This window comes from Carcharhinus amblyrhynchos, chromosome 4, assembly GCF_965287045.1.
Source record: "Carcharhinus amblyrhynchos chromosome 4, sCarAmb.v2.hapA, whole genome shotgun sequence".
NCBI classification, from domain to species: Eukaryota; Metazoa; Chordata; class Chondrichthyes; order Carcharhiniformes; family Carcharhinidae; genus Carcharhinus; species Carcharhinus amblyrhynchos.
The window spans coordinates 23392932-23458236 of NC_137327.1; the positions used below are offsets into that span (position 1 = coordinate 23392932).

A 65305-nucleotide genomic window follows, 5' to 3' on the forward strand; every position below is an offset into this window, starting at 1 on the left:
GAAGTTGAATTTGAAAGCAGTACCTCTAAAAGTCAGACTATTGGGGAACAGATTGAGTTAGTGCAAGGATGGAGGAATTGCATTACCAGACTTGAGATTAATTACCCTGATGCATGATCAGTGATAGCAGTGGCAGGTCTGGAAAAACTTACAACTCAATTGTTCTTTTCTCCATTTTAACATTCCGCTCCAATCTGCATCTTTCTAATTCAATTTTTCCTTTATAGGTAACGAAGCTAATCCTCACTTTTCATCGAGCAGAGGAAACTGCCTTCAGTGTGAAAGAACGAGAGCTGTTTGTCCAGTTCTGCATAACCTTTACTGAAGACCTAGTGCCTTATCTGAACCGATGCTTACAGGTTCTTTTTCCACCTGCTCAAGTAGCACAGATCCTTGGTATGTACTCAGATGTTGCACATTCTCCAGTCACTCTTTACTTAGTTTTAATGGATTATATTACATTTGCTATTCATTAAATCATAACTCTGATTCACTAGCAGCTATAATCATTTGTTTTTCATATTTTACACTTTATGTTGGCAGGTATTCCTCCCACACAGCTTCATAAATATGGTTCAATTGGGTGCATTAATGTAAGTGCTATTCTGGAACTGCTTGATTTTCTCCTACCAAAAAAAGAAATCCTAATTCCACCCAAGAGTCCCAACCAGATTCTGACAGCGGAAACCACATTAGACAGCCCTGTATCAGAGAGAAAAACTGAGAAGCTAAGTGAACAATATCCAACACCACTGCCTTCATCTGTGCAAAGTTTTACAATGGAGAAAATGAAACCAGGCCCACTATATGTGGGTAGTCAAACAGAAGAAGATACTTCACTGCAATCTGGATCGTAGCACGTTTTAAGTTAAATGTGATTATCTGTACGTGAGATTCCTATCATTTATTTCAAGAGCAGACTGAACTACATAAATGTTTTCCCCTAGTTCATTATTGAAAAATGAGATTATCCTGGGTTTAATTGGTCCTAAAATGCAGAACATGTAACAAAAAAAAATCTTGATGTGGTCAACCAACGTGTAATAAGTGCTATGTCTTGTCCCAAAACATCAGATTGTATTTATGTAAATTCTTATGTAATTCTTGATAAAACCAGAAATATTGTTTTTCCAAATGTCTGATGTTTTGATAACTTTATTTCAAAACATCTGCAAGAATTTTCAGCTAGTATATATGTACAATTGAGAAAATAAATTATTAATTCTGTTAAGAGACATTGTTTTCTGCATATGGCAAAAAATTGCCAATTTAATTCTTGTGATAGCTTTCTTAAGTAGTTAGCAAACTCCTGCTAATGATAAACTTAGTTAATGTGAAGGCAACCACAACATTTAACCACTGAATTGGTTACTAACAATATTTGTGTGACCATGCAAAATATTACAAGTTTTATTCTGGTAATTAGAATTCACTTGTAAAGAAACAGGGAACCTGACAAAAAATATCAGATTTTATTTGATGGCTGCTCTGAATGGGAAACTAGGATAATCTTGAATCTCAATTTCAACTTTTGAATGATGTGTTTACAGATTTTCATTGTGTAATAGAATCACACTATATATGTGGAAGCTGTTCTGAAATAATTTTAATTTAAAAGGGTTGTGGAGTTTGTGAAATGAAGTGCTAATATTAATAAACATTTATTGTATACAAATGTGATGTAATTTGCAGTAATATTGTTGGGAAATGTGAAACTTGATAAATTGTGTTAATCAATGGAAACATCCTTAGTTTTGTGAATTGTAAATAGCAAATTCAAGGTAAAAAATGCTCTAAAAATTACTGGGTTTTTAACAGTTGTCCTAAGTTGCTAAATGGGATGGCAATAGTTATTAATTCCATGGGAAGAATAGGCAAAGGCTTAAGTTCCATCCACATCAGTAGAGATGTTTTGACTGATTTAGCTTGTATAAAAATGAGTAATTTGTTTCATATTGTACCAATTAAAGATGAGTGAACTTCCAAGCAGTGAGTGAACAAGAATATGCTTTTTATGGGAAAACTGGAGCTGAATTCACAAATGGCTAGTGCTGCGCTCCAATTCTTTTAAAATTCTTATACCTCGTCAGATATAATTTTTATCATAAGAACATAAGAACATAAGAAATAGGAGCAGGAGTAGGCCATCTAGCCCTTCGAGCCTGCCCCGCCATTCAATAAGATCATGGCTGATCTGTTGTGGCTCAGTTCCACTTTCCCGCCCTCTCCCCATAACCCTTAATCCCCTCTCTTATCAAGAACCCATCAACCCGCTTCTTAAAAATATTTAGCGAGGCAGCCTCCACCACTTCAACGGGCAGAGAATTCCAGAGATTCACCACCCTTTGAGTGAAGAAGTTCCTCCTCAACTCCGTTCTAAACCGCTTCCCCTTTATCTTGAGGCTGTGCCCCCTAGTCCTACTGTCTTTTTTGAGCGGGAAGAGTCTCTCCACCTCTATCCTATCCATCCCATTCATCATCTTATACATCTCAATGAGATCTCCCCTCATTCTTCTAAACTCTAACGAGTACAAGCCTAGTTTATTCAGCCTCTCCTCATAGCTCAATCCCCTCAACTCCGGTATCAGCCTAGTAAACCTCCTCTGCACTCCCTCCAGGGCCAAAATATCCTTGCGCAGGTGCGGCGCCCAAAACTGCACACAGTACTCCCGCTGCGGCCTCACCAATGCCCTATACAGCTGCAGCAAGACCTCCCTACTTTTATATTTAATCCCCCTCGCTATGAAGGCCAGCATCCCATTCGCCTTCCTGACCACCTGCTGCACCTGCAAGCTGGGTTTTTGCGACTCATGCACAAGGACCCCGAGGTCCCTCTTCACCGTCGCCTGCTGCAGTTTTTCGCCACGTAAGTAATAGTCCTTCCTACCATTCTTCCTACCAAAGTGGACCACCTCACACTTGCCAACATTAAATTCCATTTGCCATTTCCTGGCCCATTCGCCCAGCCTATCTAGATCCTTCTGCAGACTCTCCACACCCTCCGCACAATTTGCCTTTCCCCCAATCTTGGTGTCATCAGCAAATTTCGACACCCTGCACTCGGTTCCCTCCTCCAGATCATCTATATAAATGGTAAATAGCTGAGGCCCCAGCACTGACCCCTGGGGCACCCCACTAGTCACCAACCGCCAATCCGAATAGCACCCATTGACCCCCACTCTCTGCCTCCTATTTGACAACCAATCCTCTATCCACGCTAACACCCTACCCCCAACTCCATGTCCCCTGACCTTCTGCAATAACCTCTTGTGAGGTACCTTGTCAAACGCCTTCTGAAAATCCAGAAAGACCACATCCACCGGCTCTCCTCTATCCACTGCCCTAGACACATCCTCATAGAACTCCTGGATGATAAATACTTGTACAACTTTAAGGACTCTGTGAACCTGCTCTGCCATTCAGTAAGGTCCACTTCCTTGTCTCTCCCTCTCCCCTCCCTCCCAATCCCATATCCCTTGACTCCCTTGTAGGTCAAAAACCTGTCTCGTTTGACCTTGAATACAAGTCCTAAATGGAGCTAAATGACCCCTTCCTTTTAAACTGTGCCCCTAGTTCTAGATTCCCCACAACAGAAAACATCCTCTTGTATGTACTCTGTGAAGCCTGCTCCCCTGCCCCCTCCCCCTCCAGCCTGCATCTTATAAGCTCACCTCTCATTCTTCTGAACTCCAAGGAGTTTAGGCTTAATGTACTTGACCCATTCTTCAAAGATAACTCCTCCACACTGGAATCAAGCTTTATAAACTTTACATTATATCCTTAAGGCGACCAAAACTTAACAGTTCTCTGGTATAGACTCACCAATGTCTTGTACTATTTCATCAAGACTTCTTTACTTTTATACTCCATCCTCCTTGCAATAAAGGCCAACTTTCTCCATGTCTTCCTAATTACTTGCTGTACCTATATGCTAACTTTGTGATCCATGGACAAGGATATCAAGATTACTCTGTATTCCCTATTTAAATATGCTACTTTTGGATTTTTCCTGTTACCTTGCATTTTCCCACAGAGTCCATCTGGCAAATTTTTACTCACGCATTTAACCTATCTATAATCACTTTGCAAACTTATGTATCCTTGCAACTTGCTTTTCTATGTAAATTTGTCATCAGCAAATTTGGCTACAATGTAGTCTGTCCCTTAAATCATTAACATAGATTACAAACATTTGAAGTCCTAGCACTGATCTCTGTGACATTCCATTAGTTACAATCCTGAAAAATAAGCCATTTATCCTGACTTTGTTTCCTGTTAATTAATCAATTCTCTATCCATGTTTATATCCCTAACACCAGCCTTTTAAATACTATGGCTACAAGAGCAGGTAGGAGGCTAGGAATCCTGTGGTCAGGAGTGTGAAGGAATATTTCCCATTTGCCTGGATGAGTACAGCTCCAATATTACTCAAAGCTTGACATTCTCCAGGCCAAAGGAGTTTGCTTGATTTGACAGGCCATTTGCAAACATTCAGTCACTCCATCACTGATGTACAGTAGCAGCAGTTTGCACCATCTACAAGATGTGCTGCAGGAACTCACCAAGGTTCCTTAGAAAGTACCTTCCAACTGCTACCATCTAAAAGGACAAGGGCAGCAAACACATAGGTACACCACCACTTGGAGGTTCCCCTCCAAGCCACCCACCATCCTGATTGATTGGAAGTATACTGCCGCTCCTGGGTCAAACTTCTGAAGTTACCTGCTTCACAGCACTGTGGGTGCACCTAAATCAGGAGAATTGCAGAGGTTCAAGAAAGCAAATCACATTTTCAATGAGAATAAGAGATGTGCAATGACTGTTGGCCCGGCCAAGGATGCCCACTTCCCATGAATAATAAAGATATTACAACCAATGAGGAGGTTGGGAATCATTTACAAATCCCACTCCTAATCACTATTGCTACCTACAGTATTAGGTGAGGAAAGGATCAAGGTCAGCACAATGTACTCCTCTAATCTGAGGAAAATAATGATGGGCTGTTGTAAATCAACCCAGCAAGAGGGCCAACAAGAATGCTATGGGAATTTACATAATTATGGCTCAGATCTTGCTTTTGCTGATTTGTTCACCTTTATCCCTAGGTCCATTTACACATGTACATCAATTTATTTTCTAAATCAAAGGACAAATATAAACATCACCCACACAAGTGTATCATCTAATTTATTTAAGTTCAATTATTACTTACCTGCCAATCTGCTAGTTTTCTGATGTATTCATGAAGATATCCCAGTCCCCACCCTGTTTGGCATTGTCTGTGAATTGTGCTATTGAGTTACTTTCCTAAGTCCTAATCATTAAATTATGAATAATAATGGTCACAGCACTGATTGCTGCTATCTTCCCCAAAGCTGAATAAGCTACCCTTTGCCTTAGCTTTGAGGTAGAGAGATTCTTCCCGCTCAGAAAGGACACCAGGACTAGAGGGCACAGCCTCAAGATAAGGAGGGGGGAGGGCAGTTTAGAATGGAGTTGAGGAGGAACTTCTTCACTCAAAGAGTGGTGAATCTCTGGAATTCTCTTCCTGTTGAAGTGGTGGAGTCTACCTCACTAAATATATTTAAGTCACGGGTAGATAGGTTTTTGACAGACAAGGGAATTAAGGGTTATGGGGAGAAAGCAGGAAAGTGGAACTGATCCACTTCAGATCAGCCATGATCTTATTGAATGGCAGGGCAGGCTCAAAGGGCTAGATGGCCTACTCCTGCTCCTATTTCTTATGTTCTTATAGCTTCCTACTTTCTATTCTAGGCCAAATTTCTATCCATTCAGCTATTTGCCACCTTATTGATTCCATGTGCCCCATTGTCACGCTGCTGTGTGATATTTATTGAAGATCTCTTGAAACTCCAAGTAAATGACTACATTATCCAGGTTTACTATAACTCTTCAACAAATTAAGTGCAACTTCAGCTTTTTAAGAGTCCTTTCAGTGAAATAAAGACACACTTATTCAAACACACGCAGCATTCACAGCAAAAGGACAAATTGAGGTAAATGGATATGATTTAATTACCATTATAGAGACATGGCGTGGCTACAGGGTGACCAAAACTGGGAACTAAATATCCAAGGAGAGCCATCATTTAGAAACGAGAGGAGATAGGGTAGCCCTCTTAATAAGGAGGAAGATCAGTATATTAGAGAGGATCTTAGATCAAAAGACCAAGATTTAAAAGCACTTTGGGTGCAACCAATACTTATGGACAGTTAACAGTAGTAAGAGTTACTCATAGGGCACTAAACAGTACAACAGAGGAGGAATTTCTTCACTCAAGAGGGTGGTGAATCTTTAGAACTTGCCACTTCAGGGGGTTGTGGAAGATCAAATATTGAGCACAATCAAGACAGAAAATAATATTCTGTAGACTAATAAATAACATCAAGGAATATGGAGATAGAGCTGGTATTTGATCAGCAATGATCTAATGGGATGAAAGAGCAAGCTTCACAGGCTGAATGGTCCACTGCTGTTCCTATGATTTTTGAAATACCTATTTCTAGTTCTATCACTTAGTTTAGATCCAGTATCCTTCCTAATATTTACAATAAATTGATTGGTCTATGGATCACATTTTTAATTGCCTTTTTTCTATGTAAGAATGTTAGTTCTCTGGCACTATTTCCTCTTCTATTTGATATGCGTGTTTTATTGTGTGCACTCTGACCTGTGCAGGTACCATTTAAAATAAGAAATTATTCTAGACAGTATGTACATCCCCAAATCTAAGTACAGGAACAAGAGACCTGACTGTTCACATGTATAAATCTTAAAAGGTGGCAGGTAAGTTAATAAAGCTATTAAAAACATAGGGGATAAATAGAAGCACACCAAACTTTTTATAAATTATTGGTTAGGTATCAACTGAATGGGGTGTCATAGTGGCACAGCAATTAGCACTGCTGCTTCAGAGCGCCAGGGACCCGGGTTCGACTCCTGGCTTAGGTCACTGTCTGTGTGGAGTTTGCACATTCTCCCTGTGTCTGTGTGGGTTTCCTCCCACATTCTGAAATACATGCTAGTTAGGTGCATTGACTTGAACAGGCGGCAGACTGTGGACACTAGGGTAATTTCACAGTAGCTTCATTGCAGTATTAATGAATGCCTTACTTGTGACTAATAAACTTTATATCCACTATCAAACTGTAAAACAAAATCAAAATTCTTCAAACAAAGATGGACACAATGAATCCAAGGCAGAAAAATAGTCCAGATAGAATACTGTGCATATGTTTTCAAGATAAAATTGAAATAAAAATATTCCCAGTTTTAGCTTAGCAATGTATGTTACTCAAATATCCGCATCTGTCGACCTTAAAACACCCACTTCCCACCATTGAGATTTAGCAAATCTGTGTACAATTACTGCGGCTGAATTACTTCCTGAGTTATGCAGCTTTAACACCACACTCAACATCATAATATGACATTAAAATGAAGCCAATGCTATAATTATTCATGAATCCATTTATATAGATCTAAAGTGTACAAAACATTTTTCAATGTAAAACAGTGAATACAATATTTAACTCTTCATTAACCTACTTCAGTAAGTTTAAAGACTTGCCTTCACCTACACAAATATTGTAAATATAAAATTCATTTGGTTTAAAGTCACCTTCTGCCATTATATTTATCACTACCACAGTAATTGCTACTTTAATTAATGCAACTGCTCTAATTGCTACTCTGAAAAGATACTTCTTCCATTTATAAATCCAAGGGACGAAAGTGAAATCTGAAGCAAGATGCAATGCCTCATTTTTATCACCACCCAAGGAAATTACGTGTGAAAAGGGAATTACTTAGCTGATTGGATTTCTATGTCATTATATAATCAGGCATTGTAATTGCAGTTAAGTATCCATCAAACTATTTGTAGCAATCAGTTCAGAACAAGCGACAGAAACAAGTCTAGAGGTAAGCTGCGAAATCTGAGATTTCTATTCTGCAAAAAGCCTTACCCTCAGTATTTTCAGAAATGATATTAAGGTGTGCACATTGAATTTCTTTACTGCAACGTGCACAAAACTGCCTCTCTAATGTAGAGCACACATTAAAGGAATGCTAATACATTATTTGTACCCATCCCTAAAAGATTTAGATAAATCTTCATGTTTGTCAAACAGAATTAAAAAAAAATCAACAAAGTAATAACTTTTGATGTTACTGAACCGAAAAGATTCTGTCATAAATGCACATTAAATATACCTAAGAGGAAAATTTCTAAAAAAAATTGATGAAACAATTAAACAAGAAAAATAGTGAATGTATTAAATTTATTTATACTGAAGTTTTCAGTCACTGTGAGTATAGCCAAACTGTTTCAGGAGCCAATTCCACAGGAATATTTTTATGCTAGGATGCAAGATGCATGTGGTTGAAGATATGCATTATGTTGACTACTAAACCTTCTTCCTCCAGCAAGACAAGTATAAATATAACTTTAATAGAAGACATTAAATGCATATAAGGTTTCTAGTTTCAAGCATCTTTTGAAAATGTTTGCAAGAGTCATATATTCAAGGAGTACTGATGATAATAACCTTTGTTGATTTTACATAATACATAAATAGCTTTACAACATAATGATTGAAAATCCTAGTAAGATACTGAAAAATTGGAGTATAATAGTTGAAAAAAATATTTATTTCTTCTTAACAAACTTTTTTGATGCAGCATTTGGATTCATCCTCCTTCTCCCAGCTCCAACTCTGTTGTCCCGAATACTTAAATGGGCAGCTCTGCTGTAGATGTCATTCTCCACAAATGGAGAAACTCCTGCAACATAATCTGGGTCAAAAACATTTGTCTTCTGCCTAGCCTTTTTGGACAGTCGTTGCTGAGGGAAGTTCTGGTCTTCAGTCAAATGTGGATTATTGCCATGTTTCCCACCACGTGGCATTGGAAGAGTGTACTATTGGGGGGAGAATTCAAATAAACAATTTTAATGAGAATACTTATTATATGGATGTATTAAGCCAGATCTGGCATTCATAATTAGCTTTTTGAAATATAGGTGAACTGTAGTTTATCAAAAGAAATGTTGTTCTTAAAAAGGAAACATTCTTTCCTTTGAAACAAGATTTATCATAAAAACCCATCAGGTTCACTAATGTCCTTTAGGGAAGGAAATCTGCCATTCTTACCTTGTCTGGCCGACATGTGATCCCAGGTCCACAGCAATGTGTTGGACTCTGAAATGGCCTACCACTCAGTAAAAGGGCAATTAGGGTTGGGCAATAAATGCTACCCAGCCAACGGTGCCCACACCCCATGAATTTTTTTTAAAATCAAGATGATAATAAGGGAGGAGGGGAATTAAAAAATGTAAACATTTCAATTTCATCACTTCAGGTCTTACTGCTCCTCCCAGTGATCGTAGAGAATTGATTTACTTCCCTCCCATGCATTGTTGAGCAACACTCTTGCAATGTTGGTTCCGGAGCAGTTATTAAAAACAGCACATTTAAAAAGGTGTGTTTTGGTCTAATGATTATGGAACTTTAAAAAGACCTTTTTATGAAATGAATATGAAGGAAATAACTTAAGTAAAGGTTTCATTAAGATCCATGTTTCACTTTCAGTTAACAAGCAGTTTTCTAATGCAGGATAAATAGAGCAGAAAAGTTTAGTAACATCACAGAAATATTCTTCACATTTTATAATATTAACAAAAAGAAGCGATCTTACCCTCAGTCCTCGTGCATTCAGCACTTTTGGGTTTTTTGAAAAATGCATATGAATACTGCCATCCTCATTTATGGTCACTGCTACCTTCTTCAGAGTCTTGTTACCACAGTTTGGGCAGAATGTCTTATTCATATTAGTTGTAGTCCTGTTAAAGCCAATCAGAAAGGTATGTTTACATATCACTGAACTTAGCTATCATCATTGTCCTTTCCTCTTTATTTATACATTTATGGAGCATTTATAGCCTTTCTATAGTAGATTTCCCCTAACGGCTCAGAGGTAGAATTAATCTACCAATTCTATCTCAGAATTGGTCTATGACCAAGAATCAGGTTAGTTCAGCTGCATTAGCAATGTTACACATGACTTTAAACACTGCTGGACTATGATGGGGAGATTAATTTCCAATGCATGTCAGTACACATCACAGAACTTCCTCCAAGTCAGCAGTGATTCTGAGCAATGAAGGTGTTTAGCATGCAATATGTTAATTAGGGGGGGTGATCTTTTGAACCTGGGGCTAAAGCACAATATTGAGTCAGAAAAGAGGATACCCAGTTACCTATATTACCTGTGCTCAGTGATTAATTGATACCGACACTGGATCGCTATAATCAAAATTTATAGTTTCTGAGATTTGTATCCTTTCACCAGCTTAAAAATCTATTAAAACACTTCAATTCATAGTCGACTGGGGTTGAACATACCAAAGGTCAGGTTGATATATGGAGCAGGGACCGACCATCAGGAATACCATGCTGGTAGGGTGGTTTACACCATTGATTTGATGGTTTCCTTCTTTTCCTACAATTCTCGATTGCTGAAGCCTGCTCCATTCTGGCAGTTTTCATGCTTCATCCCTCTTCTTCTCAGTTTTTCACACATTCATTCAATGCCTCTATTCTTAGAAGGAGGTTAGAATCCCTACAGTGCAGAAGGAGACCATTTGGTCCATTGAGTCTGCACCGACAATAATCCTACCCAGGCCCTATCCCATAACCCCACATATTTACCCCATTAATCTCTTGAACCTACATATCCTGGGACACTAAGGGGCAATTTAGCATGGCCAATGCACCTAACCCACACATCTTTGGACTGTGGCAAGAAACCAGAGTGGGAAGAAACCCACACACGGGAGAACATGCAAACTTCAGACAGTGACCCAAGCTGGGAAGCTGGAGCTGTGAGGCAGCAGTGCTAAACACTGTGCTGCCCTTTTATTAGATCTGGTATTACCTCGTGTGAATATCACTTCAGGCATTTAACCAAATGCTGATTTCTACTTAAACATTTTACAGATTATCTGTATTTTCTCCCCCCTTACTTTTTAATAGTATTCAGCTGTAACCTCCTCCAGTTTTGATAAAGTGTTCACACCCATAACATTATATGAGGATTCACTGCACTATATTACATTATATTATGCAGAGATTACATGATTAATTGTTCTTCACAGGTGCTGGTTAACCTGCTGAAAGTTTCAGGTTTCCAACAACTGCATTTTTTGCACCTTTGGTGGTAAGGCAAGCACTTATCCTCCAAATTCCCCAGGGGGACTCCCTATTTTTGATGCACGTTATTGTCTAGTTTTAATTTCACAAAAATCATTCCAATATACACCACCCAACACTTACTTGAAGCATGCATGACAACGCAGAATATGGTTTCTTGCTTGTTTTATAAGCATCCCTTTTAAGGAAATCACGTGAAGCCCCATCTGAATAAGGACATTCTATGAATAAAAACAAAGAACTTGCATTTATCACATTCTGTTTGAATATCTTGCTCTATAGGCCTCAGCCCCTCATATTCTCAGTAAAAAATAAAGTTCAACTATACACGCAAGAACCTCTAATCATCTCTACTCATTGTTGGGATGTGGGCATATTCATCAACTCAGTGGGACCTTGAATGATTATACATCATCTGTGGGGACAACATTGAAGATTTCAACAGGTTTAAGTGCCTGTTAAACCTGTATAACGAGTATAACGAGTTTTCTGTCAAATAGTTTGAAAACTTAAAAGAAGAAACATCCATACCTGCATGGCAAAATCTGTAGTCATACAACCAACTTTGACATTTACTGTTGTCTCAGAGCAGCCCATATCCTGGAGGATTTGCTGAATATTACTAGGTGTTATCCACCCATCATCATCAACATCCTCATCATCATCATCCTCTTCCTCATCCTCCTCCCCATCACTCTCATATTGTTCTTCTTGGTGTTGCTCAAATTGTTTGTCTATGGAAATGCAGACATTCTCTTTGCCCTGTTAAATAATGCAAGGTAACACATCAGTTTCTGGTTAGGCAACAAAAGAAAACATAATTAAGTTGTTTTTTCAGAAGCTAAAGATTAGATGGTATTCAATGTTTTTTGACAAACATTCACATTAGTTTGTGGAATAAGCACAGAAAATAATGCAAACATTCAACAGGTCAGAATTTTCCCACCCTGCCCACCACGGGAATCATAGCTGGCAGGGGTGAATCATGCAAAGGTCCACCGACCTTGGGTGGAATTTCTCTGGTCTTGGGGCAAGCGTAGCTAAAAAATTCCGCCCAAAGTTTCCGGGTCAAATGATATTTCATCCGATTAGCAGCTTACCAGAAAGTCTCGAAGGTCTTCTTCAATGCTCGGTAGAGGGTTTCTCCAGTACTGAAAGGTATTGAATTCTGATGAATCGACCACAGCCAATTCACTGAGATGTTTTGCACTGGTGGAACGGCAAGCTTCCTCTGCATCTAAAGGGAACGAATGATTTCCCTTTGGGCAATCTTTTTTTGGATGCTGCTGCACAGAAAGAAAAGGCTTTTCACCGATTCTTACATTTCTGCATTATCACAAACTTTGCAGCCTTGAACACAAGAGTTGCTGTATCACGGTTCTTAAATACTGAGTACTATGTAAGAATGATGAGCCAAATAGTTCTACAGGGATCTGCAAGTCAATATAGTCTTAACTGACTTCAGGTCTAAACTTGGGCTGAATGGGAAAAGTTAGCGGAAGAAGCAGGATTAGGCCATTGAGTTGCACAATCAGCCATGCTCGTAGTGAATGGCGGAGCAGGTTCGAAGGGTCTCCTCCTGCTCCTATCTTCTTTGTTTCCACGTAAACAAAAATGATTAGCTTGACACAAATAATATCACATTTTAGCTCTGGGTTTTTGTAGTAGCGAAAGGTTTTGATAACTTGATCAATACATCAATTTGATTTCTGAGGGAGGAAACTCTTTTCAGTTTGGCAGTCCACTGGCAGTATCAAAATGCAAATCTACACAGATTATTTGTATTTGGAGGGCACAGCAGTGATGTTTGATTCTATCTTCTTCCAGTCCTCACACAAAGAAGGGACTGACTATTTTTGTTTTTTTCTGGTCCCCATTTAAATCAGATAACTCAGCATTTTCTGGGAATCAGATCAAACCCATCTGGTCTTTACGATGCCTCTACTGGTTAGACTGGTAAGGGGGTCAACTATAAACTCTTTTAACACAAGAAATCCATGGAAAAATCTGGACGAATGTAATCAATTCTGAACAGCATTGACAAAAATTTAATACCATGTTCCTCTCAGCGATGAGCCCTTTTATCTTTCTCCTAATTTTCCATTACCCCATTACTTCAGTTTCTGTCTTCAGCTTCCAATTTTAACTAGTAGGCTAGCTACACACCCCAAATTCAATGCTAAAGCGGCCATCTCAAAAGTTGAATTCAATAAATTTTAACCAGATAAGATACAGAAAAGGCCTAGGGTTCAAAATGCAGGAGAACGTCTGCATTTGGCAGACGTAACTAAAAATTCTTAAATTCAAGTTCCACTCAAGGAGGTCAGCGTGTAATCCAGGCAGAGTGACAGTACTTTTAGACCAGGTGGTCTATTTGTCCAAACACCGAGTTAGTTTAAAAATGATCTTTTTCACAGAACGGAATGGAGTTATCCCAAAATCTGACCAATGTCATCTTCAACCAAAAGGAGCAAAATAGAACAGGCCATTCATTTTATTTGCTGTTAACGGAACCTTGTCTCGTACAAAAAGCTTTCGTATTTGTCACAAAGCTAGTGGCGTTTGCTACCAAATAAACCTGTTGGACTTTAACCTGGTGTTGTGAGACTTCTTATTATATTTGTCACAAAACCAGAGATTATAATTCTTTGTTGTCCGATACATTGATCATGTAGATTTGGAATTCAGTACAACAAAACTTTCAATTGGTTGTTACTTGACATACAGTTCATAAAGTTTTTACAAGATTCTAAATGATGCATTTTTTTTTACCTTAGATGGCAAGTGAAAGCCTGCAACATCGATCAGCGACTCAGGATGTCTTAAAGTCGTATTCACTTCAATCTATCCAAAACAAAAAGAACTGTTTGGATTTTCCATAATCAGTGATTTTTTTTATATTTTGTTTGAACATCTCTGTCTAACATTTCTATTGCACATGATAAACATGGGACTGCTGACATGAAATACGTATATAGTGAAGCAACAAGAACAGCAGCGTGACGCCTGACAGTGACACTGCAAATGGCAACACGTGCTCATTGCTCCGGACTCAGCCCACACAGAAAGTTTCTTTAGATTTTTCATTAACCATATAGCTATTGTGTACTTGCACAGCATGTACATGTAACTTTTATTTCCTTAGTAACAAAGTTTTTTTAAAACCATGAATTAGTGATCACTTAATTATTGGTCCTGCTTCACACCTTCAGTTCTAGGGCCAATTGTAATTCAGAAATAAACAGAAGCCTGTGGGTGGGATTTTCTGGCCGCACTCGCCCCAAGGCTGGAAAATCCTACTCCAGGTCAACGGACCTTTGCATGGTCCGTGTCCCACCTACTACAATTCCCATGGCAGCCTGGACAGGAAAATTCCGCCCTGTGTGCTACATTTATACCCGAAATACTGAACAAAGTTCATAGGATGGAAAACTGATGGGACAGCTGATCTTTTGCTGCTCATCAGACTCATAAGATCTCATTCTAGAATTTTAAAAATATCCAACGCATTTAAACGTCTGCAACATTGCTCATTGATGCACTAAAACCATTTGTTTACAGTATATACTCAAGACAAGTAACAGCCAAGCAAAATGAAAGTCTTCCACAATGCAATCATTCTATGTTTTACATGATGTAGCAATGTATCTGAGGTTCTTTTGTGCAACTATAGAAGTCTGAGGTTGTTGCAGCTCAGACAGTACAACAGCCCATCAGTAAACAAAGTTCAAGGTAACAAATAACTTACTTTTTGTGTAGGTTCTTTTTTCAAGTGACCAATTCCCACAAATTCAGCTTCAAGCTGACAGGTTAGTGCCAGAACTTTAATGTCAGTTGCTGAGAGACTGGGATAGTCTCCAGTTTTTTTGGAAAACTCAGTTACTGTAAAGAAAATGTTGAAAAACAATTTTTTAAAAAATCTTTGAATCCAAGAGCAAACTTGAATTTATGCAATGCTTTTCACACATTTAGGATTTCCTCATTAATTAGCTTTGGTATTATGTCAGCAAATGCCCCAGACCATTTCTACAGGATGTAGAGTGATGAGATGAAAACAGTTCATCTGTTTTGGTGACACTGGAGGTCACAACACCAGGAGATCACCCTGCTTTTTTTTGAACAGTAAAATGGGGTTCTTTTATGTCAACTTAAACCAGTGGTTCTCAAAGTCTGGCCAAAGTGCATTCTCCAGGTGATTTGCAGGTTGGTCCAAAATGCAAATCACTTGGTCACCACGCCATGGCTGAGATAATTTGAGGGAAGAGACCAGAAGTTTTCTTCACCACTCACATGACTATCACTGTTTGCTGTGCAGATACATGGATTTGGGCCAGTGTCTGTGGGAGTTTGCACATTCTCCCTGTGGGTTTCCTCCGGGTGCTCTGGTTTCATCCCACACCCCAAAGATGTGCTCTTAAGCTGACTGGTGTAACAAATTGTCCCTAAATTATTCTCCCCTTAATTTGGTTTCCAATGGGGGTACCATAAGCATAGACATGGGTCAAGGGTGGAGGAGGAAAAACACATTGTTAAGATGGCGGCACGGGCTCGTTGGGCCGAAGGGCCTGTTTCCCGTGCTGTGTTGCTCTTTGATGTCAAACAACCAGATTAGCTCTCACATGTGCAGCATGAGTCATGTAAGCATAAGCAGCAACATAGTTTTATCAGCAAGTCTTCTGCTGCTGTTATAACGTACAACTGAATGTAATTTTCCAAAATGTGGAACAGAAAAAAGTGGAGGAACTGGCTGAATGTGGAGCCGGATAACAGGATGCAACTCTCCAGCACGGAATAAGACTTCACCTTATTGGTAAAATAAACAAAATACTACAGGTCTGGAATCTGAATCAAGAGTAGAGGATGCTGGGAAAACTCAGCAGATTTGCCAGCACCTAACAGGAGAGAACCAGAGTTAACATTTCATGTCATAGACTCTTCATCAGAATTGAAAGGAGAGAGAACGCATTAGAGCAGAAGAAACTGCCACAAAAAGTAGCAACGTGGCAATGGGTGTGAGAACACCTTCACACAATTTGCAAGCATGACCCCCCAACCTTCCTGTGTGCCATTTTAACTTGACACCTGGCTCTCATGCCCACATGTCCATCCTTGGCCTGCTACCATGCTCCAGTGAAGTTCAGCACAAGCTGGCAGAACAGCATCTCAACCTCTAATTATAGCCCTTAGGAATCAAATATGAGTTTGGCAAATTTAGATTTTGATTTTTCTCCTCCATCTCAAACCCCCATCCTTTCTTCTCTTTTATTTTGAATACTTATGCATTGCCTCAATGCAAAACACCCCGCTCCCTCTCACACCAGGCCATTTGTCATTTTCTAAGGTTGCTACTTTTTGATGTAGTTTCTTTTGCTCTAACACATTCTCCCTCCTTTCTGTTCCAGTGAAGGATCTATGATCTGAATCGTGAACTGCGTTTCTCTCCTGATAGATGCTGAAGCAGCTCCATTCCTCCCATCAACTCTGATGAGCTATTTTTGCACTTTCAAGTAATAATGGGTGGGGTCAGACCAGAAGATGGCCCTGCCTAAGTCACCCATAGATGAAACAGTGCAAGAACCGCTGGCCTAAAACAGAAAGAACCTCAATCTGGCAAAAAAGAGAACATCAACAAGGCAACAATCCCTCAGTGCACTTATTAGATTGTGTATTGAATCCACAAGCCTTTGGCTTGAGGCACAGTCCCTCCTGCCTCCCTCCAAATCATACAAACAGCCTATATTTTTGCTAGATAGTGCACAAAATAATCCATAAAATTTAAAAACATAGCTATTTAGCTCCTTGAACCTGTTCCTCTATTCATGGTCGATCTGCAAGCTAACTCCACAAACCTGTTCTTTCCCATATCATTTAATACCTTAACTTAGCAAAAATCTTATCAATTTCAGATTTAAAATTAACCAGCCTTGTATTAGTTTGTGGAAGAAAATGCACAGAGAGACACTTCCACATTTCATCTCCAAAGGGCTTGTTTCTTATTTTTAGATAATGTCCCACAGTTCTAGACTCCTCAACCAATGGAAATAGGTTCTTCCTAGCCAACCCTTGTGTTCCCCTTATCATTTTGAAAACTCCACTCCAATCATCCCTTGTGGCAGCACTGTCCCCTTTAAGGGGCAATCATTCACAGATCACATTTCATCTGAGGCCTATTGCTTGAAAGCGCGCAAACCTCGGCCACTGACAAGAACAGAGGGGAGTACGGTAGGATGAGAGAAGAATTGGCGAATGTGGACTGGGGGAGCGCGTTGGAAGGTAGGTCTGCTGAGGAGCAGTGGAGGATCTTTAAGGAGATCTTTCTTGATGCTCAGCAGAAATTTATTCCGATGGTCAAAAAGGACCGTAGGAGGAGAGGTAATAAGCCGTGGATAACGAAGGAGGTGAAGGAAAGTGTTAAATTAAAAGCGGAGGCGTTTAGAGTAGCTAAGAGTAGTGGGCGAGAAGAGGATTGGGAGAGGTTTAAATGTCAACAAAGATTGACAAAGAAGTTGATAAAGAAGGGTAGGAGAAACTATGAAGCTGGGCTAGCGCTTAATATAAAAAAGGATAGCAAGAGTTTTTATAAATATATAAAAAGGAAGAGGCTGGCTAGGGTGAACATTGGACCCTTAGAGGATGAGAAGGGGGACTTAGTGGTAGGGGATGGGGAAACGGCTGAGATCTTGAATAACTTTTTTGTTTCGGTCTTCACGGAGGAGGATGTGAATACTTTGCCGGGTGTTAGAGATGGAAAGGTGGTAGGACTGGAGGGTCTCAATGACATTATTGTTACTAGAGAGGCGGTGCTCGACAGACTGGAGGGACTGATTGTGGACAAGTCCCCAGGACTGGATGGAATGCATCCAAGGGTTCTGAAAGAAATGGTGGAAGTGATAGTGGATGCCTTGGTGGTTATTTTCCAAACGTCGCTGGATTCCGGGGAAGTGCCGGAAGATTGGAAAACGACTAATGTTACGCCGTTGTTTAAGAAGGGTGCCAGGCAAAAGGCAGGGAATTATAGGCCTGTTGGTTTAACGTCTGTTGTAGGTAAAATGTTAGAATCCATCATCAAGGAGGAAATAGCAAGGCATCTTGAGGGGAACTGCTTGATAGAGCAGATGCAGCACGGTTTCGTTAAGGGGAAGTCGTGTCTGACAAATTTACTGGAGCTCTATGAGGATGTGTCTAGGGCGGTGGATAGAGGAGAGCCGGTGGATGTGGTCTTTCTTGATTTTCAGAAGGCGTTTGACAACGTACCTCACAAGAGGTTACTGCAGAAGATCAGGGGACATGGAGTTGGGGGTAGGGTGTTAGCGTGGATAGAGGATTGGTTGTCAAATAGGAGGAAGAGAGTGGGGGTCAATGGGTGTTATTCGGATTGGCGGATGGTGACTAGTGGAGTGCCCCAGGGGTCGGTGCTGGGGCCTCAGCTATTTACCATTTATATAGATGATCTGGAGGAGGGAACCGAGTGTGTGGTGTCGAAATTTGCTGATGACACCAAGATTGGTGGAACGGCAAATTGTGCGGAGGGTGTGGAGAGTCTACAGAAGGATCTAGATAGGCTGGGCGAATGGGCCAGGAAATGGCAAATGGAATTTAATGTTGGCAAGTGCGAGGTGGCCCACTTTGGTAGGAATAATGGTAGGAAGGATTATTACTTACGTGGAGAAAAACTGCAGCAGGCGACGGTGCAGAGGGACCTCGAGGTCCTTGTGCAGGAGTCACAAAAACCCAGCCTGCAGGTGCAGCAGGTGGTCAGGAAGGCTAATGGGATGCTGGCCTTCATAGCGAGGGGGATTGAATATAAAAGTAGGGAGGTCTTGCTGCGGCTGTATAAGGCATTGGTGAGGCCGCAGCTGGAGTACTGTGTGCAGTTTTGGGCGCCGTACTTACGCAAGGATATTTCGGCCTTGGAGGGAGTGCAGAGGAGGTTTACTAGGCTGATGCCGGAGTTGAAGGGGTTGAGCTATGAGGAGAGGCTGAATAAACTAGGCTTGTACTCGTTAGAGTTGAGAAGAATGAGGGGAGACCTCATTGAGACGTATAAGATGATGAATGGGATGGATAGGATAGAGGTGGAGAGACTCTTCCCACTCAGAAAGGACAGTAGGACTAGGGGGCACAGCCTCAAGATAAAGGGGGGGGCGGTTTAGAACGGAGTTGAGGAGGAACTTCTTCACTCAAAGGGTGGTGAATCTCTGGAATTCTCTGCCCGTTGAAGTGGTGGAGGCTACCTCGCTAAATATTTTTAAGATGCGGGTTGATGGGTTTTTGATAAGAGAGGGGATTAAGGGTTATGGGGAGAGGGTGGGAATGTGGAACTGAGCCACGACAGATCAGCCATGATCTTATTGAATGGCGGGGCAGGCTCGAAGGGCTAGATGGCCTACTCCTGCTCCTATTTCTTATGTTCTAAAGCTGGTGGGTCCAGGGGGTAAACAGATTCCTACTGTGAGCCCATGACTCAAGGAGTAAAGCCCTGTCTTGTCGTTGCTGTGCCTATAAATAGTTTCACCTCATTGTTGTTTGAATAAATTACTGCAATTAAAGCAGCCTCCTTGTTGATACTTCATGCCATTACACCTTTTAACTGTCTAAATTCTTTGTAATGCCTCCTCATTAATTTAACTCTTAGAATCCATGTATAATTCTGATAAATCTATGCTACACCTCATTCAAAGCCATTATACCCTAAGGTGTGGAGATGTGGTCGAATCAGGGCTTTCTATAGCTGCAACATGACTTTTATCCACTTGTATTGAATTCTCTAGACATTACGGCCAGCACATTATTAATCTTTCTCATTATTTCCTGTTTTTCTTTGAACACTTCCTGCTGATCCTCTATCAACTTACCCAATAATAGATTTGCCTAATTGCCTGTCTCTGTCTCTTCTTGATGAGTCATGATGTGGAGATGCCACATTGAACTGGGTGTTAACCCGTTTGATCTTCTTGGTGAGGTCAGCCTGACCTAAATCTGGAATTTTAGCAGCTACTTTACATTTCTCCCTTTCAAACACAACATTGAACTCATATTATATTATGATCATTATTGAAAAAATGTTCACCTTCCACTAACTGTGGTGGCACTGGAAGTAAATGGTTACTGTGCTCACCAACACAATTGAGCCATTTCAAATTAATTCACTTGACATGAAGCATCTTGGACTGCTTCTGATAATGTGTGACATAAATGCAAGAGTTTCCTTTCCTTTATTACACAATGATATCAATTTTATTAAAAACTGAAACCAAAAAAGCAAGAACTTTAACATTAGGAATCAAAGTAAGAATTTTAAACACTTTAAGCCATGGGAATCACTCACCTTGTCGGATATATTCAGGAAGTGGTTCTTTAAGACAGAGCTGGTACGGTAAAACTGCCAGCCTTTGTCTAGTTTCCTTGTCCCGTATTTCATTCACAACCTCCCTTAGTGTGTAGATGTTTTTTCCAAACTCCTAAAACCAATTAAAGTAAGAGCTACAATGCAAAGACAACAATTTCTGTTGATTTTATCTCAAGTCCACTACTGTTCATTTGATAAGTGGATTTGTTAGCAGGAGATCCTGTTTAACTAATTCAGTTGCGTTTTTTTGAAGGGGTAATTAAATATATTGATGAGAACAGCGCAGTTGATATGGCTTACATGAACTTCAGTAAGGCCTTTGACAAGGTCCCAAATAGAAGGCTGGTCCAAAAAGTTAGAGCCCATGGGATCCAAGGCAAGTTGGCAAATTGGATCCAAAATTGGCTTGTTGATAGGAGGCAAAGGGTGATGGCGGAGGGCTGTATTTGTGATTGGAAACCTATGATCAGTGGAGTACATGATGTGGAGATGTGTATCCCTGTGGTACCAGTGGTGTACCACAGGGATTGGTACTGGACCCCTGCTGTTTGTTATATACATGAACAACTTGGATGTGAACATAGAATGTATAATTAGTAAGTCTGCAGATGACATGGAAATTTGTGGTGCTGTTGATAGTGAGGAGGATAATCTTAGGCTAAAGACTGACATTGGTCATCTTGTAAATTAGGCAGAGCAATGGCAGATGGAATTTAATCCTGATGAGTGTGAGGTGATGCATTTGGGAGGTTTAATAAGAGCAGAATATACACAATGAATGTTAGGTCTCTAAGGGATCTTGAGGAACGAACAAAAGGACTTTAGTGTATAAAGCCATAGATCTCTGAAGGTGACAGCACAGATAGATAGGGTGGTGAAGAAGGCACATGAAATGCTTGCCTTCATTAGCTTAGACATTGGTTAGGCCACAGATGAAGTATTGTGTATAGTTTTGGTCGTCACACTATTGGAAGGATGTGATTGCACTGGAGAGGGTGCAGAGGAGATTCACCAGGATGCTGCTTGGGGTAGAAAGTTTTAGCTATGAGCAGAAAGTAGATAGGCTGGGTTTGTTTTCCCCAGAAAAGAGGGGGATCTGATTAAGAGTTGTACAAAATTATGAGACACATTGATAGGGCAGACCATAAGAATCTATCACCCATGGCAGAGGTGTCCAAGACCAGAGGGCTTAGATTTAAGATGGGGAGTAAGTGATTCAGAGGGGATCTGAGGAAGTTATTTTATAACTCAGAGGATGATGGAAATATGGAATCTGCAGCCTGCGAGGGTGAAGGCAGATACTCTCACAACATTCAAAAGGTTCTGGGCGAGCACTTAAATCATCAAGGCGTAGCAGGGTATGGTCCAATTGCAGATAAATGGGATTAGTACGGATTTATATTTGATGGTCGCCATAGACATTGTGGGCTGAAGGACCTGTTTCTATGCTGTATGACTCTGTGACCTGGCTCAACAATTAAATGCATAACCAAAAATCTGAGAACTTAAAACTCCTCTCTTAAAATATCCTTTTATGTTGCAGGCAAATGGAGGGCAGCATTAAAAAGACAGTGGGATGTATATAGAAGGTCCCATGATAATGTCTGAACTGAATGGTGTGCTTGATGTCTATGTCAACTTCTCTCTTCAACTGTTACAAAATATAGATTATCTGTTCATTCATCTCTTTTGCCATTTGTGCAACCTTGCTATACACAAATTAAATTCCACATTTGCCTACACAACAATATTTCAGAAGTTATATATGGAATGTAGTTAAATGCTTTACAATTTTGCACCAAGGTGCTGTCTTTAAGCATTTGCTCCTTCCTACCCTACTATCTTTTTTTTAAAACCTATTTCTCATTTTCTTTACACTAATTTCATTTTTTTAAAATCCCAATTTTCAAATCTCTTTTACAAAAGCAAAACACTGTGGTTGTCCCAAATGCTGGAAGTACTCAGCAGATCTGTCAGCATCTGTGGCTGAGAGAAAGTTAGTATTTCGGGTCAATCTTTCAAATTCCAATGAAAAACTGTTGACCTGAAACATCAACTCTGCTCCTCTCTCCACAGATGTTGCCAGGCTTGCTGAGTATTTCCAGTACTTTCTGTTGAAATATCTCCATCTTGTACCACTCTGCAGCTAAAGGATGAGTAGACTGATCATGAAGTGTGCATAAGCAAACAAATAAACATTGCTCGATTCTATACATCTACCAAGTATCAACTCATTCCATAGGTCACACTTGATAACCATTTGGAAATTATGCAAAACTTAATGGATTACTACTTTTTCACTTGAATATAACCCACATCTTTTAAAATATAATGCAATTCTACATTGTCATCCTACTTAGCAAACATTTAGTTGCTTAGTAATCAAGTGATTAAATGCATTGTGATGTTCTTTACTCAGACAGTGGTTGGGGTGTGGAATAGACTGCCTGCTGTGATAGTGGAGTCGGACACTTTAGAAACTTTCAAGCTGTTATTGAATAGGCACATGGAGCACACCAGAATGATAGGGAGTGGGATAGCTTGATCTTGGTTTCAGACAAAGTTCAGCACAACATCAAGGGCCTGTACTGTGATGTACTGTTCTATGTTGTCTTGAGGCCACCCTCACAGGTAGTGTTGCGAATGTGCTGATTTGGTTGTTTTTAGCTGGGTCGATAGGAGATGCTACCAAGAGCCTCAGTGTTTATAAGTGAAAGGACGAAAAGGTCACATCTCACAGCCTGGGTAAAATCCATGGAATTGTCACATGCATTATTGTAGAACAGGCACTGGAAACTTCAAAACTGTTAATCTGACAAGAGTCTAACTTGTAAAAAGAAACGTCCTTTTTTCATGTTTCCTTGTTTTGATGATATGGAAGCATTACAGTGATCACAATGGCTATCAAGCCTCTTTTCTGCATCCCATCCAAATTTTGGTTTGACAAAAGGCTGTAGTCACAGTAACCAATGAGTCATACTGGAAAGTGAGGGTGTGTGGACAAATTAGGATCAATTCTAATCCTCTACTGAATGACTTGCCTAAACTTGCTACTTAGGTCACTCACATCAAATATTACCATTTAGGAGGTGCTTTGTAGCCTGACATCCAATAAACTGTACATCAGGTGAAGTCAGCATCATCAGAAGAGGGTAGAAATTGGAATTTAAAATTAATGTAAATTCATATTTCAAATGAGTGGTGACAAGTTAAATTGCACAGCAAATAACTTCATCTGTAACTTCAAGATTACGCATCTAGCAATAGGAGACTGAAAGTCAGTAAAGAATATATTGACTAACTCAATCATCTGATACCCGAATATACTGAGGCAGGTTTGAGCACTGACTAATCAGTCTGCCTCAGTAATATGTGCATGGTGATGAGACTAATCACACTCAGTAGTTTGGTCTGGACAACTTGAGCCTGATTATGGGTTTAGTACCAGGCTGACAGCAACTTATGAAACTTAGCAAAGTGCATAATTAGACCGGTTAGTACCACTCCCACAGTTACACATGGTGACTGATAGAAAAATTGTGACAAATTTAGTGAGCATCGCGAAAGAATGTTTTTCCATAGATTCCTAGATGTTTACAGCTCAGACGGAAAGGTGACCATTCAGCCCATCACGTCCACATCGATCAACAAAGATTTGACTACACTAATTTTCCTGTGCTTGGCCCATAGCCCTGGAGGTTATGGCAGTGCAAGTGAATATCCAAATACTTATTAAATGTCCTGAGAGTTTCTGATTCAACCATCGTTTCAAGCAGAGTTCCAGACTTCCTCTGGGTGAAAAGGTTTCTCCTCAACACCCCTCTCAGCCTTTTATGTCTTATCTTAATTCCATGCCCCTGGTTATTGACCACCCTACTAATGAAGAAAATGTCCTCCTAGCCACCCTATCTGTGCCCCTCATAATCTTATCCACCTCTATCAGGACACCTGTCAAACTTTGCTGTTCTAAGGAAAACAGCCCCAGTCTTTCCAATCTTTCCTCACAACTCAGACCCTCCATTTCCCTGGGCACTAAGTGGTTAACTTATCATGGTCAATCTGCCTAACCTGCTCATCTTTGGTGTATGGGAGGAAACTAGGACACTCGGAGGAAACCCACACAGACTAAGGGAGAACATGCAAACTCCACACAGACAACGACCCAAGCCTGGAATCAAACCCAGGTCCCTGGCGCTAAGAAGCAACAGTGCTAACCACTGTGCTACCATGCCACCCCATCTTATCCTTCTGTTCCTAATACTCATTATTGCAAGGCATGGGGAGTAATCTACCTTTTGAAATACAGCTTTTTATTTTTCTTTTGCAGGATCTCATTTCTCTTTCCTGATACGTCATTGGTCCCAACATGGACCACGACAACTGACATTCTCCCCCTTCAGAATGTCCTGCAACAGCATTTGACTTTTCAATCCTTCTGTCTAAAGTTTAAGTTCATTTATTTACTAGTGTCACAAGTAGGCTCACTGCAATGAAGTTACTGTGAAAATCACCTAGTCGCCACACTCTGGCACCTGTTCAGGTACACTGAGGGAGAATTTGGTATGACCGATGCACCTAACCAGCACGTCTTTCAGACTATGGGAGGAAACCAGAGCACCCAGAGGAAACTCACGCAGACACATGGAGAACATGCAGACTACACACAGACAGTGACCCAAGCTGGGAACCAAACCCAAGTCCCCAGTGCTTGGAGGCAGCAGTGCTAACCACTGTGCCACCATGCCCACTCAATCTCTTTTTGATTCTGTGCAGCATTCCTCAAGTTGGCCTCAAATCGGGAGACTTGTGTACAGACAGGGATTGCTACGTTGAATAAATTGCAACATATGACCAGTTACATTGTAACAAGATTCAAACCCGGGGGGGGGGGAGGAGTCCCTGGCCCGGGGGGGGGGGGTCCCTGGCCCGGTTGGGGGGGGGGGTCCCTGGCCCGGTTGGGGGGGGGGGAGCCCCTGGCCCGGTTCGGGGGGGGGGGGGGTCCCTGGTCCGGGGGAGGGCGCAGAGCCTGAGCTCCTGTCAGAGTTTCATCCCACACCCAGGACCTGAAAAAAACAAACACAGAGACGATGTGCAGCAGGATGCAGGTTTCCCTACTGCTCCTTTCTGCAATGCAGGGGTTACTCACTAACCTGGAGAGGCGCGTTCTTTAAGAAAGCTCCAGCATCAGCTACAACATGTTCCACTGTACTGATCGCCATCTTCCCTCCCAACGCTGCCCAATCCCCAGCAACATCACTCAAGCTAGTAAACTGTCTGTTCATTGGCCAATGTAGCAGCTGTCTGAGTTCAATGGGCACTGGGGAGTTTTACTCATTCTCTACAATCAGTTTTCACCCAGTGAAATAATGTGAACACTATCCAAAAACACTTACAAATAGATTTAGTGCTCGGGATATTTAATTCTAGAAACTATCTGAAATTATATTTTTATTTCATGGGGCAAATTGTAAATACCACACATAAGGATTTTAGTACCTCTGCCTTGAAGGTAAATTAACAGCAAATGTGGATGTCAAAATTTTAATCATCATTAAATCCAGATTCACCGAATGTTCCAATTCCTGAAAGGTTGCCTTGGATTAAATATAAAACAAACTTGTGTTTAATGCAATTTAAAATAAAAACACAGAAAATATTCAACAAGTCTGGCAGCATGGTTAATGTGGTGATCTGGACTGGGATGTGATAGGTTTCAAGCAACTGAAAAGGGAGAAGGTGGGAAAGGGAATAATGGAAATTATGGGCTATGGTGGAAGGCAGGAGAGATCAAGTGATAAAAGGTTTCATGGTGCATAATCAAAGAGAGTGGTAATGGGACAAGTAAAGAAACAAAAGATGTGCCTCACGGAGATGTGAATGACAGAATCCTGAGCTGACATCATGAAGGCTAAAAAAGAAAAATCTCAAAAGGAAACAAAATAGAGGTAGAGATTATCATCTCAAATTGTTGAAATCAATATTGAAATCAATATTTACAGCCAGAAGGCTGTAAACCGTCCAGTCAAATGATGAGCTGCCATTGTCTGAGCTGGTGTTGTGTCTCACTGAGTCAGCGGGTTGAGGACATAAAGATGAGTGGAAGCAAGGTGGGCAATTGGAATCAAGCAGAACCTTGGAAAATCTCAGCAGGTGTGACAGTATCTGTGGAGACAGAACATAGCCAACATTTCGAGACTGGATGACCTAAGAATGACTCAGATGCTCTGAGACCTGCTGAGATTTTCCAGAATTCTCTGATTTGTTTCAGATCCCAGCATCTGCAGTAATTTGCTTTTATCTGGACAATTAAAATGACTGGTGTCTGGCAACTTGCAATCATGCATGTGGGCTGAATAGAGGTGTTTCACAAAGCGGTCACCAGTCTGGTCTTCCCAGTATAGAGAAGACCATATTGTGAGCAGCAAGTACAGTATATATAGCGAACACCGGTGCTCCCATTTCCTCCTACACTCCAAAGATGTGCGGGTTAGGTTGATTGGCCATGCCAAATTGGTCCTAGTGTCAGGGATTTAACAGGGTAAATGTGTGAGGTTGTGGGAATATCCCAGGTGGGATTGTGGTCAATGCAGACTTGTTGGGCCAAATGGCCTCCTTCTGCACTGTAAGGATGCTATGATTCCCGTTGAAATAATTAGAAGTAGATTGGGTATATTGGCCATGCTAAATTCTACTTCAGTATAACCGAAAGGCAGTGAAGTGTAGTGACCAGGGGATTTTCACAGTAACTTAATTGCAGTGTTATTGTAATCCTACTTATGACGAATGAATAAGCTTTAAACTTTAAGTATATCATTGTTTCAGCTGGAAGGGGAGCCATTGCCAGTAAGAAGGGGGAGGTAAAACTGCCCTTACATGGAAAGGTGCCACAGAGGAAGACAGTGATTGAGGAGTGGACCAGGATATCACAGAAGGAACCATCCCTTCAAATTGCCAATGTGCCACCTGCCATTTCTGCCACCTCCATAGCCTACAACCTGTTATATTATTTTGTAGTGCTGATAAAATATGATAAGCCCGAAACATTAACTGTGTTGCATTCTCTCCAGTACTGTCCCAGGTCTGTAACTGTCCACACTATTTCACCTCCCAGTTCAGGGTTGTGGCGACAACCTGCAATTTCCAGACAGTCCTCCCTGGCTGACAGTGGCGGTGTCTCTGGAGGACCCACAGTTCGGGCGCCTGGAGTGACGCCATCAGCATGCGCCATGGTGTTTGTCGCTGTAAAGTTTTTTTTCTCTGCTGTTGAGTTTCTTAATTTCCAGGTGAAAGGAAATCTAAGACTCGGTCACAGAGGGGGGAAAGTCCATGAATTCTCGGAGGCTGCTGGAATCAGGATGAGATTTGCAGGTAAAAAAAGAACAACGAGAAATGTGGTCTTCCAGCCTGTTTTGCTGAAGTTTAGAAACCTGTGGGAAGAATGCAGTTTCCTGCTGGGCCTGTCAATGGTGTAACTTTAATGCTGCATGTTTACTTAGGGTTAGGGAAATAGTAAATGGACATTCCTTCAAAACACTGAATGAAGACAGTGGTTAAGGGTTGTTTTTTTTTAAATGATACAAACAAAGCAATTAAAGGAGATCCGTACCATAATCTCCTGATGACTATGTGTGTAGAGACATTGGCTGGTGGAGTTTTGTGCTGTAAAAGCCAGGAAGGTTCCACATTTGATTTCTATCCTTCACTTTTGGTAAGGAAGATAGTAGGAATATTACTATTCGCTTCAGAACTACTGAAGGGACATTTAACCAGATCTGCTATGTGGCAGTTACATGTATGTTGCTGTCTTGTGAGGATTGAATTTGAGGGACAGCCCACCAAACATTCACAGTCTAGCCTTAACACATTGGCCATTTGTACCAGGGAGCTGCTGGAGTGAACTGTCCATCACAACTTTTGAGTCTTCAAAACGTTGGCATTTGTAGAGCAAGGAGTCCTATAGTTTTGAAGAGCGCAATGTGAATGGTTAAATTAGAGTAGGAAACTACACCATGAGTCCTGACTTCATCACAGTGAAGGTATAGAGAAGATAGGAAAAGGGTGTAGTGGAACACATTTGGGTCTCTGGGGAACAATAAAGTTCTGTAGCAATAGCTTCTCTTCTCTTGTTGCATCCCTCAGGGTCACCCTTCATTTTATCATCTATGTGCTGCCTGTTGGGGACATCATCTCACAACATGGGTTAGATTCTATACTTGCCAACAGCACCTGGAATCGCCTCTGTCAACCCCTTCATTGTGTCTGATTTGACAAATTGCTGGTCCAATATGCAATTAAATACTGGACAGACCAAAGCCATTACCTTCGGTACCTGCCACCAACTTCACACCTCTCACGGTCCACTTTGTGATCATTCACAACCTTAATGTTGTATTTGACCCTGAGATGAGCAGTTGTTCACATGTTTATTATCAAGACTGCCTATTTCCACCTCTATAACTTGGCCCATCTCTACCCCTGCTTCAGCTAATCTGCTGCTGAAATGCTCACCCATGCCTTTGTTACTATAAGATGTGACTGCTCCAATGCTCTCCTGGTCAAGCCTTCCATCTTCTATCCTCTGTAAACATGAGCTCAGGAAAAACTCTGCTTTTTAGTCCTCTTGCACACATCTGCTCACAGTACAACCCTTCTGTCATTTCTTCCCTCAGAAACTCTGAATGTATCCTGTCAGGAATGTATCCTGTTCTTGTTTAACTTGAATATCCTCTCTCATACTTTCCTTCCTTTGGTAATGCCATTAAATTGGACAAGGACCAGAACAATTGCAGTGGAAAAACAGAATTTGTAGCCAAGAACTTTTCAGATTTTAGTTTTTTCAAGTGTGAAGTGCTAGTACATTCTTGCAGATATTCTGTAGTATTTAAGGATTTGATGGGTTCTACTTTTTAAGCAGACTTTAGAAGTTGCTGAGAGGGCAAGTGTTAAGAGAAAGGAAACTGAACTCCTTGGAAGCAGTTTTAGCAATATAGGGAGTGTGGGACTTCCACTTTAGGGACAAAGTAACAGGAAGTTCAAGATGGCAATAGAAGAAAAAGAACTGATGGTGGAGCTGTCAAAGCTGAGAAGCAAAGACAGGAAGAAACTGCCCGTGAAGGACTGAAAGAAACTTGCTTTAAATTGCCATGTATAGGCACATTAAGGCGATAAAGAATTAATTCATTAATTGCATGGACAACCTCAGAATATGAATAATGAGAGCAGGAAATCTGAAGGAAGCTGAAGAAGGTGAAGTGGAACTACAGTGGGTAGGGTTGTATAATGAATGAAGGAAGTCATTAGTTAAAAAGATGGGATATAGAAGAAAGAGTGTTAGCAATCCCCAAGCTAAAGACAGAGTGGGAGGCAAGATCACCTATGGTGTGTATATAGCGACGTGAGAGGAATTAGACATGACGATATGAAGCTGTTGTGATAGTAGCCTACATAGAAATCCTGGACCCTATCAAAGGCCAAAACAAAGACAGAAAACTTACCAGAGATGTTTAAATCAGAATCCCAATTGTGAATATCATGGGACGCAAGATAATCAGTAGAATTACCATGCTGGAAGGCAGACTGTTGATAGGAATTAAGCCAGAGCTTCAATGAAAATCAATAATTGAAAAGTTAACAGCAGCTTCCATAAGTTTAGAAAGCACCGAAGTAAAAGTGTATAAACAGTCATTTGAAAGGCTTGAGATCACCTTTACTGATTTTGGGATATGAATGAATATAAGCACGTTCCCAAGGAGGAAGGAAAGTGGACAGGAATTATTGGCAGAATTATTTAATTGTGGATGACACACAGGTCAGCCTATCCTGTCCTAACTAGCATCCGTTTACATTTATTTTCATCATTGCTCACAGAGTAGTGGTCAGCACTGGAAGCCAGGTTGATAATTCTGTCCCTGAGAGGCCAATACTAATACCATCAATTCACCAAAGATCCTTGGATAGCACCTTCCAAACCTACGACCACTTCCATCTAGAAGGACATGGGAACGCCACCACCTGCAAGTTCCCCTCCAAACCATTCACCATCCTGACTTGGAAATGTATCGCTGTTCCTTTGCAGTCACTAGGTCAAAATCCTGGAATTCCCTCTGTAACGGCATTGTGGTCAACCTACAGCACATGGACTGCAGCGATTCAAGAAGGCAGCTTATCATCACCTTCTCAAGGACAACTAGGGATGGGCAATAAATGCTGGCCAGCCAGCGATGTCTGTGTCCCACAAATGAATAAAAATAAATAAATCACTGCACCGTGGCTTAAGTTGGTTCTAGACTGATTGTGCTGGTTTAATACCATCATATGTGCAGGTCTCCCAATTAAACTATAAATTGTATAACTTATTAAAAAAAACTACCTGTGACTGTACTGGTGACTTCTGAAGGGCACTTAGGGATGGGCAATATATGTATGCCTTTTTAGTGATGCTCACATCTCATTAATTAATATAAACATGTTTGTTTTGTCTTGCTGCCTTTGCTATTGTTTATATGCAAATAGGCTGAACAAACTGCAGACAGGCATTCTCACCCAACAGTAACATGACCTTAATTCTTAGGCACAGCCAGACACAATAGGGTGTAGATATAAATAGATACTTCCAAGGCAGTTTTTGTCTTTGAATTGTTGATGTCTGGTCATCCCTTATACTTCTCATTTCTGGGAAATTTTGTGAGTACAAGGATGACGCTCAGCCAAACAAACTGCCACATCTTGGTCTCCACACAGTGCGGAGCAGGAGTAGCACATCCATAGTATAATGTGGATGCACCTTTACCCATATATCATTTTGAATATTCGTTTTGCAGGAGGGAAAGCTACGTGGGTGGAGGAAATGAACAGATGGTTTGAATGCAGCCCATCTGAAATAGCAAAAGTGTGCTGTCTACAAACTGCACAGGCTTCTCCAGCAAATATGGTTTGGACAGGATCAACCCCCAGTTCCTGGTGGTTGTGGGTCCAAAGAGCAAAATTTGTTATGGTCCACCACACATTGGGCTCTGAAGAAGGGTCATCCAGACTCAAAACTTAGGCTCTATTCTCTGTCCACAGATGCTGTCAGACCTGCTGAAATTTTCCAGCATTTTCTGTTTTTTTGTTGCTGCTAAGCTTGTTTTGTAGAGTCATAAGTATGCCAAAAGTAGTGGAGGGTGGGAATCATACTTAGCAGAAGGAATGGTCTTTTGGAATCGGAGTTGTTATAATTTCATGTCACAACAAGCTTTACCTTACAGTACTTGAGTACTTGATTCATTCTTGATTTGTTGGGTATACATGTGAGAACGAGTGAGAGAGAAAGCCAGCATGAGGAATTTTGATCTGATTTATTATTGTCACATATATTAGTATACAGTGAAAAGTATTGTTTCTTATGTGCTACACAGACAAAACATACTGTTCATAGAATATATAGGAGAGAAGGAAAGGTGAGGTGCAGAGTGTAGTGTTACAGTCAAAGCTAGAGGTAGAGAAAGATCAACTTAATATAAGACAAGTGCATTCAAAAGTCTGATGGCAGCAAGGAAGAAGCTGCCCTTGAGTCAGCTGATGCATGATCTCAGACTTTCGTATCTTTTCCCGATGGAAGAGAGTATGTCCAGGGTGCGAGAGGTCCTTGATTATGCTGGCTGCTTTTTCGAGGCAGTGGGAAGTGTAGACAGAGTCAATGGATGGGGGGCTGTTTTGCGTGATGGACTGGGCTGCACTCACAACCTTTAGTGGTTTCTTGCGGTCTTGGTCAGAGCAGGAGCCATACCACGCTGTGACACCTCTGAATGGGATGTTTTCTATGGTGCATCTGTAAAAATTGGTCCGAATCGATCATTTTCATGAAGTTGAACTTTGGGTAGAAGTTCTGCCTTTTATGTACCATTTAGAAAAGTTCTGCACAGACAGAATGCCTGGCCTATCTGCTACCTCCTGTTTTTCACCCACGTCAGTATTGTATTTGGCAACAGGAAATTCAAACTAAAATATACCAGCTCTTATTACTTGTATCCATTTCACAACATCCTTTGTTAATTGCTAATGAAGGTGTTGATCTACACTTTTACGTATTGTCAGTTTAAACTCAAATTTTATCCATGCAGATTTTATTTACTGAGAAATGTTCACAGTATTTCCTGCTAAACTTTTTTTGGAAGTAGACAGAAAATTGACTGTCACCTTGTCTGGCCAGTCTTCCTCCATAGCCTTGAAAGCTGTTTGTCAGAGAGAAACATTGTTGCCAGCTTTGGCTCCTGACTCAGAAAGTCATGGATTCAACTCCATCGCAGAGACTTGAACGCATGATCTCGACTGACACTTCATTGCAGTACAGTGGGAGTGCTGCACTGTTGGAGCTGCTGCTTTTCAGATGAGACATCAAACCAGTTAAATTGTCTCATCATTTCTCTCACTGATGTTTGGGTGATTTTGGAATGTGTGAATTGACTGTCTCATTTATATTCATGACAGCAGTGCATATATTGTAAAGCATTTTGGGGTGTGCGGTGTATGTGAAAGGCAGTATATAAGTGCAAGTTCTTTCTTTTGATTTTAAATATCAGTTAAATGGTAAAAGTGGAGTCCATTAGATTATTTGATAGTTGCACACTTAACCACAAAATCCTTGCATTTAGATTGCATTAAAGTCTTTTTTGTTTTTGTCGTTGATTCTAAAAAGAATGTAAGTTACTGTAAATTTATTTTTGTCTCCTTTGAGCTGCATTATGAATGGGTTGCCAGCATTACGTTTTGGCTTTGAGGTTAGATGTTGCATGATACAGTTAACAAAGTAGATTGTGTCTCGGCAAGAGCAGATCCGGTGATTCTTAGCCTATTTTTGTGAATACAGTTTATACGTGATTTGATTTGGTTCTAGATGAGGTTAGTGCTGGAAGATTCAAATTGGTTTAAACTGGTGTTTATTATATGAATAAATAACAAAATTTATTGGTGTCAAATTTTGGATTCAGCTGCAAATTATATTTTGTAAATTAAATTGTTTGGTCTTCTCTTTGTTTCATTTCATTAAACCTTGGTATTTTTGAAGGTTAAGTGCAGGTTACTTGCAGAGCACGTTGACCATTAGTCAGCTAATTTTAGGTAATGTTTTTCAGCACCATAATCCATTTACTCTGAAAATGTTCATTAAATCAGGAGCAAAACTGTTAGAAGTAGGTAACTTTAGGAGAAGATCCGAATAATACTTCAAATTATGATACTTCCTTCAAGGAATAAAATTATAATCTGGAGATGATCCCTTTTAAATATTAAAGCTGAAGATTTGTATTCCCAATATCCTACCTTTGTATCAGGGATTCTTCACTGATAGCCCTGAATATTTAGTACATGTAGTCTAATCACAATTTATTCTGTTTCATTTGAATTATACTGAGTTGCAGCAGGACTGTAGCTGTTAGAAATATCTTATCAATTAGCTGTTGGTTCTAGAGGTGGAGTAGTCATTTTTGGAAAAGCTATGTTATGTCTGCCCTCCATGAAAATATGAGTACAGAACACATCTGAGTTATGTAGACCTGAAAAATCCTAGTTGTAATCCCTGATCTTTTTTGTGAAGCTCCATAGTTAATTGGGGGCCAGGGGTGGGGAAGAAAACAAAATACATTTCTTCTATGTCAGCCCATAATTTTGCAACATTATAGGGTGGCACGGTGGTTAGAACTGCTGTCTCACAACCCACCAGGGACCTGAGTTTGATTCCCAGCTTGGGTCAGTGTCTGTGTGCAGTGGAGTTTGCACATTCTTCCCGTGTCTGTGTGGGTTTCCTCTGGGTGCTCCGGTTTCCTCCCACAGTCTGAAAGATGTGCTTTGACCTGAATAGGTGCCGGAGTGTGGCGACTGGGTGAATTTCACAATAACTTCATTGCAGTGTTAATGTAAGCTTTGCTTGTGAGTAATAAATAAATTTTACATTAAAGACTGTGATAAACATATCCCCTGTTTAAAGCCCACTCTAAGAGCTCGTTGCTCCTCTTTCCCAATCCCCCTCATTCCCTACTGCTCACAGTCTCTTCGTGCTCCCTCCAGCTTACTGCTCCGCTCGCTGCTTCCCTCTCCCAAGTCTTTTTATCCCTCCTGCTCACCACTTCTCCTGACCCCCAGGCTCCCACTTGCGAACGAACGGGATAGCTAGCCAGAGAGATCAAGAGGGTTGGTGGAGAGAAGCAACGAGCGGGAGGAGTTAAAAGAAGCAAGTGGAGAGGGGGCTGCTTAGTAAGAAGCAGCAAGCGGGAGACAGGAAATGACACATGGGAGGTGAGTAGTAAGTTAGTAAGAGGATTTTTGGGCCAATTATATTTGGGTAACCAATAGGTTTTAATGTCAACATTACAAGTAGGAAAAGTAATCCACCCTTAATACGTGTTTTCTTATGGGACCTTGCAAAGGTCGAAAGATTGGACAGAATATAAGGAACAGCAAAGGATGGCTAAAAGGTTAAGGAGGAGGGAACAAAACAGAGAATAAGAGAAAGCTAGCTAGAAACATTCTGCACTCTTGCATTTTCTTCTCTATGAACGGTATGCTTTGTCTGTATAGCACACAAGAAGTAATACTTTTCATTGTATATTAATACATGTGACAATAATAAATCAAATCAAAAAACAAAGTAAGAGTTTCTATAAATATTTAAAAATGAAACAAGTTAGCAAATTGAGCATTGGTCCTTTAGAAAGTGAGTCTGGGGAATTGATAATGGAAAACAAGGAAATGGCAGAATAATTGAACAAGTATTTTGCATTAGTCTTCAGTATAGAGGATACAAGTAACATCCCAGAAGCAACTATAAACCAGAAAATGGAAGGGAGGGAGAAACTCAGGAAAATTACAATCACCAGGGGAATAAGTGGTACTGAGCAAATTGTTGGAGCTGCAGGCTGACAAGTACCCAGATCCCAATGGATTTCATCCAGGATCTTAAAAGAAGTATGATGCATTGGTTTTAATTTTCCAAAACTCTCTTTATACTATGAAGGTCCCATTAGATTGGAAGATAGCAAATGTAACTCCATTATTCAGAAGAGAGGGGAACAGAAAGCAGCAAACTACAGGCTAGTTAGCTTAACATCTTTCATAGGGAAATGTTAGAAGCTATTATTAAAGAGGTTATAGCAGGACATTTGGATAAGTTTGAGGACCAAGTCAACATGGTTTTGTGAAAGGGAAATCATGTTTAACCAACTTATTAGAGTTCTTTGAGAAAATAACATGGGTTGTGGATAAAGGGGATCCAGTGGATGTGCTGTACTTCAGTTTCCAGAAGACACTTGATAAAGTGCCACATCAAAGGCTATTGTGGAAAGTAAAAGCTCCTGGTGAAGGGATAACATATTAATATGGATAGAGGATTGGCTGGCTAACAGAAAGTAGAGAGTAGGCATAAATGGGTCTTTTTCATGTTGGCAAGATATAATGAGTGGTATGCCACAGGGATCAGTACAGGGACCTCAACTGTTTATAATTTATATAAATGACTTGAATGAAGGGACCAAACATATGATTGCTAAATTTGCTGATGACACAAAGATAAGTAGGGAAGTAAATTGTGACAAGGACATAAGGAAGCTATAAAAATGCGTAGATGGGTTAAATGAATGGGCAAAGATTTGGCAAACGGGGTGTAAAGTGAGAAAATATGAAATTGTCCATTTGACATGAAGAATGAAAGAGAAACATCTTATCCAAATGGAGAAAAACTGCATGCTTCTGGGATGCAAAGGGATCTAGGTGTCCTTAGTGCTTGAATCACAAAAGGCTACTGTGCAGGTACACTAAGTAATTAGGAAAGCTAAGAAAACATTTATTGCAAAGGGAATTGAATATAAAAGTAGGGAGGTTATGCTGCAGTTATAGTGTGGCCACATCTGGAGTATTATGTACAGTATTGGTCACCTAACATAAGGAAGGATGTAAGTGTGTTGGAAGCAGTTCAAAGAGGGTTTACCAGATTAATACCTGGAATGGTTGGGTTGTCTTATGAGGAAAGGTTGGACAGGCTAGGCATGTATCCATTGGAGTTTAAAAGAGTAAGAGGCAACTTGATTGAAACATACAAGATCCTGAGGGGTCTTGACAGGTTCAATGCGGAATGTTTCCTTTTATAGCAGAATTTAGATTTTGGGGTCACTGTTTAAAAATAAATGGTTGCTCATTTAAAATGGAGACCCGGCAAAATTTATTCTCTGGAGGCTGCAAGTCTTTGGAACTCCTGAAAACGTGATGGAAGCAGAACCTTTGAATATTTTTAAGGCAGAGGTGGATATATTCTTGGTAAGCGAAGCATTCTAGGTTATCGGAATAGACAGGATGTAGATTTAAGAGTACTGTCAATTCAGACCTGGTCTCATTAAATAGTGGAGCAGGCACGAGGACCTAATCCTGCTCCATGTTTGTATAATTTTCTTCTAATACACTTTTGTTTAGCATTCCACCTTTTCAGGAATAAATTAGGAGTGATGAAGATAGCTATATTAGTGAATGTTTTCTTGACATAAATCAACTTGAATCTTTTCAAAGTTGAAAAACAATAAAGGGATAGAAATTTAAAATTTTGATTGTGTGTATAAATTGTTCAAACAGAATAATCAGGCTGATTACATTGCATTGTTGTATAAGAGTGTAGGATAGAAATAGTGCATTTGTGATGGTTACAAATCTCTGGTCTACACCAGATACTCTGTAGAATTTAGTTTTGTTGTTACTTGTGTAAGCAAATTCCATTTCCTCTGCAATCTGAACAATACCTTTGCCTCCCATTATCTATGACAGTGTGACTGGGAATTGAAATAATATGAACACTTGTTGTGTATACTGAGTTCAAGAACTCATATCTTTCAAAGGGAGGTGAGACGACGCCAGTCACAAGCTAGTGGTCCGATTTATTTTAGATATAGTACCCACCCAGTGGGATATGTTTTAGTCTAATTCAACTATTTCATATCATTATTTATAACATTAAAAAAATTAGCTCTCAAGGTGGGCAAAGTTTCACTTTACAACTTAGCAATTGGAGAACTATGCAGTGCTAACTGTAGAACAGAACTCTCTGCCTCTCTGGTGGTGGTATCAAACTGCAACTGCCAGAGAAACATGGCAGAGCAAATCTGACTGATCAACCTCCCCATTTTTCTGTGACGAGGATTAGTTTCCTGAGCTGCAAATCAAACCTCCCCATCTCTTCCACCTTTATTGCAGAAGCCATGGTAACACATTGTCCAGTCAGTTGGAAAGTTTACTGTGCTCAATAAATAGAAATTCGCTATCATGGTGCAAACGTCTCTAAAATGTACTAATAAAACCCCTCTTCCCAAACTGATATAGAATGCAAGAAACACCCTTCTATTGCCCAGTTTGTCTGCACTCGGCTAATGAGTCTATTCAGCATTCCCAGATAGAAAATGAGCCCCTTTGGATTGAATTTAACTTGACAACAATATCACAAAAACTAACCCCAAAATTCTTTCCCACCAAATAGACAAAAATCTGAGAACTTGACAATCATGGTGTATGTTGTAGGCAGAATAAAGAGTGGGGCAAGTTGTTCAGTTAATTGTTTTGCATAATTTGGCGGATATCGATCAGACACATGCTGAGTTTTTGTAATATCATTGACTTGGTCATTTTCTGCATCTGTGATTTGGATAATCTTGAAACACAAGATGCTTCACTACATCAGTTTGAAGTTTTTTTTCCCATTTTTCAGATACATTTTTTTCTTATCATCTCCTGGCACATTGACTCTGTCTTTGGATACAGTTCCAACAGTGTAGGTCACCCTCTGATATTTTACCCGAGATGTGTTAACACTTAGGACGCAGACCCTTTTGTCAAAAAAAAGTCTAATTTGAAAATATTATCCCATCTGTTCTCTTCCTGAGACGCTGACAGACCAACTATGAATTTGATAACTAAATAAGTCAGTTTCTTTTGGCACCTTTCGGTACTTTAATTCTAATCAAAAAAGCCAATTCAAATTAAGTCCGATCATGGTCCCCACATGAGGGCAAACAAGATCCAAGCTGACAAGACGTTGCACCCCATCTTGGGTTCGATTAAACAAGATCCAAGCTGACAGGATGAGACATTCCACCCATTTCCGGGCTTGATCTAACGCTTCATCTTAATCAAAAGGCCCAGGTGGCTTTGAAAAATTGCATCAGGTAAAGTCTCGATTTAACCTCATTAGCTCCCTGATCCCTAACTCTACTGTAGCTTAGGCAAACCACTATTGCAGGTGTCAGCACACCCCAAGCGCAATGAATAAACCTCATCTCCTGCCTGATCATAGTTTCACCCCTGCCAGGTCAGTTTTTAGAGAAATGTAATTGTACATATTTTAGCCTTGGAGGGAGTGCAGAGGAGGTTTACTAGGCTGATGCCGGAGTTGAGGGGGTTGAGCTATGAGGAGAGGCTGAATAGATTAGGCTTGTACTCGTTAGAGTTTAGAAGAATGAGGGGAGATCTCATTGAGACGTATAGGATGATGAATGGGATGGATAGGATAGAGGTGGAGAGACTCTTCCCGCTCAGAAAGGATAGTAGGACTAGGGGGCATAGCCTCAAGATAAAGGGGGGGCGGTTTAGAACGGAGTTGAGGAGGAACTTCTTCACTCAAAGGGTGGTGAATCTCTGGAATTCTCTGCCCGTTGAAGTGGTGGAGGCTGCCTTGCTAAATATTTTTAAGACGTGGGTTGATGGGTTTTTGATGAGAGAGGGGATTAAGGGTTATGGGAAGAGGGCGGGAATGTGGAACTGAGCCACAACAGATCAGCCATGATCTTATTGAATGGCGGGGCAGGCTCGAAGGGCTGGTTGGCCTGCTCCTGCTCCTATTTCTTATGTTCTTATGTTACATATACTGTGACATTTGCCGGATTTCTAGCAATCACGGCCCACAATTTAATCTCTCAGCATTCGTGGTTTGGGATGTGAGTCACCTTGTTCCCTAAATTGACTATGGTGATTTGGCTCTTGCTAAGTCACACTTTGGTCTGGCACTTCTCCTCACACACCACATCACTGCCACCAGCTGCTGTCAGTACCCCACAAGGTCTCATTTAAAAGCCTCATCCTGTACTGCTCACCCAGATATGACACCAAGGTATCTTCACTGCTTATCTCCCTCAGCTTCTGCACTGTGCAACTTCTCATTCTGATTGATTTCAATCTTCATCTGAATTCATCATGCTCTCTCTCTTTTCTGACTTCACTGCATTCTTATCCTGTCTTCATCTCATCCTCCATGTATGCTTCCCAACTCCTATTCACAGCCTCTGTTCACAATTTAACACGCTCCTGGATGGCTTCCCACTCACTACCCTCTGTAGACTTGAAGTCCTCCAAAACTCTGCTGCCCATGTCCTAAGTTCCATTCATCCATCACTTCCATGTTCCCTGACTTACATTGGCTCAAAGTTAAGCAAAGTCTCAAATGTAATATTCTCATCCTTGTTTTTAAATCCTCCATTGCCTCACTTCTCCCTGCTCTATAATTTTCTCCCTCTAAGATATCTGCGATTCTCTAATTCTGACCTCTTGAGCGTCCCTCATATTGATTGCTTCACCAGTAGTTGCTATCCCTTTAGCTGTCAGATGTTAAAATGTTCCTTACACCCTGTCTCTTTAACCAAATTTTGGCTGCCTACCTTAATATTGCCTTCCATTATGTGGTGTCCAATTTGCCTTAAATGCCTTGGGGCATTTTATTACATTAAAGGCAGTATGTAAATACAGATTGATGTACATGGTACTATGCCACCACAAACACAACTGTGGCTATCATTACTTCATTTAAGTATTGTTTAGTTTAATATGTTATAAGGTTTGAAAACAGCAATTCTAGAATTGCACTGCTAGCCATTTTTCACAATGCGAGTGAAAATTTCTCAGATCCATTATACTTTGCTGAAATCTTACTGACAATACATATTTTGTTACACCATACAGTGACTAAAAATATTTCATTTTTCCTTTTCATTTTTAGGATCAAGTTAGAAGTTGCCTTGCTGGGTATTACTTGAGCTGATGATGAAATGATTGACATTATGTTAGTTAATGATAAGCTATGGAAGGTGTAAAGTGTGAGGTAAGCCATCCTCTTATTTAGTAGAAAAGTGAATATGAAATTTAAGATGAAACTTGAAAATTGTGTTCCTTATTGTTTACATGAAGACTGAATTATTTGCGCTTAATCTTCCTTGTGCCCATCAAGGTGAAAGATGTCAATTCTCAGAAAAACAGCACTTTTCCATTTTGGGCACTCTGTGTCAACAGAAACACTCCCAGGTAAGGTTAGAACAGTTTAGATACTGTGTGTGATCATTGGACATTTCTGAAGTTTCTGGCTCATATTATTCCCAATTGTTATATGGGAGCATAAAGGATGCCACTCCACAGCTGTTTCTTTGGAGGCATTTGGTAATGACAGCCATGACTTGACAGTTCCCTGCAGTGCAGATAGGTAAAATATTCTCATTCTAAATACTGTAAGCTGGATCAAGTCATATTAAAAAATTGCTTTAGTTACACATTACTACATAAAGGAATGGTTCTCTTGTTGGGAAACTGCAAGTTGGCTATGCTGCTGGAATAGTAAGCCAAAAGCCTTGACTAATGACCCAAAGACAAGTTCAAATCCCACCACAGCAGCTTGCGAATTCATTAATTTACTGAATCTGGGATAAAAGGATAATATCACTACTGATGATTGTCCATCCACCAGATTGTCATGAACCCCTCTGGTTCACTAATGCTCTGTAGGGTAGAAAATCCACTATCCATACTGCCCTATGTGACTCCAGACTCACAACAATATGGTTGATTCTTAACTGCCCTCTGAAATGGCCTAGTGAGCCACTCAATTGGCACGGTGGTTCGTGACCATCGCCAAACTAGGATGAGCAACACCCATATCCTGTGAAGGAATTAAAAAATAATAATTCTGCCACTGTACTTCTCAAGCTTACTGGCACTTTAATCTTTAACATGTGTGCAATGTCAAAGTTCTGCCTTTTCTTACCTGATGCAGTTACAGCATGCAAGCACAGTTGGTAAATTCTTCCCAGCTTTGACAACCAGTGGACAGCCAAGCCCTGACATTGCATGCATGTTGCTATTTAAAGTTGAAGAGAGCCCGAGAAAAATAGTGACAGACTGAAAGAGCTAGAATGGTATTTTGTGTTATTGGAGACCTGGAATTTCAATATGCACATTGTTTTCCACACTTAAGTCTCTGCCTCTGCAAAACATGCCATATGTATAAAATTCGTTACGATATGCACTATAACATGTCCAATCCAGAATGCTTGATTCCAGTCATTTCTGAATTTTGGTATTTTCTGGAATATAGAATGGCTTTAGAATACCTAACTACAAGTGTTTGATCTGCGACAAAAATCCAAAAAAAAATCAAATGATATCAGGACGAAGATTAAAGGACTGCTGATGCTGGTGATTCAAAACCTAAACAGAAAATAAAAACACATGGCAGATCAGTCAATGTCAGTGTACTGAAAAGCTAGGTTAACATTTTGGGCGTACCACCAACTTCAGGTCGAAAAATGAAGAATTGAATGAGCATTTTATAAAGCTGGATTAAGAAGGGGGGGGAAAATCAGCAGATACACTACTCACTAAATGTTTCATATATCAAGGGATCATAAAGTACAAATTTTTTCAGCCAGAGAGTGGTGAATCTGTGGAACTCTTTGCCACTGAAGGCTGCAGAGGTCAGGTCATTGCATGTCTTGAAGAGAGAGGTAGGTTCTTGATTAATAGCTACAAAGGTGGAAAGATGTGAAAAATTCTCAAACAAAATAGTGAAAACTTGGAGACAATGGGGAAAATGGAGAATAGTCTGGAAATGTAGGAAGTCTGTCTGTAAGTGTGACCTGATGATCTGTGAGTTGCTGTGATAAGTCATTTTTTTGTTACTTGACAATGACACCTATGACCCTGCTGAACAACAATAAGAATTAATATTTTGTTAATAAAAGCATTGATTATGAGAATTTTGCAGTATAAAAGCAATTTGTTTATACTTTTAGTGTCACTATTTTCTGTTCTCCTCTGACTGATTAGGATCCTGTCAGCAGGCGGTTTGAGGAAAGTTCTAGAATATCTTTATTCTCCTGCTGACATTCCTCAGTGATACTAATAGGAAAAACAACGCTCCTGGAGTACAATATGAAACCTGCTTATGAACGAAACCAAGAATGCCTACCACCAAAGAAAAGAGAATTACTGCAGAACAGTACCGGAGGTGAGGATGTTGTAAAAAATAACACACTGCCAACCAGTGTTCCTGCTGCAAGCGATGCTGATTGGTCCCGAAGTGCTGTTGAAGAGAGCCAAACAACACTGAGATATGGAACCCGAGCTGATAATGGTGAAAACTCACCAGGAGTCGCAGTAGATCAATATGGCATGATGTACAAATTGGCTGTACCTTCTGCAAACTATTCACTAAGTGCTCAACATTCATTGGTGAACATGGGACATCTCTCACCAGCATACAACATCGCATCTCCACTTCTTCAGCATCATGGGGTTCCATATACACCCGTGCATTACACCCAGCTACCCCACACTTCATTGCAGTTTGTAGGAGCTCCATATCCAGTACCATATGTCTCTCATGGGATTCTGTCAAATCCATTGATTTCCTCTGCAGTGGGCATCCCTGCCTCTCATCTTTCCCAACTTGTCTCCTATCCTTCCATGATGGCTGAGGCTGGCACTCCTCCTCCACGGGCAGCATCTCCTGCACAAACCTATAACAAAGCCACGGGTTCTCCCGTACACACTTTAACTCCACAAGGACCTCTGCCTCACCTAAGTACGGCAGATCTTTCACAAGGCATGAGCCATGGTAGGATTCCACTCCATTTCCAACCTTCACTGTTAACACCATCATTTGCAACGTTTGCTACAGCAGTGCCAAATCCAGATATTTGTCATGAAAGTAGATATAGCATTCAGGTGGCAAAAGACAAAGAAGCTGCTGAAACTATACTGGAAGTCTCTGCAAATCGAGGTGAAGGAGCTTCAGACCATCAGAACTTTGAAAGGCGATCTCGACACGAGAGATTTATAGAGCTTCAGGCACCCCATTATGTTGGCAACAGAAAGGAAGCTCAGCCCTCTGCCTCATCGATGGAGAACCAAAGAGGCAGTCCCCATTTTTCTGCTCACCGCGAACTGAGAAATGAGGCCATCTCTCCAGCACAGAGGAGTACACCAGATACAGACCTAGAAGTCCAACAAGTAGTTGGGAGTTTGGGTACTCAAGGGTCTCAGGGTTCCGTGGTTGTTAGAAAAGAAGTCTTAAGTAGCATAAAAGTTTCACAGAATTCATTCAAAAGCCAAGAGCAATTAAGACACCTGTCTCAAAACATTCCAGGTAAAAACATTGCAGAATTGTGTTCCAGTGGAGAATTACCACAGTCTGCCTACCTGCCTGCTCAACAGCAAGCTACCACAGGACTCAAAAGGCAATCATTAGATGACCAACGTGGACATTTGCATAAAGCAATGATATTAGCCAATGGGCAGCCAGTATTAATGTCTGTCGATGCTCCTGTTCTTGAAGGTGCATTGGTTAATAATGTTGCTGCAGCTACAGAATCCATCGTTCAAAGTCAATCTGAAGGGCAAACAAGGGCTTGTGCAGTGGTTCCACTTCCAACATCACAATCCACGGGATCACTCCTTCAGCCCGTCCTGGTCCAGCAGTCCCCACCTGCTCATATTCCTTCACACTTTATGAAAGGTGCCATCATCCAGTTAGCAAATGGGGAACTGAAACGTGTAGAAGATCTGCAAGCACAGGACTTTGTGCATAGTGCAGAGATTAGTGCTGGATTGAAGATTGACTCCAGTATGGTGATTGACATTGTTGAAAGCCAGCGTCCCGGATACGTCACCCTCCATTTCTCCGTAGGAGAGCCTCAAACAAAGGTGAGTCTGCAATTACAATTACAAATAATCTTCTTAAAGCAAAAACTGTTGGTCAAAAAACAGATACCAAGTTACTTGAACTAATATGGCTGACAGATTTATACAGGGAGCCTATGGAATTGTGATACAATGGAGTTTAGGCCTTTTTTGAGTTAAAACTCTTGGAAAGTTGAGCCAGTGCAGGAAGTGTTTGGAACAGCAAAGATTTTATTTGATTGATTAACATCAGAAATTAAATTGCTTTTTTTCTGATTAATGTAAATGTGTTAATTTGGGATTGAGGCCTTGTGATTTTTCTCCTGTTATAGGTGAGTGTAGAGGTCACGCCAGAGCATCCATTCTTTGTATTTGGTCAGGGTTGGTCTTCTTGTAACCCAGACCGCACTGCACACATCTTTGGACTTTCATGTCAAAAACTCACGATCGGTAATGTCTGCGTCTCACTCGGTGTCCAATCTTCCGGCAGGAGCTCTACCCAGCCAGCATTCTGTCCAATCAATACTATTTCAGTTCACGATTCAAGGACCACGGGAACATCAGAAGTTGTTTTAGCTCCTCCAGAAGTCTCAATCCATGTCAGTAGAAACTCGGAGGTTAGAAACCATTCAAAAGAGCCAGTCATGCAGTATTTGCATAGAGACCCTGAAAGCACAAGCATTCCCAGCCACCCAAATTTTCAACATCGTTGGTCCGCCCCAGTTTTCCAAAGAGATGGCTTTCAATCAGAGGAAGCAAAAAATTCCTCCCGGCCTTCCTTCATACCACAAGAAGTAAAACTTTCAATCGAGGGACGTTCAAATGCTGGGAAATAACTGCATGAACTCCGGCGGAGAATAAATCAAGATAATTTCACACCTACAATGAAAGCCTTTTGTCAGTTACAGTAATGCATTGAAATGTACTTTTGAAAAATTTCACAAAACATTTGTAATATAGAGGAGATTAAATCTGCCATTGGCTTAATGACAAATGGGACATGTGTGACAGGATAGGTTTTTCTGAAATAAATTAGGGAGGTTTTAACAGTACGAAGCCAATATTTTTTGAAGAATTGTGTGTCGTGATATTGCAAATATTTCCAACTTCAGAAGTAATCTAGTAATTTTTGCATTTTGTTCCCTGCAATGCTCATTTTACCTGGGGCTGGTGATTTTGGCATGAAAAAATGAAAATATTGGAAATCTTGAGGCTCCTACTGTAAAATTATACAGATTTTTAAAAATGTATTAAACATTGCAAATTCACTATTAGTTAGTCTTTTACTCCATTTTCATCAAATCAATTTTTAAATTAAGCTAAAAGTAATATTGATACATTATCACTTAATATGTTATCAAAGTGAGCCGTTTATTTAGTATACAGGGGGCTTTATTTGGCAAAGCACAAAATGCAGTTCTGTTATTTTATGTGTATAAATTGCAAAAACGGTGATTGAAAAGGGCCCTATAGTTTGCTGTTTGGTAACATTTAGATTGAAAAGTATGCAGGTTCTCGGAAAATATTTTGTACAGGGTCATTGATGTGCAGGTAGTCGTAACTACTATAAGTTGATCACCTCAATCTTCATGAAAATGGAATTGAGAACATTAATCTCTTCCAGTGATAGCACCAATTTTGCAATTAGATGGGACTTATTGGTTTTAAGTCCAGAAAGACCCATTCAAATTCTCCATAGTGAACTATGTATGCCCTGGGCACTAAATGATTGAAAGATTTGCCACGCATGGTCCAATTTCTCATTAACGTCCAATGGACGGATCCTAATTCTCGCAAAGGAGTAAATTGACCTATGTAAGCTGGATTTAACACATGGTCAAATGATATATTGATTTCCTTATCCTTGGTTTAAAGTTTAAGATATTTAAAATAATGTAAATGTTTATGATACAATAAGCATAATCAAAAGGATCAGAAAATTGTCCTTTTTACGCTTCAAGAACATTGTTTTGTAACCTTCAAAGAGGATCAAGTAATTTTCTGAGATACCAGTGTTTTACAGTGTTTTGTGTGTTTTTGTACTAAATTAATTGGATTAGCAGAGTCGCTAAAAAAGTTTATGTACCCTGGTGTAATAGTAAGTGAATTGGGACACCCTATGCTGAGTTATTCTGCTGTGTGGTGTTACTGATGCTTGAAATTACCCGCATTTATGTCTGCTGGCTGTAGAGGCGTCACCTTAAGATTGTCCTGTGGTGGTGAACAAGAACTTCTGAATCAGAACACTTCCAAAGGGCACAAACCTAAATTGGACCTACCTTTTAAGTGGCTTCATTTTCTTTGCACTTTTTTTTACTTTTACAAGATTCCATTTAATATTTCGAATCTACTTGAGGTGCAACAGTGGTTTAATTAATTGCATTAAACAGAATTGGGAAAGCAAGCTTCAGTTAAAGCTGCATGTGAAAAGGGAAGAACAATTTGATGCTTCTGTACTAATGGCAGTTCGTGCGTGGTCATACGTGCTGCCAAGGGGACGGCACAGTAGTTAGCACTGCTGGCTCACAGTGCCAGGGACCCGGGTTCAATTCCTGACTTGGGTCAATGTCTGTGTGGAGGCTGCACATTCTCTCTGTGTCTGCATGGGTTTCCTCCGGGTGCTCCAGTTTCCTCCCACAGTCTGAAAGTTAGGTGCGTTGGCATGCTAAATTCTCCTTCAGCGTACCCAAACATGCGTTGGAGTGTGGCAACTAGGGAATTTTCACAGTAACTTCATTGCAGTGTTAATGTAAGCCTACTTGTGACACTAATAAATAAACTTTAAAATATAGTTGATGTAATTGCTTTAACCATTTGACTGATTGACTTATATAGATAGATAATGAGGTTTGATGCACAAAGTATTATTTAAACTTGTACAGAAGTATGTTCCTGGTATACTGCTCCCCTCACAATATGGTGCTCAAGTTCTGTGCATGTATCTCTTTTCAAAAAAATATTTAATTTTTGATCTTTGAGGCTTACTTCCCCATTTTTTATTTTGGGATAATTCCTCTGAATTGGGTGGTTGAAATCCTCTTGCAGTGGACCTGTTTTCTCAGATGTGGTAGAGACATATTTTAGTTACAGTTCTCTTGGTTTTGCCACTGCTGTTCAAAGGTTTTCATGAAAGCAAAGTAGAAAGTTGGATTAGGTCAAATTTGGGGAAAAATTATAACCTTAAGGTGATTGATAAAGAGAAAACTAAGCAAAGGGGAAGAATAACAGAGATTTTGGGGTATATTTCTGGGAATAGTTGGTGCACCGCTAGGAAATGTGATTTTATTCCATTGGTGATTGGGGACCCCAGTGCCATATGACTATTATACTTAAAGGTGATGTGGAAAGATTATTAAGATTAGAACTAGTGCTAAAGTACTTTTTTTAAAGAAATACCTTTGTATGTGTTATATTTTATATTAAACATTTTGTCACTTAGCACTTTTAAATGATTGCAGTGCTGATGCCATGAGTGTTATTCCATACAAGTTAATTAACTTGACTTCCCAATATACTTTCTGATGTTGCTGTTTGTACCTATTTTCTTTTGGATGTCATTTATATGCACTTTGACAGCTTAAACTGAAGCTTTCGTCTCCCAAAACCTTAACTTAAAGAAACCCAAGTAACATCAGTTTATCTGCAATTACCAAAAGAAAAAAATACCATCTTTTCATAATGTAATATGCAATTACTGATACAGATTTAAAATATAATATTGAGAAATCTATGCACGACATGCCTCATGTTCAGTCGATTAAGTGTAGTTCTTTTATTCATTTTGTGAAATTAAGTGGTATGTTTGATCAGTAGCAAATGTGTCTAATTACTGGAGGAAAGGAGTTACAAAGCTTCATGCACATGGCTGTGAAAACATCAACTTTTGCACATCTTAGTGGATATACCAGAGGTGAGTCTTGTGTTTTTAAATTAACTGTTGCATCCCCAGTAATCTGACAGTGATTCTCTGCTCTCCACCACCCCCATCCATATATCTTGGGTTAAAAACATAACCCAAAACCATGAGTGTTTTAGCAAAAGTAAACACAAATTCATAGGCATTTTTTAAATCCAAGGCTCGGCATATTTAGTAGAGCATTGCTAATACCTAGGATTGAGGCAAGTTTTATCATCACAGAATGAAGGTCCACTGTCAACTGTGGTACTTGGAATCACTCTTGTGAAAGTTTATCCTTAGTATTGTCACTGGAAGTAAATGACTGCCCAGTTCATGCAGTATTTATATCCTAAACCACATTTACAGTTTATATGGAATTGCACTTGCTGAGAACTGACATGGAGAGGACGTAAAAGGGATCTATAGAGGTCAGGAATTATGCCAAAGTTCAAAGGTCTAAGTAGGCTGTTATGGGTCTTGTAAGGTTAAAACGTTTTACTTGTGTGAAATAGCACTGCGTGCAAAAGTACAAAACTGAGCTGTAGCCAAATCCCACAATAAAAATTCCCTTATCTCTGGCCTAGAAATTGCATCTCTTATTATCCTTACTTGCAGTAAAAGCAGCTTTACTATATTTTCTTTAAGAAACTGTATTAGCCTTTACTGATTTACAATATTAATTGTTAAAACCAATTCTAGTTTGACTGCAGATTGCAGAATAAAATTCCATATCAATTTAGTTCCATTATGTTCACTTGATACTATATTTTGTAATTTTTTTGAGAATTCTTACCGTCTAGATTTTTACTAAATATTTTGAGCCTCATCCAAGGAGATGCATTCTAAACAAGACGTAAGGGGATTTTAATTTGTTTTGCAACGTGTTGCCTGGGGTGATACAGTTTTTGTGCAGGATTATCTACTGTCTCTTTCTTCTACATTGGTAAGAACTTTTGAAGAGATGTACATAAAATTCTTTTATACTAGAACATTTTCAAATTCACAAAAGTGCAGATTGAAACAGTAATGTCAAGTATTACCTGCTAATAACTATCTGTTAGTGGCATAATATATTTTAACGTTACTTTAACAAATGTTAGTATTATATATTTGTGCTATAGGAAGTTTTTATGCATGAAAGTTTCCTTTCAGACTACTTGATCAGGAGAAAATCCAATTTGGACACATAAGTTGGAAGCCTAGTTACTGTATTTCCTCTGTTTGTGTCTCTGTCAGCATGGGTCAGTATTTACATTTAATGGTAACAACCCTTCTGAAGCACCAACCTTAGCTGAATTTCGATTTGTGTTTTCTGACATTTATAATGAATTCTTTGTAGCTTAAAAATATGTACATTATGTATATCTGTACAACAAGAAAGTTTATTGTGCTAAAGGTAAGATTTTTAAAACTAGACATCTGTTTGCTATTACATCTTGCCAAGGTATTTTTAATCCGCAAAACAGAATATAAAGTTAACACTAATTACTATCTTATTTGTTTTGAAATTTCTTAGAAGGGATGCTGACAGGTTTTAATTTGTATGCATTTTAACTAGTCTGTGCAGGTCAACAGAAAGGTGACTGTATTTAAATCATACAAAACTAAAATATTGGCTTAAAACATATCTTAATGTTAGTCAACATATGCACAATATAAAATTAAAGACAAGGAAAATAAGGTGCAGCAGATGGCTACTGTTTCAACAATCTATAGAGTTGGCACTAGTGGATTTATTGCCATTTTAAATTAGTGCAATTTTTCATGGCTGGTTTTCAGGAATGTGATTGACTAAGACAACGTGCATTGCTGGACAGTAGACCATTTCTTATAATGGGAGAGGAAGAAAAACATATTTCCAACTTACTTCAAAACTTGGGCTTTTGTAATTGACCAATAGCCATAACAAATAGTTTTCCATCCTGGAAAACAAGTTTGGCTATAGCCCAGGACAAGGTGGCTAAAGTTCCTTGTTGCGGTTGGCAGTTAACTCTTTGAGTACTGAATCCCATTTGCAGCTTTTAAGATTTGCACATTTTTGATTCTATAAAATTTGCAGTGATTATTCATTTTTTTAACACTGTAGAGTTTGTAATTATGTTCACACTATTCTTGGAATAAGTTATTTTCTTTTAAATTCCTCTATTTAATGCGCCAAAGCATTTGTTAATTGAAATAAAAATAAAAAATGCTAGAAATACTTAACAAGTCGGGCTTCTTCTGTTTCTCTCTCCATAGATGCTGTCTGGCCTGCAAAGTATTTCCAGCATTTTTTTTTATTTCAGATTTCCAGCATCCACAGCATTTTGCTTTTGCATTAAGTAATTTAAACCCCTTGGCATAAACTGTGGCAGACATGGATTCACTAACCTGTCAGTTCAAATTGTTCTCTACATTTAGTGAATTCAAATGCTCCCTCTCTCTTTGTAGGATTTGATCAGTACAGTATCAAAATTGGTATAATTGACATTTCATGTAGTCATTTATAAATAGGTATACTGAGACATTCCTCCTTTTTATTGTGTTTTGACTATTATAGGAATTGTTTTCGTATGCATTAACTTACAGTTGCTAGATGGGGAATGTGGTACAAATGCAGGACCCTCATGTAAATTTTATTAATTTTAATTAGATGTTTCACAAACATTTGCCATTTTATGAGTTGCACATATCACCATACAATCGTTCAAGCCCATTCCAAAGTCTAAAAATGATTTTTTTTTTGTTGGCTTAATTTAAATCTATACTTAAATTATCCTGCTTGTAAAGTATGTTTTCCGAAAGCGAAATTTACGAACATGCAGTTATTTTCTTACACTGGCATATAAACAAAAAGATTACAGGCATTTGATGTGAGCTTTATCTGTAGAAATACTTATGGAGAAACTCTGCATAAGCCAACAAAAAAAGGCTTCAATTTCAGTCTCAGGATTGCTTTACTGCTTTAGCTAAGTGGGTATTGGTCACCTTCCGAGTGTTAGAATCACTGCATTCCTACCAGAATCCTTAAAAGCATTAATCTATATCTTGTGTTTTTGTAACCATTTTTTCTAAAAAAAATTAAAAGTTTTAGATTTGTATATTTGTATTTTTGTGGCCTTTTATGCTGTTTAATGTTAATTTTGTGTACTGCGAAAGAAAATGTATTTTTATTGTCAAGCCTAACTTCTTATGTATGATTGCATTAATTTGTTGGTATGTAAACACTGCATAATATAAACTCTACATTTTACTTTTCTCTTGGTAATTATTGAATGGGTTCATTAACTGCACACAGTTATTGCTCATAGTATTAATCCCCTGTATAATCCATCAAATCTAATTTTGTTTTTCTGTTATGATCATTGGTTACATTGTGGGTGAGCCAGTTTTCTTTATTTGTTTTTCTTTCCAGTTGGTTATTTTCTAACTTAACCCACCATGTTGTACAAATTTTTTCTGCCAATTTTTATGTGCTAAGAAATTTCTTTAAGGAGAAAGGTAATCTCTCACCAATCGCACCACAAGCTCCAAATATAAATTTTATCACAGAATGCGTTGAAGTTATGAATTTTTTTCTCAATGTGCCTTCAATAGAGTAAAGATATTCCAGGGGTACATAGAATCCGTACAGTGCAGAAGGAGGCCATTCAGCTCATTGAATCTGCACCAATTCTCCAATCCAGAGCATCCCACCCAAGCTCTATCCCCATAACCCCAAGTATTTACTAGTGGTCAATCCATCTAGCTTGCACATCTTTGGACTGTGGGAGGAAACTGGAGCACCCGGAGGAAACCCACACAGACACAGGGAGAACGTGCAAATTCCACAGTCAATCACCCAAGGCTAGAATCGAACCTGGGTCCCCAGCACTGTCAAGCAGCAGTGCTAACCACTGTGCCACTCTGCTGCCCCCCCATTAATTGGAGTTCACATCTCCCAACAAGTGAACACAAACTTTATTTCAGTACCACTGTAGCATAGTGAATAGTGAGGGAAAGGAGGCAAATCTTATTGCAGGTATGTAGAGAGAAGTCATTTTCACAATAGTGAGTCTCTTAGTTATTCGTGTGGAGGACAAACAAACCCTGTTGTGAGTGGGGAAGTCGAGGTGGAGAGAGAAAAAACATAACATTTAGCGGGATACATGAGTTGGGATGTGGAAAGGATTTGTTTGAGAGAAGGGTCCACTGCTGAGCAGGGCTGGGGGACATCTGTTGTGAGGGCATGCTCTTCCGCCTGTGCGGAAGAAATGATTGCTGTTGGGGCTTATTCTCCCATTTGCTAACATTGTGGGAGATTTGCAAATTTGTAGTAAAGGTGTGAGGAACCAGGAATTGCATGAGAGTAAAAATCTTGAATGAGCAACAGTCAGTATTGAGCTTCAGAATCCTTTGTGGCAGTTTAACCCCAAGTGTGGGCGGATGTGGGTAGAATGGAGTGTGAAATGTACAAAATCTTTAACGCTAAGCCAACTCGCTCTTGAATCCATCCACTTCTTCGTTTAATGAAGTTATGACAGTGGGAGGGATGCTGGACAACCTACTCACTCCCAGGAGGTTCCTTTAAACATTTTATTGAGGGTGGGTGCCCTTTGATTTTTCAAGTTTAATCCTGGGCAAATGGCTTTCCAACTGGCAGTTAAAGGAAGCTGAAGATTGCTAGATGGAGGAGGTAGGTGCAATCATAGCACTACTTTCCAGTCTGGGGGGAAAAGCAGGAGTGCTACACGCAGCAATCCCCAAGCAAATTTGTTTCCACTGCATGTGATCAGACTCCCTCCAACTGTCCATCTACCTTGGATATATCCACTATCAGTCTCCTTCAAGTTAAAGTTTTTTAAAGTTTATTAGTCATAAGTCAGTTTACGTTAACACTGCAATGAAGTTACTATGAAATTCCCGTCGTCGCTGCAGTCTGGCGCCAGTTCAGGTCAATGCGCCTTACCAGCACGTCTTTCAGAGCACCCAGAGGAAACCCACGCAGACACAGGGAGAATGTGCAAACTCCACACAGTGACCCAAGCCGGGAATTGAACTGGGTCCCTGGCGCTGTCAAGTAGCAGTACTAGGCGCTGTCAAGTAGCAGTGCTAACCACTGTGCTACTGTACCTCCCTCCTGCTTCCCACTCCATCACCAATTTTCAACGTCTATCTACCACAAGCAGCTGAGTATCTATTTGCACCAGGGCTGCAGCCTCTTAAGGAACAGTTCCCACCTGACATGAGGCTGGTTTCCAGAACAGGAATGTGTTTAAGTTTTTAAAAAACACGTGTGCTTTAGAATTATGAATCCATGATGTACCGGAATTCCTCAGTTGGAAATCCTGCCCCAGTGAACATTGAATTCTGTGTGTACCTATTTATAGTTAGAGGTTTATAGCATGGAAGCAGGCTCTTTGGCCCAACTTGTCCATGCTGCCCTTTTTAACCAATGAGCTAGTCCCAGTTTTCTGCATTTGGACCCTATCCCTCTATACCCACCTTAACCATGTAACTATCTAAATGCTTTCTAAAAGACAAAATTGTACCCACCTCTACTGCTACCTCTGGCAGCTTGTTCCAGACACTCACCACCCTCTGTGTGAAAAAATGCCCCTCTGGACCCTTTAGTATCTCTCCCCTCTCACCATAAACCCATGCCCTTTAGTTTTAGACTCCCCTACCTTTGGGAAAAGATGTTGACTAAATACCTTATCTATGCTCATTATTTTATTGGCCTCTATAAGATCACCTCTAAGCCTCCTATGCTCCAGGGGAAAAAGTTCCACTCTATCCAGCCTCTCCTTACAACTCAAACCATCAAGTAACGGTAGCATCCTAATAAATTATTTTTAGTTATTCTCCCACATAATGAATCCTAAAAGTGAATTCACACAATAGCTGGAGCTTCAGTGTTTTTTGCTTCGTGCTCATAGTGCAGCTCTATAGTAAAAGCAGCTATTGCTAGAGCCAAGACCCATGGACAGCGGAGAAGATTGGGAGAACTGCAGAAATTACACAGCGTGTGAGAATGTTTTTTGGCTCAAAACTTTGATCTCCGAATGGTTGTACCCTTGAAATAATGCACACGCCCTCACCTCACACCCACCCACCCACCTGCCACCCCACTCCCTCATGCATCTATCATCCTCGTCCATTTACCTCCGCTCCGTAGCTTCTCAAAGTGGCTTTGAGACATTTGAACGTACAACTAATTATAAAAGGGGACGTGGCTCCAGGAGCCAGTGCACAAGGTAAGCAAATAGGAGTGGAGTTTCCATGGAAGATTCGACCTTCTCCTGCTTCGGCTGAGATCCTGATGGAGCTAGCAGCAAGTCACCTCTCATGCTCCTTTGCAGTATTCAAACGATTCTTAAGACAAGGAAATCTTTATATAGTTCATGAAATCATTTTTCAAATCCTTACAGCTAAGGAGATCAGGTATAGGGCTTTCAATGGATCCAACACTAACAGTGACATTCGCCAATTTGTAATTCTGATATTTCCAAAATGCCATTTCAGCTATTAAAAAATAAACGATGAACTATCACAGCAAGAAATGTAGCAGTGTGAATGGAAAGTTGGCCAATGAACAGAAAACAAATAGAAAAGAATATGTTATAAAGATTCGCCCGTCCAATTAATATCTAGGGTGAGAACAATTAATATTTATTCTTTTGAATGTATTCCTGTCACAAAAAGCCAACAGTGCCCTCCTATGGACAAGTTAAAAACAATAAAAGTTTAACGATGGCCTCCGATTTTGATGGAATGGGGCTATTGGAAACAATATCAACTCAAAGATTTTTAATGTATTGTTAGTTGAACACCTGTTGCATTGTTCAGAGAGTAAAGACCATGTGTTATCTCCAGATGAGAAAATACTTTAAGAGCGCATAATTGATCTAGAGTGCAAAGAATGTTCTTATTTCTACAGTTTGGTTTCATTAGAGATAAAAGCATGTCTAAATAAATCTGTCACGCAGAATGACATTTTACTGAATGGCAGTGCCATTAAAGAGGGGTTTCTGAATTTCCTAGTTTAAATGTGGAATTAGGAATTTGTTTGAAGCTTTGGTGTTTAATACTATCTTATACGTTCACATTTACGTTTACGCAACAGTTCAAGGAAACTTTTAAATTCAAATTTTTAGATTATTTTTATTGATTTTGAAAAGGAGCATAAGACATATGAAATAGGAACCGGAGTAAGTCATTCGGCCCCTCGAGCCTGCTCCACCATTCAATAGGATCATGGCTGATCCAACCTTTCTCACATTCATTTTCCTGCCTTTTCCCTGTTACCCTTGATTCCTTTACTGATCAAAAACCTATCTCAGCCTTAAATATACACAAGGATTCTGCCTCACAGTTCACTATGACAAGGAGTTCCATATACTCACTACCCTCAGAGAAAAAAATTCTTCCTCATCTTAGACTTAAATTGGTGTCCTTTTATTCTAAGATGATGCCCTCAAACTCTCCCATGTTTAAAGAGAAAAGGATTTTTTTAAAAATTCAGATCAGGACACGTAAAGAGCTCTTCAAGAATACTTACATATACTCCATCAATTTATAACGCTCACACTGCAGGTTAAGGCCTTCACCACAACCAAAAAATAGTCTGTTTGAACTCAGCACTTAGTTCAAGTGAGTCCTGGTTTCCCTCCAGTGAAACCTTTCTGCTTGCTGGCAAAAATTTGAAATGGGGCAGGACTTCAGCATTGAGATCCCACCCATCTGGCACTTTTAAAGGTATCTTTGCAGTTCCACAAAGGAAAATCAGGCCTAGATTATCTTCCCACTTTTTTTTAATTCATGGGAAATGGGTGTCGCTGGCTGGCCAGCATTTATTGCCCATCCCTAGTTGCCCTTGAGAAGGTGGTGGCGAGGTGCCTTCTTGAAACACTGCAGTCCATGTGCTGTGGGTTTACCCAGAATGCCATTAGAGAATTCCTGGATTTTGACCCAGCAGCAGTAAAGGAATGGCAATGTAAATCCAAGTCAGGATGGTGAGTGACTTGGAGGAGAGCTTGCAGGTGGCAGTGTTCCCATGTGCTGTGCTTTTCCTTCTAAATGAAAGTGGTCACGGTTTTGCAAGGTGCTGCCAAAGGATCTTTGGTGAATTGCTATCCTGTAGATAGTATACACTGCTGCTACTGAGTGTCAGTGGTGGAGGGATTGAATGTTTATAGATTATGGTGCCAATGAAGCAGGCTGCTTTGTCTTGGATGGTGTCAAGCTTCTTGTGTTGTTGGAGGTACACCCATCTAGGCAAGTGGGGGAGAATTCCATCACACTCCTGCCTTGTGGATGGCTTTGGGAGTCAGAAGATAAATTACTCGCCACAGTATTCCTGGTCTCTGACCTGCTGTAGCCACTGTATTTATGTGGCAAGTCCAGTTGAATTTCTGGTCAAAGGTACCCCAAGGATGTTGACTGTGGGGGAAGTCAATGATGGTAGCACCACTGAATGTCAAGGGACAGTGGTTAGAATGTCATTTATTGGTGATGGTTATTGCCTGGCGTTTGTGGCACAAATGTTACTTGCCACCCCAAGCCTGGATATGGTCCAGCTCTTGTTGCATTTGAGCATGGACTGCTTCAGTATGAGAAATCATGAATAATGCTGAACATTACAGTGAACATCCCCACCTCATTTTAAGAACATAAGAAATAGGAGCAGGAGTAGGCCATCTAGCCCTTCGAGCCTGCCCTGCCATTCAATAAGATCATTCCCGCCCTCTCCCCATAACCCTTAATCCCCTCTCATCAAAAACCCATCAACCTGCGTCTTAAAAATATTTAGCGAGGTAGCCTCCATCACTTCAACGGGCAGAGAATTCCAGAGATTCACCACCCTTTGAGTGAAGAAGTTCCTCCTCAACTCCGTTCTAAACTGCACCCCCCTTTATCTTGAGGCTGTGCCCCCTAGTCCTACTGTCCTTTCTGAGCGGGAAGAGTCTCTCCACCTCTATCCTATCCATCCCATTCATCATCTTATACGTCTCAATGAGATCTCCCCTCATTCTTCTAAACTCTAACGAGTACAAGCCTAGTTTATTCAGCCTCTCCTCATAGCTCAACCCCCTCAACTCCGGTATCAGCCTAGTAAACCTCCTCTGCACTCCCTCCAAGGCCAAAATATCCTTGCGTAAGTACGGTGCCCAAAACTGCACACAGTACTCCAGCTGCGGCCTCACCAATGCCCTATACAGCCGCAGCAAGACCTCCCTACTTTTATATTCAATCCCCCTCGCTATGAAGGCCAGCATCCCATTCACCTTCCTGACCACCTGCTGCACCTGCAAGCTGGGTTTTTGCGACTCATGCACAAGGACCCCAAGATCCCTCTGCACCGTCGCCTGCTGCAGTTTTTCGCCACGTAAGTAATAATCCTTCCTACCATTATTCCTACCAAAGTGGACCACCTCACACTTGCCAACATTAAATTCCATTTGCCATTTCCTGGCCCATTCACCCAGCCTATCTAGATCCTTCTGTAGACTCTCCACACCCTCCGCACAATTTGCCGTTCCACCAATCTTGGTGTCGTCAGCAAATTTCGACACCATACACTCGGTTCCCTTCTCCAGATCATCTATATAAATGGTAAATAGCTGAGGCCCCAGCACCGACCCCTGGGGCACTCCACTAGTCACCATCCGCCAATCCGAATAGCACCCATTGACCCCCATTTTGAGGGAGGGAAGGTCATTGTTGAAGCAGCTGAAGGTGGTAGATGGTAGGGCCAAGTAAATGTTCTATTGTACAGTTCAACACTCCCATAAGCACAAGCCCAAGTCAGACACGACAAATCCTTATACAGCACTGGTGGACTGTGGAAACAATTTAATGAAACAGTCGAATGCCAGTCAAAATTAGACCTGGTGGTGTAAATTTAGTGGGTACAAGGTGTCTTCCCAAAATAGCTGTGGCAGCAACGGCCCAGAATAACCTTTCCAGCAACCTCTGGCAAGAAGTATCCTGTAAATGCTAATAACAGCTCACACTCAACCTCCTTGTGAAATTGTTGTATTTGCACATTTGCCAGTTAAACTCAAGTAGATGTCATCTAACAATGGAAGTCCCTATTTTACTTGGCAAAATACATTTCTGCAATTCCACTCTGTGACCCATAAACAATTAAATTATGAAGTCTCAGCTTGTGTCAATTTCACCCTACACTTTTCCATTTATTCCAGTTTCTGTTTCAATCCTGAAATCTTGTTGGCTAAGGAGATAAGCCTGTTTGTCCTGATATCACTAAGATTGCAGATGTCATCTCCCATTATTAACTCACTTCTAGAAACTTGCAGGACAAGCATGTCAGCTGGAAGGTGAAGGGAAAAGTTGATTAGGGTATATTGCAAAGTGTCATGCTACAGTAAAAGTTGGGGTGTAATGTTTTGCATTATGATCTGCTTTTCTTTGTTGATATGGTACAATTCCATCAAGTGCATGGTATCAAGGCCAATTATTACAACTTGCAATATCTTATTGTAATAAAATGTTTTACGGTGCAACAGCATTATAGAGCAAAATTAGTCACTGAGGCACAAGGCACTATTAGGGCAGATACCTTTGATCAAAAGCTTGATCAAAGAATTAGGTGTTAAAAGAAAGAAATGAGGTAGAAGTATAGAGGTTTAGGGAGAAATTGCAGATCTCCAGGCCTAGCCAGCTGAAGGTACTGTCAGTAGCAACAAAGCAGTTGAAATTAAGGATGCTGAATAGGCCAAGTTTAGGTGAGTGCAGATATCAGAGGGTTGTAGATAGGGAGGGGCAAGACTATAGAGGGATTTGAAAACCAGGATGAGAACTTTAATATCAAGATATTGCTTGACCACAAGCCAACATACGTCAGTGAGCAGTGGAGATTTGAACTGGACTTGGTGCAAGCTTTGGCTGACCTCAAGTTTGGTTAGAAAGGCGGAAGCGAGCCAGGAGTGCACTGGAATAGTTAGGACTATAGATAAATATTTGGCGGTTTCAGCAGCAGATGAGCTGAAGCAGGGTTGAAGTCAGACATTGTGGAGATAAACATAGGTGGTTTCAGAGACGGTGCTTCTATATGGCGAGAAGCTTTCATAGCAAGCAGCTCATGTTGTGGTCACATGGCACACAGAGGTCATGAGCACTCCCTTGACCTCCAGCTGCAAGGGAGGGCGATGGGATCAATAGTTAGGAAATTGACTTTGGAGCAGAGCCCAAAGACAATATTTTCAGTCTTCCCAATATTAAAATATCTCAACGGTTCCCCCAGTTGAGCAAAGCCAGCACAATCCATGCATCAAATTAAAGCTCTATAAGTCTACCAGCAATGAGCCATTAGGGAATACAGTTAAATTCTAAAAGTCAGCTAGTCTAAAACAGGAATAATACCAAAACAACTGCAATAAAAATTCATTGAACATTTTGAATTAAAAAATTCTCCATTAATTTGTAATACATATAGTTTTGTATTTCTAGCTCCACCAGAGGTTAGGCAGATTTACATTGTTATGGCAATTTCCTTGAATAAAGGGCAAAGGTGACTACTTGCACTAAATCCCATGTTTTTCTTCCCTTATGCTGAAAGATAAAAATTAGGATCAGATTATCAAAGTAAAAAAGTTTACTCATTTCAGAAATCTTCAATTCAAAATTTATTGAATATCAATATATAAGAAAAGCTCATTTTGTGCAAGGTCTTGAATATTTGAAATTAGAGACATTTTACTAAAAAAAGGAGACATACAAAAGGAAAAACATAGAACACTTTTATGCCAATACATTCTGTATAGTTGCAACTAAAAACGTGCAACCTAAGTAAGTTACTGGTGGGATGTAAAATAATTCTTGCATATCCATGAAGGACAATAAATGTTGGCCTTGCAGTGAGGTTCACAAATCAGCTGCTTTGTGAGACAGTCCATCAGCATCATATTAAGGACAGTCCTGATAAAATATCCCAACAGATCCTAGTTTTAAAAATTCCATAAATCATTCCTTCAGTGAAACATATGCTAATTATCTCCATTCCAAAAAAGTGAAGACAGTTCATTCAAACTGATCCAATATTTAGCATTTTTTGAGGAAATAGTTAAAATGGGCAGTTTAAATTTAATCCAATTTTAATAAGATTCATAAGGAACTAATTAATTTCAAAGGACCAATGGGGATAAATTATTTCATATGGTATCATAATCTACTTACTATTCATTGCACAAGACAATGATGGGAGCAAATTTAACCACAATTCTGAAAAGGTAATTAGCTATATACTTGAGAAAGGAAAATTGCATGAATATGGGGAGAGAGTAAGGGGGCAGGACAAATTCTACAGTTCGTTCAAAAAAAGCTTCTACCTGTGCTGAGTGATACCATGAAATACATAACCGGCATAGAAGTGAAATGAATTTTATAGTTTACAGCATGTTGATGTACTTGCAAAAGATTTGGTACAACTTAACACAAAAGAAACATTGCACAACAAGTTCAAGGTACACTAAAAGGTAAATTAATACTTAATAGATTACTATTTTAAAAAAAGTTAGCTCATCAAATAATTTAGTTAAGATTTAAACCCAGTGACATGGCAGAGATTTCACACTCTTTTACACTACATTTTTTTCTTAAACGTGTTCAAAATAACTAGATATACTATTGGTCGTATTTTGAGATTAATCAAGTATGAATCAGAGATGGGAAACACAAAGTACACTATCATGAAATACTTACGATAGTGTAGATTAAACCATCTGTGTTGTAAGAGCAAAAAGGTGATATAGCAATAGATGGGCAACTGGGAGTTTAGAAATGGTTAGTGTGCAAAAATAAATAGATGAACATTGTTATTAGTTCTTTTATTCTGCAGAATTAACATACTCAACAGTTACAAAAAATATGGGATTAATAGACAAAATTTTGTATTTGCAAAATGTTTCAAAGATTTAAGCTTTCCTAATTAATTTTTAGTACCAAATCTTGTGTTTGGATTAGGCTGCGCTAGAGAAAGGAAAGCTATTTTTGAGTGTGCCCAACTTGATTCAGCTCTTGCTCTTCATATTATAATCTAGGCAGCCACAAAATAAAAATTGCAGAATAGTACACCACAGGAGGCCACCTTATGGCCCATCAGGTATGTGCTGGCTGTTTCAAAGACCAATCTAATTAATTCCATTCCCTAGCTATTTTCCATATTCTTACGATTCTTTCTCCTTCAAGTATGTTCTAGATTCCCTTTTGAATGGCAGCAAATACAGGTTCAGATGTAGCCTATCAGGCAGTGCATTCTAAATCTTAACTATTGTGCAAGAGAAATTGTTCTAATGTTGCCCCTGGTTGTTCTGTTAATCCCTTAAATCTGTACCTTCTGGTTCTCAATCCTTCTGCTAGAAGAAACAATCTCTCTTTATTTACTTTTCTTAATCTTAATGATCTCAAAAAACTCTTAGCTCCATGAACAATGTCAACTTCTTCAGTCGACCTATGCAGCTAAAACCCATCCAAGTAAATCTCTTCTTTACTCTCTCCAAAGTCTTCATGTCCTTCTTGAAGTGTGCCATCCAAAATTGAAGCTGAATTAGTTCATATAAAGCTAGTTTAACTTCTGAACTCTTGTACTCTGTGCCTCTAAGTGCAAGATCCCATGTTTCATTATTTGTTAAATCTATCCTGGCACCTTCAACTATTTGTGCAGGAATGTTCCTAGTTTTTTCATTTTTCCCACCAAAATATATCACGTTGCATTTCTCTGCGTTGAATTTCATCTGCCTTGTGTCTGCTCATTCCACCAGCCTATGTCCTCTTGAAGTCTATTACTACCTTCCTCACTGTTTGCAAGGCTTCCAGGTTTCATGTCACCTGCAGGTTTCAAAATTGTACACATTAATGTAAAATTATTAAAATAAAATCAGTCAGAAAATAGTCAAAGTTAATCATCTCATTTTCCATTTAATTATAATAGAAACCTGGCATTTGCTTTCCAGAGGATGATGGGATTAGTGGTACTTTGGTCTATTTACAAAATAGCACCTTCAATGAAAGAAGGATGTCCAAAGGTGCTTTTACAAAAGCACTATAAAACAAACACTAACACTGAGCACAATATGAGAATAGGGCAGGTGACCTAGCCTGAGAGAAATTTTAATGAATATGTTAATGAATTTTGAAGAGGAAAACCAAATAGAAAATGGAGAAGTGTAAGGAGATATGTCAGGAGTTACATATGTTGAAGCCTAGGAATCGGAAGGCATGGTCATCAATGGTGGAGAATTAAAACTGGGGACGCAACAGATGCCAGAATCAGAGGAGCGCAAATATCTCAGAGGATTGTGGGGCCGAAGGAGATTAGATATAGGGAGCGAGGTGAGGCTATGGCTACAGTCTTCCCAATATTTAATTGGAGGATATTTCTGCTCATCTAGTACTAGATGTCAGGCAAGCAGTCTGATAATTTAGCAGAGGAGTCTTTACTGAAGTTAAAAGCCATATTCTATTTTAGCCCACTTTTCTTACCAGCAATAAATATTTACAAAACACAGTTTTTAAAGTTTATTTATTAGTGTCACAAGTAGGCTTACATTAACACTGCAATGAAGTTACTGTGAAAATCCACAAGGGAAGAATTAAACTAACTGGAAAGTTCACTTCATTGATAAGCAAGTATCATTTGCCTCAATGTTCTCCTTTCTTTTGCAGAAGACAGTTCACTGCACAGGCGTACAATCACATCGTGGCTGAGCCCTATCTGGTCTTTCCCAATCTCCAAATGTGCGCTGACCAGGGTCAGTGTTCTCAGCCAAGTTTTCACCTTTCTAGTCAGAAACAAGGCAGTTTTTTAGCCCAGACTAACAGAAGTCAGCTTAGTGTAAGCCAGGGAGGGACCCAGGTGCTTTAATTTTAAGATTTCCAACATCTGCCGTATTTTATCTTTTGATTCAGTATAACTGTATAGTTCAGTACACCACCACAAAATATACCTATCCATTGTCCACTGCAAACATTTATCACAACATTTTTAAAATGCTAATAAAGTTAATGGTTCTTATATTGGAGTTACCAGTGTTTCCAATGGTTTTTAAATTTATGAAACTATTTTCCCCAACATGTGGATAATTTTCACTTCTTGGATGAAGATGCAACATTTAGGAAATTCAAAAGAATGTTCCAGTGATCAAAATCCTAAATGGATCTGAAAACATAATGCAAACTAATACTCAACATGAAAATCCAATCCTTCCAGATAAACTTTCTTATGCCAAGATACAGCAGCAATTTGTACACTTTAGTTACAAAGTACTTAAATTTAAAAAGCACAAATTTATGAATGAATCTATTCAAAGATTTTTTTGCAGACCAACATTGCTAAATAAAAAATGATCCACTGTTGACAGAATAAAGCAGTTGGAAGGGCCTGTGAGTATCACATCTCATTTATTATTCTCCACCAAAATTGTATTCCATTGAGATAGGGCCTCGAAGTTCACCAGGTCACACATAAAACATAGTGCGGTCGAGACTAAAGAATCTCCCAAGTACATGAAGTGACAACTGAATTGGACTTGTCTTTGTCTCTGGTTTGTTAATAATTTAAAAGTATGTAGAATGCTAATAATTTTAGCAGAACTCAACTCTAAGATGCTAACTATAATGTGCATTAAATACATGGACTCTTGATAAAATTATATGGCTGTATTCTTTTGCAATGTGAAACTATAAAATTCAATTTATAGTTCTATTATAAATTTGTTCTCCTCCTGTCTGTGTGGGTTTCCTCCAGGTGCACTGGTTTCTTCCCACACTCCAAAGATATGCTGGTTAAGTTGATTGGCCATGCTAAATTGCCCCTTAGTCTCAGGGGGACTGGCAGGGTAAATACATGGGGTTGCAGGGATAGGGCCTTGGTGGGATTGTTGTTGATGCAGGCTCATTGGATAGAATGGCCTACTCCTGCATTGTAGGATTCTATGATAATTTTATTAATAAGACTGCCTTTTTAATGCATCTACCCAACCAAGGAATATCCATGGTCAACTTTTCTCGTTATCTGTTTCACTAGACTGTCCTGAGTTAAATTAACAGTACATCCATGGAAAGCTAGGATAATACCACAATTTTAGAAGTTGAGGATCACTTTTTAGAGATTACATGCACCATTCTTAAAGTTCAAAATACATCTGAAATCAAAACGTCACTGAAGCTTCCTTTAAACTTAAAACTTGTGTCCAAAAGAACAAATAGAGCAAACCGTTTCAAAGTTCTTCGATGCAAGTTCTGGAGTGAGTTAACACATACACTCTTGAAACATTATTGTCCACAGATGGAGGGTATTGGGCCAATCTACGGACAGTATTCATTTTTGTTTGGTTCATTAATTGGAGGTAGTGGGTGAACAGTAGGAATGTGCAGGGGCATAACTGGACCTTTATTGGAACATCTGTCCACATTGTGACAGCACTGTTATATATTTTACCATTGGTTGCATCCATTGCAGTTCACTCATTCTGAATAAAAGAAAAACGTGTCATCCTTGAAGGCCATTATAACCTTTTGAAGATTTGACCCTCAAATCGAGGGGCTGATTGTAATTTTACTTTTCTACACAGAAGCCAATTTCCATGATTGGCAGAAGCAACTTTCATTTTGAATCTACAAAGTAATTACTAATTTTTCATAAAACAAAAACATGACACCAAACATTGCAATGCCAGGGCAGTGGAATATGTTCAAAATGATAATTCAAGTAATTTCCTTGCACTTTCTGGCCACAGCAACAAAGATTTAAAATCCCACATGTTCTAAAAAACACTTTCAAACTAACAGAACATAACGTGCTGCACAGTAATTTTTTTTAGGTACAGGTACAAGGGCATTTATAAATTAGACTGAAAAAAGCTTTCCACCCTTCTCTCCTAGAATTCAGTAAACCATGA

At 39.8% G+C, this 65305-nt stretch overlaps 3 protein-coding genes across 4 annotated transcripts in view; 2 read left to right on the forward strand and 1 right to left on the reverse strand.

Annotated features, from left to right (window-relative positions):
• The window catches only part of cog8 (component of oligomeric golgi complex 8), an 8488-nt gene extending 6502 nt beyond the window's left edge, over positions 1 to 1986 (forward strand). Inside the window, exons 3-4 of the mRNA XM_080186821.1 lie at positions 228 to 396; positions 544 to 1986. Coding sequence (XP_080042947.1) covers positions 228 to 396; positions 544 to 857 — 483 coding nt within the window. The 3' untranslated portion in view covers positions 858 to 1986. The remainder of the gene's footprint in view (positions 1 to 227; positions 397 to 543) is intronic.
• A 6402-nt stretch (positions 1987 to 8388) lies between these two features.
• On the reverse strand, positions 8389 to 25811 carry nob1 (NIN1 (RPN12) binding protein 1 homolog). Of its 2 annotated transcripts, none has more exons than XM_080188088.1 (9): positions 25732 to 25811; positions 20561 to 20693; positions 14981 to 15114; positions 14005 to 14076; positions 12333 to 12515; positions 11764 to 11994; positions 11356 to 11453; positions 9719 to 9863; positions 8389 to 8942 (listed from the first exon to the last, which is right to left on the reverse strand). In XM_080188088.1, the coding sequence occupies exons 1-9, from the start codon at positions 25798 to 25800 to the stop codon at positions 8673 to 8675; spliced, it is 1335 nt and encodes a 444-aa protein (XP_080044214.1). In that variant the 5' UTR covers positions 25801 to 25811; the 3' UTR covers positions 8389 to 8672. The 2 variants fall into 2 exon arrangements, with proteins under 2 accessions (XP_080044214.1, XP_080044212.1); XM_080188086.1 differs by having other exon boundaries at positions 12333 to 12518.
• A 1986-nt stretch (positions 25812 to 27797) lies between these two features.
• Positions 27798 to 51661, forward strand: LOC145341843 (ataxin-1-like). The gene is made up of 5 exons (XM_080186822.1): positions 27798 to 27949; positions 40578 to 40679; positions 40806 to 40879; positions 42674 to 44551; positions 44860 to 51661. Exons 4-5 carry the CDS (start codon positions 42779 to 42781, stop codon positions 45361 to 45363), a joined length of 2277 nt encoding a protein of 758 aa, XP_080042948.1. The 5' UTR covers positions 27798 to 27949; positions 40578 to 40679; positions 40806 to 40879; positions 42674 to 42778; the 3' UTR covers positions 45364 to 51661.
• Positions 51662 to 65305: the final 13644 nt, after the last annotated feature.

Bases quoted from the DNA above. Each gene is read 5' to 3' on its own strand.
- nob1 (XM_080188086.1), bottom strand. From the start codon at position 25,800: ATGGCGATCAGTACAGTGGAACATGTTGTAGCTGATGCTGGAGCTTTC. The intron at 15,115-20,560 runs GTGAGTGATTCC...TTTTCTTTACAG, and splicing joins TCCTGAATATATCCGACAAG to TAACTGAGTTTTCCAAAAAA. The intron at 14,077-14,980 runs GTAAGTTATTTG...TGTTTTGGATAG, and splicing joins AAAAAGAACCTACACAAAAA to ATTGAAGTGAATACGACTTT.
- LOC145341843 (XM_080186822.1), top strand. From the start codon at position 42,779: ATGAAACCTGCTTATGAACGAAACCAAGAATGCCTACCACCAAAGAAA. The intron at 44,552-44,859 runs GTGAGTCTGCAA...CTCCTGTTATAG, and splicing joins TAGGAGAGCCTCAAACAAAG to GTGAGTGTAGAGGTCACGCC.